Below are 72,089 nucleotides of genomic sequence, written 5' to 3'. Positions count from 1 at the left end.
CCCCTGCCCTCTGCCTGTCTCGGAGGTGAAGAGCTGGAAGAAGGCGTCGTAATGGTCTCATCTCCTAATGCCATTACCATCACTCTGAGGTTAAAGAGATCACTCCCAGGATCAATGATGAGCAGAACACGGCAGCAGACACCAGTCACAAAGTGGCGAATTAATGCTTTGCCTCCTAATTGATCGAAAAGTGTTGCCAGAAGGTTCAAAGGTATTAAAAAAATGACTGTTTTGCTAATTTACAGGCGCTGTCAACCGGAGAGAACAGAGGGAGTGGAATGGTGGTGTCTGGGTAATGGGCTAAGGGCAGACTTACGTAGCATGCTAACAGCCCACTGTTGACTAAATGGCTGCTTTTCTGTGTACAGGTCATGAGTCTGTAATTTATGACTTCAATTTTGAAGGCTTCTTCTTCTCTCTAGATATGGTTTCTCTTAATGACTCGCGGAGGAAATGCATAAACTTTAACCTTGCCGTTTTTCCAGAGGTAAAGCACCTTCTCTGGTGAAAGAGAAGTTTAGAAATGCTAGCCCGTCATTTTGGGATCTTTATAGTCAGATTAGCTGAATGACTTTGCACTGATTTAGGTTTAAAGAATCACATATAACATAAAACTCATGTCACAAAATAAAGTGAAACATACAGTTACAGTTTATGGATATTTAGTTAACCACAAAACTTCTAAAGTAGTATAAAATAATTAAAATATATTAAACACTCTTCTTTTGAACATTCAATTCATCAAAGAATCCTGGAAAAAAAAAACATATACATCACAGTTTCCACCAAAATATTAAGCAGCACAACTGTTTCAACACTGATATATATGTATATATATATAAAACACAGGAATAAATTACATTTTAGAATATATTAAAATACAACAAAAGTTAATTTAAATTGTATTGCTATTTCACAAAATTACTGTATTTTTTCATGTGAATTAATTCACCCTGAATTATTATTTAATTAATAATTATTATAATTTAATTAATAATGAATTTTTGGATAAATACGTATTTTATAAGACCTTAGTTGTGCTGGCACAGTTCTGATGGTTCACCAACTAAACCAGCCTAAACCAACCAGGACCAGAATGGTAATTCATACATTCTGTGCTGCCATCACTGTCATACCAATCATGCAGATATCTTCAGCTTCTTTTATTTTTTCATTTCTAACACCATATAGCATAACCACAGCCCTGGGGGAGAGAGAGACAGATAGACTGGGGCTATTTCTGCTCTTTTCCATTAGCTCATGTTCTTATCCTGCTCCACAGCTGACTGATCAGCAATCAACACTAGTTTGTTTCAATCAGCCACTGCAGCCCTACCTGCTAATTTACTCTATGGCCCGTTAGAGGTAAATTTGTGTGCTTGCGAGTGTGACAGAAGAGAGACAGAAAGACAGCAGGATACTGGGATGATCTCTCATTAGTGGATTTACCTAAAAGGCACCTGGATTTAGTGCCCCTGCACCCAATTTGTGAGGTCATAAATCTATAAAAATGAATTTTTTTATGTATTTTAAACTACCTGGAATTAATTTGTTGGGGAGTAACTAAAAGCAGAGACATCATAAAGGCAGAAAATGGTCCACTCATATAAAAATAAATGGGAGAAATTGTAACACAGATGTAGTCCAACCGTACATCTACAAGAGCCAATCATCTTTTTCTCAAAGGCATCATCCTTTTACTCTTGAATGAACGTGCATTAGCTGGACCAGCCTGAGACATTTGAAGACAATTTTCGATTAAAAAAATAAGACAATTTTATAATAAAGAAGCACAATTTATGACATCATAGTTGTCAGATTTTATTCCTGACTTGAAATGAATAGATAGGAGCTGTTCCAACTCATTTTAGTGAAACAGTTCATTCGTAGGTTTCATTTAGATAAATAAATCACTGTTCACATAAATGATTCATCCAAAAAAAAAAGAAAAAAAAAAAAAAAAGAAATTTAACCCATGTCTTCTTTTTTTTAGTAGTTCAGCCAAAAATGAAAATTTGCTGAATATTTACTCACCCTCAGGCCATCCGAGATGAGTTTTTCATCAGAACAGATTTGGAGAAATTCAGCATTACATCACTGGCTCAGCAAAAGGTTCTTTTACAGTGAATTTTTATTTATTTATTTTTTTTTTACTGGAGGAAGCAACATTATGTATTATTTTGGCCAGAGGTGAAGTTTTGAAGTTTGAGAGTTTGAAGAAACCCCTTAATGATGGATTTGTTTATTACAAACAGGTAGTTTTTGCATCACAAGATGTTAATGGATGGACTGTGGATTATTGTGATGTTTTTATCAGCTGTTCGGACTCTCGTTCTGACGGCACCCATTCACTGCAGAGGATCCATTGGCGAGCAAGTGATGTAATGCTAAATTTCACCCCATCTGTTTTGATGGAGAAACAAACTAATCTACATCTCTGATGGATAAATGAGAAATAAATAAATGAGTGATTTTAATAAAGTTGAAAGTCGTTTTGCTGTAGTTGCAGAATTCTGACAGCTACACAGATGCTGTATCCTTATATACAGTAGCTTCAATGTAGTTAGCTGTTCTTTTAAAAGAGTATCTTAACTTGATTAGCTTGTGTCCAAGCAGCATCCACAACACCGTTTCGGTATTTCAAAACAGTGCATCTCTCTTCCTCCTTCCTTAAATTCCCCATTTAGTCAGATAATGTCACGGCGGAGACAGATGTGGATGCGGTTGGCTTGTATTTAGCCATGCCCTTACGCAAGCAGCGCATGCTGAGCCAAGATGGAGGATGTACAGCATATTCAGATACATTAACAACCTTGTTACCACTGATAAAGGCCTCACATGGCCTGGAATCTTCTCTCAGGCAAGACAAATCTATAAATAGAGTATACACTACATGTGTGAGTGAGAAAGATTAGCTTTCAACGCGTCTGATTTATATACAGCCGGGGCAATCCCTTACAGTGAGGGTACAGCAGTCATCTCTTCATGTCTGTAATTCCCAGCATTGCCTGTGCGTGAAAGCCTCTGATACTCTTTTAGCCCCAAGGTGTAATGTTTGATAATATAACTACTGCTTCTGTCAAAGCGTTTTCTGTGCAAATACATTACAGGCGCCTGGGACTCTAAACATTTATATTAAAGAGCAGAGAATGAGGAAGGAGCGAAGAAAGAAGAGTGGAAAAAATATGCATTGATTAAAAGCCCGAGATAGTCCATCCAATACCGCCCAAAGAACATCAGTTATTTTGCATTCTGACAAGCCGATTGATAACTTCTACGCGCGAAGCAGGAATGACAAATGCAGATGGAAAGTGGCTTTGACAAAAACGATAACAGCATCAGTCTCCGGGGGCCACGGAGGTACGCATGCGAGCTGTTTAAAATATTTAATCATTTTATGAAGGCTGCAAGATGTTGTTTGACCCTGGAGGAGCGTGAATGTCACATGGATCAGAAAATTGCCGAGACTTTGAAGTGAGACAAGGAAGGGAGCAGTTCCCGTAATGACTCCTACTTGATGTATTGTAATTTTCACATGTTATTCTGTCTCTATGTCTGGAGGATAAGTAGAATCATCTAATCCTGAACAAGATGGGAGAGAGCGAGCAAGCGAGCGAAAGAGAAATTGGGGTGTTTGTGAAGACTGAAATGTTATCAGATCCGAGTATCGGGCCTACAAAATGTTTTGCTTGTCCGTTTTTTCATCTCAGGACAGAAAGCAATAGCAGTGCTGTGTAAAACACCTCAGGGCCGAGGCTGTCGGTGTCAAAGGTATCAGGATTTTTAGCATGTTAGCTTTTTTGCTGCTCACAGCCATGTCCGTTCTTCAGACCTCTCAAAGTGTCATTGATTCCAGTTGTTGTCCTTTACGACAGCTCGCTTTGTCAAGCGAGCAATTTTTACTTGTGAGTTCCTTTAATGGAGCATTTTAATGCTCTAGCTCTTGTTGCAGTTTTTTCAAAAGTACATTTACATTTATTTATTTGGCAGACGCTTTTATCCAAAGAAACTTACAGTGCATTTAAGGTATGCATTTTATCAGTACGTAAAAACCTATTAACATGGTGATCATGTCGTTGAAAATATAATAAAATATTATTATTCAAAACATTATATATATATATATATATATATATATATATATATATATATATATATATATATATATATATATATATATCACTGTTTTGAATGAATCCCCTGAGTGAATGATTCATTGACTTGCTCATAAAACAGTCTTTTTTGTTACTGCATAATTCTGCATTTTTGAATGCATTAGTTGACTGAATGATTCAAAGACTTACTTAGAAAGAAAAAGTCAGTTGTTACATAACTGAATAAATCTGCATTTTTGAACAAATCATGTTTTGTTCCTTAATGAATCAGAAATGAATGATTCTATGAAAAAGATGACAAGTTGTTTGGACAAGTAATTGTCTTTTTCATAGAATCATTAATATATATATATATATATATAAAAATAAAAGGTTGGTGTGGATTTATGTTATTTATATTAATGATTCTATGAAAAAGATTGAAGATGAAAAAGATCATTAATATACTGTATATATATATATATATATACACAGTATATTAATGATCTTTTTCATCTTCAATCTTTTTCATAGAATCATTAATATAAATAACATAAATCCACACCAACCTTTTATTTTCCTTACAGACAATATATAGCATCTAAAACAGTCAAAAAGGACCAATGTCCTCTCAACAAGATCCATATAAAATATGGTCACATTTTAGCTGTTTTACAGAATGGTTTTCTCCATCCTCCTTAGAGAAAATTAGTTAGATCATTTCACCATTTGGCCATAAATAATCCATGATGGTAATTTTTGTAGAGCAAAATTTGTCTGGTTGAACATTAGCTAATTGGCTTGGCAACATAAACTGTTGCACAGATGAATGGAAATCTCTAGTCTTTAAGTGAACACATGTTTGCTCTCGTCTCCCCCTCTTATTCCAGACTTACTTTCGAATAATTTTACAAACACACATCATTGCAACGTTCATTAAATCTGTGTGCAAAAACATATGAGCTCTGAGGGAATAAGTAGTTCTTCCCCTTCCTAGCCGGTCCCGGTCAGTGTGGGGCTTTTGCAGTTTGTCCAAGGACTCTGCTGGTCTCTATCCATATGGCTTTTCCACATTCCTGTCAGCAGGGTGCTGCTCATATCAAAGAGTTTCAATCCCATGTCCAGCCAGGGGCCCTGTCCTACTCTGATCATCAACTCTCAATATGCTAGCAAATTAGTCCAACAACATCCGCTATTGCAATCGGCTTACGCTAAATCTGATGTCTGAGAAGCAACTCTGACAATTAAGAGACATTTGTTAATGAAGAAGATTAAAGGGTGATATTAAAGATTTAGAAAGAAGAAAGAGAACGAGCATTTAGGCGTTTCCGAGAGCTGACTGAAGAACGAGAAGCACACTGTCTTTGCGAGACATGTTAGATATACGCAGTTTATAGAGACATAAAATGAGAATGACCTACGCGAGACGGAGGGCTGATAACGAGAAGAGACTAGGACATGTTCGACATCAATGCTTCGAGAAAAAAAGAAGAACGATTTCCATTTTAATATGTCGATGGTCGTGTCCTGAGGACGACTGGAAGACCTACCACAGGCTATCATTCAGGAACAATCTCCTGTGCTGCTACGCCATGTAAATCATTGCACAGGGCTTAAGGATATCTGCAAATAAAGGCTTTCAAAAGAGATTGATAACAGCTAATGTAGCCCTCAGGAATCAAGAGACAAGTCATATGCTATATTTCCTCGCCTGAAGGCCGGGCTATTATTGTACACCCATGCTGCGTATGGAAAAGGCTCAATGCAATTCAACATCCACTTCATTCTCAGTGCCATGTGTTGGTCCAGGCTGTCATAATTGATGTACATTTTATATAAATGCCTTTGGACTACGGTAAATTGGGGGATGTGTCGTGGGTTTCGACTGCAGTATGTTTTAGCACTAAAGTCAGATGGAGCTGGATAGCATGCGTGCCCACTGATGCCACACATCCTCTTGAAATGGATAGCAGACATGCCCACATAATTAAACGCATCAGATAAGCTGGGCTATTATGGTAATTAGGAGATGTTATTACTGTGGATGTTGATATGAGATTTGCCTTTAGGCCCGTCATCCCCCCCAAACCCCACCCATGCCCCCCGAATGTGATACACAGACCCACCCTCTGACCCACTTACAAACGCTCAAACTGACAGCACATGCTGATCATTCACATTCACTATTGATTGACTGTGTAGTTTGTTTCAGTGTTAAAACTCGTTTAATACTTTCTCATATCTAAATTTGGGATGAAAGGAAGAACAGTTTTGCTTCAGATTAAGAGAAATAAGCAGGTAATAGTACTGTGAGTTCATTCCTCATAACTTCAACTCCCAAATGGAACTTTTTAATCTCACAATGTTAATTTGTTTCCCATTTTAACTTCATATCCTGTCATCAGCGTTGTTATGATTAACTAAAACTAATGAAATATAGATGAAATAAAATAAAATATGAAGGAAAAACTGGAATGGAAATTAGAAATGCTGATTTGGCAACTAACTAATTTTAAGTTGGAAGTAGTAAAATTACTCAAACTAAAATAAAAATAAAGCTATATAAACAAAAGCTAATAAAACGTCCAAAGCAAATAACAAAATTAGCCTACTAAAACTAAAATGAAAATTGAAAATACAAAACTAAAAGCTAATTCAAAATTTTAATAAAAACTATAATAGTATATAAATAGTACTAAAATAACAATTATTGTCAATGCAATGATATTTTACAATCACATCTTATTATTTCTTATTTTAAAGTTAATTTCAAAATAATTTTTTATTACATTTATTTATTTGATCATTTATTTTGGACTTTGAGGCAGTAACAAACTTCTACAGGGAAGGTACTATCTGTTGGTTGAACAATGGATGGGGAGAATATTAAAACAATTTGTTTGAAATTCAAATACAAAGATTTCAGTGCTTTTGTAAATAAAAGACTAAGATGGTGTTGTTTCATTTGATGAATCAGCACAAATTTGGACTGAATGCTAATTTGTATTGCTCGGTTTGTACACAACAGGAGCAGAATGCATTACCTCAATGGTACAGCAAGAAAACAATGCAAAGTTATACTGCAGAGTTTTGTTTAGATCATACAAGCCCAATCATCTTCATAAACCTGCTGCTTATTAGGAAGCTAAAACACTCAAAAGTTTTTTCCCCCCTGATCTATAACAGATCAGTCCATATGTTAGTTAGCAGCGTCTGCTATGGCAGCATCTTCCCTGCATTCTATAAATACCCTGTACTATCTGTGTGCCAGCGTCCCTCCCTTTGTCGCTTGCAAAGGAAGTGCTGTTCTGTCCACCCAGCCTTGCACTGTGTGCCACTTTGCCTTTCTCTGCGAGTCCTGGCTGCTCTCCCGCCTCACCCACTGTGCCCTTCAAAATGCCAACCCTCTCTCACACCTGCAACGCTGTCACATTGGCACTCGTCAGTCCTTGCAGTCGCCCAGAAGCACCGTGCCCATTCAAACTGAGGGGGTATGTGCCCTCTGCGATTCTGGAGCCAAGTGTAGTTTTAAATATATTTTTTATATTTATTATAATTATAATGTTTTATATTTACAACAGTAATATGGGTAAAAATTATGATTTTTTTTTAATTATAGGAAAATATATATTATTATTACATTTTATATTTCAATCATATACATTTTTATGAACATCCGGTAATGAGTAAAAAACACAATAATTAATTATTACAGTTTGATATCATTATTACAGTTTGATAAACGTGAATATCATTGTGCCAGTTTATTACAGGAAAATAATTAGTTTGATCAAAGATGACAAACATATATTTTTATTCACTTTCATCATTCATAGCCAGCCAAGAATGCGTATTAAAGTAAACATCAGTTTAATTTAATGCTGACTTTGACAATTGTCACGGGCATAAAACAACCCAGACAAAGGACAAACACCTCAACTCCATATCCGGAGAGCTTAAAGTCGTCTGTGAATAATTCACTGAAACCAACATCCAGGTAAAACCTATACAACTGTAATGTTGAATGGCAAGTGGTAAATGCATGTGACATTGGAAGACTATAAGCTCCTTATTGTTAATTCCAACCTGGGCTCGTATTGTTCATTATCATTATTCGACCAGCAGAGGAAAACAAAAACAAATAGTAAACTAAAAACAGAGGGCTGAGACGAGAAGAGGATAGGAAAAATAAATATATAAACCAACAGGAGACGTAAAGATATCGTAGGGATCAATAAGCGATAGACAAAGCATGAATGAAAATTGATTTTTGAGTTTTGTTTGTTTCAATAAAGGCAGCATTACCTCAAAGCTCCATCTTCAGAAAGACTTCTCAGAACAAAATGTGCTATTAAGACAATAATAGGATTATTATTCCTGTTTGTTTGTTATGGTGGATCAACTAAATCAGGGTTAAAAGAGAGGAGATTAACTCGGCCTCGTTATCGTCGCTTCATGAAATTAGCGCCAGACGCAAGACTCATCTGCATATTCATTTATTGTTGTGAGAATCTATCCCTTTAATTAGACATTGAGACGAGATAGGCACTTCTTTTCGATAAACACGCAGTGACAAGCACACATCCCAGCATCGACTACTGACAGACTTTTTTTTTTCATATTCTCTTATTGCATTGAAAAGCATTCACACCACCTATATGAGGTGACGAGAGAAAGAAGTGGGAGGTGATTTCTTCTTAAGTTGCATCAAAGTTGAAAAGCAGACGGCATGTAGCGGAATGTGAGTCAGTCTGGTGTGTGTGTGTGTGTGCACGCATATGCTCATGCAAAACAGGTACCGTGCCTATATTTGTTTACACGCCATTGTACGTACCTGCTTGCATTTCTACGAGGTTTGTTCTAAACGAGCAATTAAATAGTCAAATGAAATTGTCATTTGATTTTAATTACCGTGTACAAATTGAGACAGCCCTTGAAGTCAGCTGTGTTTCTTTCAATTTCTGATGATATGTTGTTCAATGTGAGAGGATAATAAGACAGGCTGTTAATTAAAATCCCTCGTTATTGTCAGACAGAGTGACTAAACATTGTCTATAACTTCACTGAGTAATGCTGTTGACACACAATATCACGCAGACTAAATGCATTAAATCACACCTGCGGTAATTAGAAGCACTCCACTCATTCACAGCTTAATACATCTGACCTGGGATCAAGATTCCTGCTTCTCCAACGCTAATCAAGGCCATACAGGTCACACTGTTTACAAACAGATGATTCTGATTATTAACCAAAACAAAAGGGATTCAAATGGAAGATAGTCAAACATCTGCTTCGAACTGCCCAGTAAGCCAGATGTGAAAAGACAGCTTTGAATAATATTACTCTGCTAATTCATTCAATACATATAAAAGATATGTGAGCAATATAGGATGTAAATATCAAAGACTGACCTCTTAAAAATTGCTGTCGGAGAGTGTTACTGAAAAGTAGCGAGCTTGGCCACGACATGTATATATGCTGCTGGATCATGGGGGGCCTGGATTCGATTCTGGCCTACTGCAGGTCAAGTTCCAGTCTCCTTCCCACATCTCTATGAGATCTCTATCACCTGCTATTCAGTTTCTCTAAACTTTTCTATAAAAAAAGGTAAGACAAACAGTAATTTTAAGTTTAACATTTCAAGTTCCTCATACACACTTCCATACCTATAGAATTTATAATAATTAATTTCAACAAAATGACAAAAAGATTCTGAAAGACTATAAAGAACGCATTTCACATTATTCATTGAGAATGGGGCAATTACACAATTTCAGACTAAGATCGTGTGTAAACTGCTTTCAGAATTATTCTAGAATTTTGTAAGTTATACTATACAGTTGTGTCTCACATGGAATTGTAGAAGGTTACTTTGACATCCAGCGTGTCTAATAGCCTCTCCCCTTCTGTTATGTAAGGAAAGCTGCTAATGTTGAGTGGTCAAAGTGTCCTTTTTGTCGGTTAAATAAGTGCATCGTCTGTGTATTTGTAATGCACTTCTTCATGTTCTCTTTAGTATGAACACACTACTCACACTCTTTTTGCATCTCTGCCGTTTTAAAGGCATTGGGACACACCTTTTGATTAACAAAAGCAAATTTTAAGGGCAATATTCTCATACTCTAATAAGCCCTGAAATTATTTTCTGAGAGAACTGAGAGTTGTGCGTCTACAAGCAAACGATTCAAATTTGGCCCTGAAAAACTATTTAAAAAATGAAGAGACCTCTTAGCAAACCTCTAGTGTGTGCAGCACTGCATTAGATTTGCCTTGTTTTATTCTCACTGCTTTACTGCCGCTCTCTTTGTAATGTAATGACCACTTTAGGCTCATTTTGGGATAGGGCTCTGTTCACATGGCTGCACAGAACGGGCTGGTGCGGCATCCCCCCTTCCTTTCCACCTGCTCTCCAGAGAAAAAAAAAAAAATCACACGCCGACAATCTCACACAACACTCGGCAGACAAAGCGTTGGAACATCAGAAGACGGACAAGATGCCATGCTATACGTCTTTCCCCTCTATCTTTCTCTCTCTCTCTCGTTACATGCTGTGCCCTGGTGCTGTTGAATGTCTGTCCATCACACAGATCAAAAAGCTGCTCCCCTGCCCTGCAGCTTCATGGGCAGACTGTTCAAATTAACCCCGTCACTGCTGGGGTTAACAACACAGGAATCTTCTCCCACCTCAGTTAAAATTCATGACACAAACTCATAGTCAAAATGTTTGGGCTAATGCTAATTACCAACAATATAAACTTGCGTAATGCCAAAGCAACAACAGTGTAACAGAATAGCTTTTGTAACTCATGATATATGATCCACAGCTCTGTCATAAGACATCACCTGATTTTACTAATCTCCTGGTACGCCCAGCTGTGGTAAATTTGGATTGTAAATCTGGATGGTTTGAATGAAGCTTTGAATGCACTGAGTGATTTATGGACAGATCAGAACACCAATGAGGAGGTCATGTGATCATCACCTGGTCTGCATTCTCTTATCTTTGCTATGGTTAAGACAATTATGATTAGAGAGAGTTCAGAAAACTGATGCACTTGTAACCAAATGTTGCAACCTTGCCCAGCAATAATAATAAAAAAAAAACATTGTCTTATGGAAACAGGCTTCAGACAGATTTCTGAGGCACATAACTTCATGTCTAAAGAACCACACCAAATACAGACAAAACCAAGCAAATCTTTAATGACTGCAATGGTTTATTCTGCAAAAATATAATATTTTATTATATAAATGTTGCTCTTTTGAATAAATGCCAGCTTGGTTAACCAAAGCAAACATTAAAATCTTACCGACCCCAAACCTTTAAATTTTATTAATAAAAGAGTTATTTTATATAATCCCACCACACAATCTAATTGGCTAAACCACAAATTTGATTTAGGCTACGCTGCTGCAGTTGGCTATTGCTGTAGGTGTAAATTATTGCTGCTGCCGCAAGCAAGTACAGGAATTTGCTACTGCCAATGCATACAGCGATACGGTGCTGTGAGTATTTAAGACATACTGCTGCTGCACAAATAGCATATAAATAACCCATAGCAGATCTATACAGGTGCAGCTGGGGAAGGTGGAGGGTTTCAGAGCATGCTGCAAAATGCTCAAGTGGACACTAACCAGCCATTTAAATGTAAAGCAGCAAAAGCTCATTGGCTGCATATGCAACATGAACTAATCAGATTGTGCCAATTCATTTAATGCTGTGAATATCATCAGTTAAAAAAAATCAGCCTGGGCCATCTAGAGTTTCAGGAATGAACTAGGTATATGTGCAAAAAAGGCATTATTTGGATAAATTATGGAATTTATTTCCTTCATACACTAACAGAAAGATAAGAAACTTAAATACCATGCAAAATAAACATAATCATTTAATACTATGTAAATTTCATGCACCAAACTTTTATTCAGAGTTTTTAGGAATTTATTTGTTTTGCCGTTTACATTTTTATGCATTTGGCAGATGCATTTATCCAAAGTAACTTGCACCACACCCATTTTTATTAGTTGATGTATTTCCTGGAAATCAAACGGATGACCTTGGGGTTGCTGATGCCACACTCTACTGTCTGAGCTATAGAAAGCCACACTCTACTCTCTGAGCTATAGAAATCCTACAGTTCTTTGAGGGGCAAAATTTCAGACAATGGCCCCATCAGATCACTCTACACATTTTTAAAAACAAAACAAACAAACAAACAAAAAAACTGCTCAGACAGAAGCAAACACATAGCTTACGGTTCAGAAATACATTGACGGACAGATTTCTGCACAAGACATTTGTAAGGACAAAACACTCTTCTAAACTCCCTGCACCTCAGTATGTCTGTAACACTCACTCTGGGTGGCACATGGCTCTTCTGACATGTTTGATTTGCTGCCTTCCAACACAGTGGTGTGTGTGAGTATAAATAACAAAAGTGACTCTCCCGGCAGTGCTGTATGGGGAGGAAGGTGAGGATTGCCAGTCCTCGGCTCGTCTCCCAACTGTCTCACCACTGGCAGTTCTGATCACAGAGTGATGACAGCCTATGATTGTCAAAATACGTGTCACTGACTGGCAGCCCCGGGTTTGGCATGTGCTGAAGCTCAATTTTCCCTTTCTTTTTTTATTTTGTCATCTCCCTATCTGCTTTCTCCGTCATCCATGGGTTTGGTTAACACAAGCCGAATGTGGAAGAAGAAACATACGCAGGTGGGAATTAACTCAGTGTGTGTGTGGAAGAAGTCGCACTCGGTGTCACAAGTTCTGGTTGGTGTGTGTGTGTGTGTACGTGTGTGAGGTGACAGGGAACAGCATGGGGAAGTGTCAGCCCCGGAGTAGAGACCGTAGTGTCTGAGACAGCTTTCAGATAGAGCTAGATCTCCCTCTCCAACTCCAGAGAGCGACGAGAGAGCATGATTGACAACTTGCCTTGTGGTTGTTGTTTTTCAAAAGGTGTCAATAGAAACACTAGCAGACCACAAAGAGGTGGAATGAAAGAAGCCTTAAAGGAGTACATCACCCAAAAAGTAATGTACTGTCATCATTTACTCACCCTCATGCTGTTCCAAACCTCTATGACTTTCTGGGAAACACAAAAAGAAGGATTTTGAAGAATTGTACTGGTCGCTGTTTTCACTGAAAGGGGACCGAAGGTTTTAAAAAGCTTCAAAATGGATACAAAAGCACCATCCACTTGTTGAGTCATTACATATTGAATAATGTTTCTGAGTCCAAGTTTCTGCTCCATTTCAAGTGAGAATATGATCTCAGCAGCCTTTTATAAGGATTATTCATTTATAGCTTTTGAAACCACACTGTATACACTTAAATGTCTGGACTCACGGCACCACATATTTTAACAATTCATAAAAAATGAATCACTATTTATTGCTTGCTTTTGAGACTTTGTTTGCCTTTGGACCTGGAAACTGTGACGTATGTGTCAGACTTAACAAACAGATATAAGTGACAAAAGAGCTATCAATATGACTATATTCCAAGTCTTCAAAAGCCACAGATTTGTGAGATGAAATTAATCATATACTGAAAATCTTGATGTTCACATTGGCTCTCAAACAAGTCTTTTTAATGAATCATTTGATCAAGTTCACAAAAAAAACTGTCTGACTTTGTTTACATGCACCCTTATAATGTGATAATGAGATTTACATTAGGTATTATTGCAAATAAACTTCATATAAACACAATACTTTGATCAATAATTATAGCAATATACGTGGCATATTCCGATTTGAATCCTGTGGAAATAAGCACATTATTGGTGCACGTGTAAACAGTCAATTATCTGTTTATGAATCTGATTTGAGTTTAACTCACCGATTATAACTAGTAATTGAAACTTTTTGTTACAATTCTGACTTTATTATCAAAAAGTTTATATATATATATATATATATATATATATATATATATATATCTTTAAAAACAAAAAGCCCAGAATTGTGGGATAAAAAGTCTCAAATATATATTTATATGTATATATATATATAAATTTTAATTCTGTGGTGGAAATAAGCTTCCATAGATTTGACTTCAGAAGAAATTGGATTTTAAAAAATAGCATCTTTTGGGTTCCAGAAAAAAAAAAAAAAAGTGTCATACAGGTTGGAATGAAATGATGGTGAATAAATGATGACAGAATTTTCATATTTGGGTGAATTGTTCCTCTAAAGGCAACATACTAGCTATCTCTGCTGATGTGCCTAAATAATTATTTATATAAATTTCACCTCATTTTCCTACAAGCAGTAAACTTCAATGGTTATTATTTTGAGTTACAATGAATTAGGAATCGTTATGTGCTTCACAGTAGGTGCAAACCCTCAGGAGACCATGCTCCGCATTATCAAAGATAAGACACGTCTTGTAATCGGCCGCCATAGCGTGTTGCAGCTGATACACCCGTCCCATGAGAATCTCGCGAGGAAGATACATTTGATAGGTTGCGTGGTAAAAAACCAAACCAAAACAGCGCTACCTACCCAAGATTCGTGTCAAGTCCCACTGACTCGCGTTGCTTGGCAAGGCATGCTTTTAGCGGAGATGATTAGGAAGTTTGAAGTGACAGCCACCCGATCTATCTGCTCTTCAACTTTCCTATTTATATAGCCATTCATATTCATGAAGGATGAAGCGGCAGTGCATTTAACGTTATTGCAAAGATGAACTTCACCCTCGCTGGCAGCTGACGGGGAGAGATTACTCTGGCCGACTGACAGTCAAGTGGCAGGCTAGCGTGCTAAATCAGAGTACGGACAGCGCCCATGAAAGCGAGGCTCATCTACAGACTTGTAAAAACGCCTCTTCACTTCACTTTGGGCATTAAGTGGATTGTTTGCCTGATAATACATCTCATACGGAAGTGTACATCCCAGCAGGCCCGTTAAAGTAGCGGAGAGAGTCGCGCCACCCGATACCACTTTAATGGGCTTTGCCGCTTGACGTGCACGGTGTACTGCGGTAAAACTTACGTGCGGTGATGACGGTAATGTTCTTACGTGTGTTAAGCTTGAGTGTGTGTGAGAAATGTACTCTTCACAAGCAAGAAAGCAGTTAACCTTTAAACAGATGGATAATTCCAAACAGCACTGTAAAATTAATAGACTCTAAACATTGCCGCTCAAAGCAGCCAGCCATGTCATCCCGAGCATTCATACATCATTCCAAGCAAGCATCTGTCTGTGACAGTTATGGGACGTGTGCTTTTGAGGAATAAAAATTGCTAACGGTGAAAATGTTTATGAATCTCAAGTACATGCCAGGCATACCTGAGTGTGAATAGGGCCATCACGGCGCTGAGCGATGCTCCGTTCAAGTCATGGGGAACGCTGAGAAGGATTCTCAAAGCACTGCCATGGACTCTATGGACAGGAAAGAGGGCGATTAGAAATGAAAAAGGTTCATAAACATACCAAAAATGTGTCACATTTTGCATTATATACAAATATATACCCAAGTGCTATCAAGGTGTTTGCAATTCACTAGAAAGAACTGACTCTTTTGCTTGGGAATCTGACTTTGTCACACTGTTTGTGATTCACTAAAATATATAAGGGTTATAAGTGCATTTACCTCAGGGATCAGACTAGTCATGGTGTATGTTTTAAATTCATTAAAGTACCAGCACACAAGAGTCCTTCACTCAGCTGTTTGTGATTCACTTAAAGATGTGGCTCGTGATTCCACTAGTTGCACTAATTATTAGTGATTCACATAAAAGAATAAACTCATAAGAGTAATTTGCTTGAGAATCAGACTTCACTGATTGTGCTGAATGTTTGTGATTCACGTTAAAGTTTCCATAGAATGGAAAACTGTATTTACCTTGGAATTGTTGAATAATAAGACTTCTGTACATGGAAATGACATACAGTGAGCCTCAAACACCATTGTTTCCAGAGGTGGGTAGAGTACCCAAAAACTGTACTCAAGTAAAAGTAAAAGTACTTCTAGAAATATTTACTCAAGTAAAAGTAAAAGTAATAGTCTGAATAGTTACTTGAGTAAGAGTAAAAAAGTATCGGATAAAAAAACTACTCAAGTACTTAGTTACTAGTTACTTTGGATCATATAGGTCCTGAATATAGTCTATTTTTATTTAGATATATAGATTACATTTATGTAATGTGTATGTGTATACACACACACACACTGCCGTTCAAAATATATATATATATATTTTAATGTAATTTATTTCAGTGATGCAAATCAGAATTTTCATCAGCCTTTACCACAGTCTTCAGAGTCATATAATCCTTCAGAAATCATGTTGATTTATTATCAGTGCTGCTCTTTTTAGCTTTCTATTCATCAAAGAATACTGAACAAAATGGCACAGGTTCCAAAAAATATTAAGCAGCAAAACTGTTTCCAAAACTGGTAATAAATCGATATATTATAATGATTTCTGAAGGATCATATGACTCCGAAAACTGGAGTAACAGCTGATGAAAATTCTGATTTGCATCACTGAATTAAATTATATCTTAAAGTAAATTAATTATGCATTACCCTATAACCTCTGACACTGAAACCTCTGAAAACGCCTCACATGACAGCTCTGAACATAACGAAACAAATGCATATTCTGTTCTGCAAAATGTAAACAAATGTAGCCTATATTTTTGCAAGCGTAAATATTGTAAAAATATGTAAAAATATGAATATTAATTGTGTCTAGAACAGGCTGCGCGCCGCTGCGCAGAGCTAACTTGGGTTTCGCGGGTGTTCATTTCATACTCTGACAGCTTATTTAATGTATAAATTATACATTGTATTTAATGTAAGTATGTACAACAAACTGGTAATGTCATAGTGGTATCGTGGCCTATAGGCCTACCTGTGGAACAGTAGACAGCACACGCGGTGTTCATCTAATAAAAGATCTTCATATAGCTCTAAGCAAACAAGCCTTTGCAGATTTGCTTTCAACTGACTGTAGATCCAAAGCCACGTCTTCAGCGCTCTTGATGTTTTTAAACTCTCTGTTATCTGAGTGAGAACCGCTTCAGAGACTCAGCGCGTGCGGCAGGGAACTGAGCGAATCATTCAAACTGATTCGCGAACCGATTCACTGGTTTGCCAAATGGTTTGATAAAGCCTTTAAACAGAATCGACTCAAAAGAATGAATCATTCGCGAATGGGCATCGTTCATTGCCCAGAGAAAAGTAGACGGCGCGTTTGGAATAAACTGAAGCATTTTTAACTTGTATTGCATTAAGATACAGTAACGAGAGGAGAGTCGCCCACAGTAACGAAGTAAAAGTACCGTTTTTTCTCTAAAAATATACTTGAGTAAGAGTAAAAGTACACATTTTAAAATATACTTTAAAAGTATTAGTTACCCAAAAAATATACTCAAGTAAATGTAACGAAGTAAATGTAACTCGTTACTACCTAACGTTACCTCTGATTGTTTCCTCCCTGCAGGCACCAGACGTCTATGGCTGTGTCCAAATTCAGGGTCTGCATCCTCCTTAGGATCCTTCCTACCCGGTTGAAGGAGGAGGGATCCTCCGACGTCCGCAAAACCCGGAAGTCGGTGTTTGTGAATTTGGACAGCCTAACCTTCTTTCAGTTCCCTCCCTTACCCGTTGCGCATATCCTGTCGCCTAGCAACCGTGACAGCGCCAAGCAAGAAGCGGAAAATGGACAAAGAGTTATTCTCCTCATTTTAATTCTTTTGGAAGAAATAAAGCAATTAAATAAATTAAATACTTTCTTTGCTCGTTGTCGGAGAGTTTTTTATATCAGACTACAAGACAGTCACATCCAGGTAAGCCATTATAGCCTATTTTTATTTGTTTTTAAGTATTCTACTAATTTCTCCTACAAATTCATTGAGCCGAAGCATAAACTTTAGCTTGTTTTGTCAGAGAAACTCCTCTCCCACTCCGCTACCGCTCGCTTCGTCCGCCATTACGCTCTGCCGAAAAGAATTATGGGATAGGTAGGACGGGAAAGGATCCACCACACCCATCCTTCCAATTCGGGGGAAAAGGAGGACGTATTTGTGGGCCGCATTTGAAGGATCCTACAAATTTGGACAGCCTTCGTCGCGGCGCTGTGACGTAACATCCTTCAAATGAGTACTCCGAAGGATGCAGACCCTGAATTTGGACACAGCCTATGTAACGTCAGGTTACATTTTGGTTGAAAATGAAAATGGGTTTGACGTCAATATTTGACGTCAATTTGACGTTGACTTAACGTTGGATTTTGGTTACACAACTTAAAAACAACAAAATCTCAACGTCAGCTGACGTCGGTATTGGACATCAATTTAACATTGACATTAGACGTTGAATTTACATTCAGAATTTTGGTCACCCGATGTCGCAACTGAAATTTCACCAAATATCAACGTCTTATGACGTTGTGTGCCAGTTGTGTGCCTGCTGGGCCTTCTTATGTAAATCTTGTGAATAAAAAAGACCACTAAAAAATATGAGAATCAGAACATAACACCGACTGTGACGTAACAGTCGGGATCACTAATAGTTACGCCCCCAACATTTGCATATACCCGCCCATGTTCTAAGTCAGCCGCCAGCCGAATCATCAGAAGTTTAGCAGGTATTGTGAAGAAACAAGCGAGGACAACAAAAAAAAGGCCAGATCATGGAAATAAATGCTATGTTCCAGGCTGTGCAGGGGATGTGATGTGCAGGGATTGGTTGGTTTCAGAAAGGCACGGAAAGCAAATAACGCGCTCTAATAAAATAACTAGAGCCACTAAGGGACATAGTTAGCTGGTTAGCTAGCGGTAGCCTATTACTTTACAGTACATAAGATTTCACTTACCACATAAACAGAGTAAGGAGAGATGACTGAGGATGATGGCGAATGATTTACAGATCCTGAGCACCACTGATCTGTAAAATGTGTGGTAAGTACTGCTGCTCCATAATATAAACAGAGTTCGTGAGATCGTGAATCTCGAAAGTAAAAGTAAAAACGATCGTGCATTTTGTAACGCTCTGACCCAGATAACTCTTAAAATCCATGAAATGAAAGAGACGGAAAACGGAAACTTGGTGTCCCACACATTTTAATGGTTGGTACTCTTAAACGCGCTCCTCTCATACATGAGAGATAACTCTTTCTTGGCGTTACAAACAAAAGCAAAGACAAAATAATAACAAGACGGCAGAGCGGAATTATCATCCGTGGTGGTTCTCATTTCAGTCACGTAGTCCTTCTACGTCATCACCATATAGTGCACGTTATAAATGAAGTGATCAGTCTCTTAAAGGGCACACCGCACAATAATGTGATGCATTCAAATACATAGTTTTGGCCGTTACAATTTGAAAGCAGTTTCAGAGCCCCGCATATTAATAGCGGCTCCCTGATGCCTGCATTTTATATACAGTATAATTACCCGACGATGTAACTGTGAGAGAAAGTATTGAAATATATATTTTCCCTGATTCCTTCCTGTGAGCTACTGAAATGAGCCGCACTGTGAAACAGCCAATCAGAGCAGAGCTCAACATTAAGCAGCACTGTGAAACAGTCAATCAGAGCAGAGCTTAACATTATTATTCATGACCCTTCCAATTAAGCCAATAACAGGGTTGTAAATGCACATGTAAAACAGTTTCTGGAGATTTTTTGCCCTTTCCTAAGCCACATACCTTCTATGTAGATATCAGAGAACAATTTAAAATATTGTATCAATGCATTCTATGGCACCTTTAAAGAACCGTCTAGCAAGAGTATTTTGTTCAGGAATTGGACTTCATTGGTTGCACAGAACGTTTGTGATTCACTCGAGCAACTGGATTGTAAGAGTTATTCGTTCAGGAACTGGTTGAGCTGTTTGTGGGTCATTAAAGGAAATAATCATATAAGGCTGGCTCTTTCCCTCGAGAATCAGTCTTTTAAACCTATAGTTTATAAGAACTGAAAAGGAAACATAAAACTAACATTTATAGCTACATGACATATGCATTTCAAATTACTTTTACCCAAAGTTCACCTCAAGTTCAAACGTTTCCTAGCAGAGTAACCACAGGTGTACTGTAAATGTAGTTTATCACATAACCTATGCAAATGATCCACTGACAGCTTTTGATAACCAGTGTCCAAAACGTTTTATAATTTGAAACCAGGTAAACTACTTTCTTTGGACTGTTTTGATTGAAATGTGTTTGTGGTATAGTCTGATTATTTAAAATATATGTTGCTTGGTTTATTAACTGATGCTTTGCGGCTTTAATGAAAGTCCTGTCAGCCATGTTCCAAAACTTTGTGCAAAACCTTCCCAGAAGATTGAAAGCTGTCATTACCACAAAGAGAGATTTTGAAATGAAATGTTCAACAAGCATGCACGATGTAGTGTTCAGATGTCCACATACACTTTTGGCCGTGTAATGTAGTTCAAATTAATAGGATACTGAAAAACATAGCTGGCGACATTGAACATCCACGGAGGAGAATTATCTTAGGCATCATAAACCTTTATGACCATACCGAGCTGATGTGAGCTGCCTAAAGCATCACTTCTATCCCAGCTTGTCCAAGTAAATTCCACTCAGCACCACTGGCATGACATTAGCCCATTCCCTGTGAAGCTAACTACCGTTTAACAGATGGACTCCATACACTGCGTCAAACACAACCCGGGGCAAATTTAGTAAGTTAAAGTAATCAATGATCTCCATTGGCCCAATATGCAAGATTTCCCCATCGGTTCGGCCTTGTCAACCCCACTGCGGTCAGAGCAGGACCCCCAGCTGCCCCAATAAGCCCCTCAGCCTGCCTAATCTTGTTATTACAGCTAAGATAAGGATTAACGCCTCTGCAGGGGAGGCAGCCACCAATATGACCTCTGATATGCATAATGCATGGATGGACTGATGGATGAGGCCTGTGAAATACCTACAGAGCAGTACTGCTGCATATATTAGCACTGAGCTGGAAAACAGGAATAGTATCTTTGACCTTTGATCGATTGTGCATGGATGCAACTTGAAAGGTAATGTACTGTTCGTAAAAGCAAGACTCTGGTTTCTTGCGAAGACATGACTCAAGTACAATTGAGTTTGATTGTCGGTAATAGAATTATGGATCACTCACGATGGGTCCCAATCAGGCAATGGAGTAGTTGCTTTTCTGCCTCCATTCTCACTAAGCTTCTGCCAAGGGGTCAAGGTTTTGTAGGTTATTATAGACATGTTAGCCCATTCTGGTGGATACCGTACCTACAGAACTACCATCTGTAAGCAAAAGCATACTGAGCAAGTGCTGTTGAGATAAACTGGAATGCCAATGGTTAACTTTAGCATGGTATAAATATGTGGGTAGATAGTATTTATAGAGTTGTAACTTTTTAGTTTTAGTTACTTTTTCTTATTTGTAAGTCGCTTTGGACAAAAGCGTCTGCTAAATGACAAAAGTAAGTAAGTAAAGTAAGTAAAGTATAATAGTCTTTCATGGTTCCCACTAACCCCAACTTTAGAATTTCTCATTTGGAGTTCAGGCCTGGCATTTCAAAAATCTGCATACATGAAAACAATGCCAGTTTATAAAAAAGGAAGAAAGAAATGAATCAGCCGTGGTTGACATTTGAAACTCTGACTTGTCAGACAGAGAATTATGTTCAAGCCGTGTTAGAAGAAGCGCACAGGTATGTTTTTCCACAAGCAGAAGCAGAAATAAGGAAGACCACTACAGCTCTCTGGATAAATTTCTTCCCCTCTCCGTCTCTCCTTGTCTCCCCCCGCCCCAGTGTCCCCTGTTCTCTGTGGACCACTGACAGCATGCCTGCACAGAAATGCGGCGTTACCTTCAAATTATGCAGGAGCGACTCGTGCTCGTCCGTGGGTTGGCTGCACGCCGCTCGACATGTGTCAGGGCCGCCACGTCTCCGCTGAGCTAATGATGCTACACCGGACAGCCCACTGTCCTTCTGAGCGTGCGTGTGTGAGCCCAGACGTGACATCGTCAGTAGAGACCCTCCATCTGATTAAAACAAAACCAAACCAGAAAAAGCAGGCGGGAAAAAACCACAGCACAGACGCGTGTCAGGTTAAGCTGGCGATGGGGTGGACATGCTCGAGTTGTTTGTAAAGGTGGAAGGTGGATGGTGTGGAACACAGTTTTGAGTGTCTGACTTGCAACACAACAAGAAAAAAACACACTGGACATCTTGTAAGGCAGGACATTGTGTAAACTTTTCTGGATTTTGACTTTAAAAAAACTGGACTGGACTAAACATAGGTCTGTCATAAAATTTTCTGTCATAAAATTGTTGTTTTTTGATTTTGTAGACACACTTAAAGGTACATTTTGTACTTTTCAAACTGCCTACATTAACCAAATTATCTAACAGGTAAAGTAAAACAAAACAGTAAAAACACTAACTTAACTGTTTTGGCATGACTGTAAATGCTGCTTTCAAAACATTTTCCAGTAACAAGCTACTTTTTCCAACAATAAACATTAAAATGAACCAATACCTGTAATTTGTATAAGAGTCACGCATATAAACATCAATATTCAAACAAGCTTTCTTAAACTATTCTCTTGTATTTGTAGCGTTCAAAAGTCAGATTCATTCAGAATAAGCTTGTTTCAGTGTACCTAATCAAGAAAATTATTCAGTAATTTGAGTCTCTACAAGCCGTTTTAGTCCTTTTTTGACAGCAAAACTAACTAACTAACTAAATATAATACTTCATTATAAAACGTAATTATTTTATGGTAAAATTCAAGTTAAATGCTGTCACTCCAGTAAAGTTCTTTCATTTAAAATGCTGGTTTTGAGAAAGAAAGAAAAAAACAGTACTGTCCAGTTGTTTGGTAACATTTTTTTTTTATGTGTTTGAAATACATCTGTTATGCTTACCCAAGCTGGATTTATTTGATCAGAAATACAGCAAAAAACTGTAATATTTTGAAATTATATTACAATTGGAAATAAATTGTATTTTAAGATGTAATTTATTAATGTGAGGGCAAAGCTGCATTTACAGCAGCCATTACTCAAGTACAGCTTCAATGTAGTTAATTTAAAGGAAGGGTAGGTGATTTGGTTGAAAAACATTTTTTAATTCTGGTTGAAAGTCTCTTCACATCCCGATTGCAATCACTAAGTTAAGTGGTCTAAATGTATTTATATATATTTATATAGGCTGTGGAAGGCGAGGGACCATAACATTTTCGTCCGATCAAAATGTTCGGTCCGAACATTACGATAGGCTGACCTACCTGCCTGTCAAATATGTATTTGCATACCTCTGCACACCCTGTTTGTGCAAACCTGATACGACATCAGAACGTTCCAGCGAGAATGACAGGCACTACCGTATTGACCCGAATATAAGACGACCCTGATTATAAGACGACCCCCCTTTTACCAGATGTACCTTTTGGAAAAAGGCTTTTTGAAAACCAAATTTTTTTCTCAGTAAAACACTTTTTTTCCCCTTAAATTATTTTCATATTGCACATTTTTCCCATTTTTAATTTTTGTTTTGAAAGTATGGTAAATACTGGTAAAATGCACCAACAATCACATTTAAAAATATACACTTTTTGATATACCATAAAAATAACAGGTAGCCCATCTGAATTATATAACATTTAGGCTATCCATCTCAAAGTAGCCTACCAAAATTTTATTAACAGTAGAAGTGAAATATTATTGTAGTCCTCAAATCTGGGTGTCTTATGTTTTAAAATCACTGGGGACCAAATTTAAAATTTGGTCCCATCAGGCTAACATGAAAGTCACGACACCGCTGTAAGCTTTTCTTTTTCTTTTGTTTTCATTCGCGATCTTTATAACACACATTACATTACGTATTTAATGGCACACACGTTTTACGCGTATTTAGCGCCACCTATTGGGTGTATTATTGACATGTCAAAGTCTAGACCCTGAATATAAGACGACCACGTTTTTTCAGATGTATTTCCAAGAAAAAAACATTGTCTTATATTTGGGTCAATACGGTATTATTGTAATATTATGCACTTTGTATTGTAATGTTTTCTCACAGGTGAATGAGACATGAGGTAATCTGACAGTTTCAAAACAATCAAAATGATCAAAATGATCTCTTGGCTACAACATATTATCACGTTCCCAGAGTTAATATGTCGTGGCCACAACAAAACTAAGTAAACCGATCATGTCCCCTCCCGGTCACCATACTGGTCTGCCTGGGCACGTTCATTTGTTTTGGGGGAGGCGTGGCTTTGCAGAGTGATTATACAGGGAGGGTGGAGATCTTGCTTTCAAAGTCACCTACCCTACCTTTAATAGCTTGGCTCTTTAGCTATTGTAACTTATAATTAGCTTGTGGCCATGAAAGTAACTTCCCCACACTGAAAACCTACTAGTAGAGATATTTGTTGTAGAGTGTACTTTTCATACAAATCAAAGATGCAAACATGTCAAGTCATTTCAGCAATGGTAATACCCATCTGTCATTCAAGTCTTTCAGTTGTTGTTGATGAATACTGTGTAGTAAAGAAAAGAAACGCTTTACACTTACTGTACCTGTACGGCGCGAAGATAAACAAATGTGTTCAGCCAGTCAAAAGCCTCTGAGAGGAAACTCAGCTGAATCTGAAAGAACAATCACAGAAACTTAACAACAAAGTCAGTTACTTTCTCTCAGCTGCTCGGGCCGTCAGGGAGTAAGAATACACATTTTTCACCAACGAATAATAATGGCATGGAAGCATATTTGTGCTCATTAATTCACACAGATCTTTCTCATTCCCTCCCTTCCTTGAATTCTCACTCTGCAACACTCGCTGACTTTTCCCTACATCAATTTAATCTGAAATTGCATACAAATCCCACAGCAACATTTGCAGAAGCTTTTGTCTCACAAAGCAGTCTAGCAAAAATTCTAAATTCAATCATTCACTGTTGAGTGAATGGCAAAAAAATGGCTTCCAGCTGCAACCAGACATTTTTATAGAAGGTCAGACATTGGATGAAAACAGTACTGGTGATACAATAATATAAAGCCAATTTCAAGCCTTAATTATAGTATTTTAAAGGATATTCTTGATTATTTTTTAAAGGGGTCATATGATGCTTTTTTAAAGATCATTATTTGGTGTATTTGGTGCAACAGAATATGTTGACATGCTTTAATGTTCAAAAAACAGTGTTTTTCAAATACTGTACATTATTGTAGGTCCTCTATGCCCCGCCTCTCTCAAACAAAGCCCCCCCCCCTCCAACAAGCGCAGTCTGCTCTGATTGGCCAGCTGCATTATGACTGCTGAACACCATGCATCGAAATGTAACGCCCCTTTCTATAATCGGGAGCTTCAGCTTTCAAAATAAATGAAAAGACAGTTAATACTGTCCTTAGTTTTACCACCAATTCAAGCCCCAGGGGTGAACAGCGTTGCATGACAGACACAGTGATGATGCTTATATGTATTTGCACACAAGCCGCGATTAAGAAAGCTGACTCCACTGTGGTGTGACCCTGTCTGTCCCTCTCTCACACACACACACGCACGCATGTACACGACACACAAAACTTGCATTTGAACAGTCAATAGCAAATACTTAAACTAATAAAAAAAAACATACTTACATTGTCATAGCAAAGTCAGAAGGGGCGTGGCAGTCTTAACTTTTATAAAGCATATCTCTTTGGTTTTGAGACTTTAGTCTTTGCAACTTCAGGGATCTTATCTATGCACAATCAGCTTGTAACAATCCAAAGAGAAAGGAAAACTTGTAATAGCATCATATGACCCCTTTAATAATTCCAATATGTGAGAAAAACATGACATGAAATGACTTAATAATTATAAAACATAAATATAATTTAATATAACTCATTTAAATATAATAAAATATGAATAGATTTGTGGTGTCGATATTATCTGAAAATACTTGACTTACTATATTCAATAAATCATAACATCAGATAAATCAATAAAAAATGTAACATCAGTGATATTTTTAAATATAGAAAATCCATTAAAAATCAGTCAAATTAATTACCTTTTCAACAAAACTGGTGCAGAAAAACCCAAGGGTTAAGGCTAGAAGGGATACATATGGCGCTACTGGGCATGCGCACAATACAGCGTCACACTGTACAACAATAATTACTATATTTGCATTATTGTAAGGGGTAGGTTTAGGGTTGGGGTAGGTGTAGATGTTAGTAAAACACAATCTAATAAGTAGAAAATTAAATTTCATTATTAGTTTCCGGTCAGAGCTGTATCCCTTCTAGCCACAACCAAAACCAAGTATAAATTTGAACAGCATTTCCTTACTCTGAACTTTGACCTTGGAGGGAATTTTCCACAACTTCTTATATCTTCAAAATACAAGTTTTTAACATTGATAACACCAATTATATATATATATATATATATAATTGGGACAATAATTTTTAATTAGTTATATTACTAACTTTGCACGACTATTAGAACTCCACAAAAAAAAAGGGGGTTGAAAATGAACAAATACATAAAAGTATATGGATTTGTCATATGTTAAAAGTCATGAAAGCAGGCACAAAAGCCACTTGAAAAACGTGAAAATAAATGTTCAAAGTACTATAGTCAACTATTTCATATTGTTTTTCTGTTAAGATTCTTGACTATATAAAATCTGTTTCATGAATGATCTGAATGTCTTTCCTCTGATATCCGGCAGTTTATCTGCAGCTTGAAAGCGTGTTCCTGACTTAGCTAACTTGCTCTTCTTCACGTCATAGCAAACTTGATGTATTCTGCGCAACATTGGACTTGACTCTTTTAACCTCTGTATAAAGATGCCAGAGAAGCTGTGGGCGGATTTCAGCCCAGGTTTTGGTGCCACTCCCCTCCATTTTGCTATCGAGTCCAATAGAGTGGCTGAGCGGATGGGGCTGAAGTGAAGCTGGTCGTCTCTGCTCGGCGTGAGTGATGAGCAGTAGAATAGACAGGCTGTCACAGCACACCTGTAGGCCTGGCAGCCGAGTCCATCACCGGGCTGAGCCTTCACAGAGATTAAAAACACTGCATCCATTAGGCCTCGTGTCAGCCGTCATTATTCTATAAAGAAGCGATTTTGTCACATCTCCATTCTTCAGGCCGCTATCCACACGCAGATGAATAAGCGGGACGTTCCATCTCCAAACACGGCTCACTTTTGACAGGAACACAACCATTTGTGATGCCGTCTCCCCAACACTTCACACATCCGTTGGGAAGGAAGCATCAAATAAGTCTTAATGCAATGATCCCGCAGTCCATCACCTGATGGGACTTGAAGTTTTCCAGCCATATTTATTCTCGGAAATGTACGTTTCGTCCTAGAGCTGCCAATCAAATGGACTCACAATTTATTCTGCCGTGTGCATTTATCTGACAGGCCTTTGTTTTCTACAGTGTTCAACAGTGATTCAATTTTACACATTCTGCCTTGTAGTTTGACAGCTGTCATTTGACAGGAACACAGGCCTCATTGCGGACAGCTTAAGAATAACAAATTCAGACTGGAAATAGTCAGCACACAGGGTGTCAAATGAGTTTTTAAAGGCTTAAATCATTTCAAATTTAATGGAGGAACGCTTTAAGGTGTCACTGCTGATGTATTTCAAACTGCACGTGTTTTTAAAGTTGTGTATTTAAAGTCCAGGTTTTCGGTGAAGGTGAACGCTATAATGAAAAATCTGTCATCATTTACTTGCTTTCATGTCGCCACAAACCTGTATGACTTTCTTCCATCTGAGGAACACAAAAGAAGCCATTTAGAAGAATGGTTTATATAATGATGAGGTTCTTTATTGGACAACCATGGAACCTTTCCATTCCACAAAACCTTCTACAGGTCCTTTTCAAAAAATTAGCATATTGTGATAAAGTTCATTATTTTCTGTAATGTACTGATAAACATTAGACTTTCATATATTTTAGATTCATTACAACACAACTGAAGTAGTTCAAGCCTTTTATTGTTTTAATATTGATGATTTTGGCATACAGCTCATGAAAACCCAAAATTCCTATCTCAAAAAATTAGCATATTTCATCCGACCAATAAAAGAAAAGTCAACCTTCAAATAATTATGTTCAGTTATGCACTCAATACTTGGTCGGGAATCCTTTTGCAGAAATGACTGCTTCAATGCGGCGTGGCATGGAGGCAATCAGCCTGTGGCACTGCTGAGGTGTTATGGAGGCCCAGGATGCTTCGATAGCGGCCTTAAGCTCATCCAGAGTGTTGGGTCTTGCGTCTCTCAACTTTCTCTTCACAATATCCCACAGATTCTCTATGGGGTTCAGGTCAGGAGAGTTGGCAGGCCAATTGAGCACAGTAATACCATGGTCAGTAAACCATTTACCAGTGGTTTTGGCACTGTGAGCAGGTGCCAGGTCGTGCTGAAAAATGAAATCTTCATCTCCATAAAGCTTTTCAGCAGATGGAAGCATGAAGTGCTCCAAAATCTCCTGATAGCTAGCTGCATTGACCCTGCCCTTGATAAAACACAGTGGACCAACACCAGCAGCTGACATGGCACCCCAGACCATCACTGACTGTGGGTACTTGACACTGGACTTCAGGCATTTTGGCATTTCCCTCTCCCCAGTCTTCCTCCAGACTCTGGCACCTTGATTTCCGAATGACATGCAAAATTTGCCTTCATCCGAAAAAAGTACTTTGGACCACTGAGCAACAGTCCAGTGCTGCTTCTCTGTAGCCCAGGTCAGGCGCTTCTGCCGCTGTTTCTGGTTCAAAAGTGGCTTGACCTGGGGAATGCGGCACCTGTAGCCCATTTCCTGCACACGCCTGTACACGGTGGCTCTGGATGTTTCTACTCCAGACTCAGTCCACTGCTTCCGCAGGTCCCCCAAGGTCTGGAATCGGTCCTTCTCCACAATCTTCCTCAGGGTCCGGTCACCTCTTCTCGTTGTGCAGCGTTTTCTGCCACACTTTTTCCTTCCCACAGACTTCCCACTGAGGTGCCTTGATACAGCACTCTGGGAACAGCCTATTCGTTCAGAAATTTCTTTCTGTGTCTTACCCTCTTGCTTGAGGGTGTCAATGATGGCCTTCTGGACAGCAGTCAGGTCGGCAGTCTTACCCATGATTGCGGTTTTGAGTAATGAACCAGACTGGGAGTTTTTAAAAGCCTCAGGAATCTTTTGCAGGTGTTTAGAGTTAATTAGTTGATTCAGATGATTAGGTTAATAGCTCGTTTAGAGAACCTTTTCATGATATGCTAATTTTTTGAGATAGGAATTTTGGGTTTTCATGAGCTGTATGCCAAAATCATCAATATTAAAACAATAAAAGGCTTGAACTACTTCAGTTGTGTTGTAATGAATCTAAAATATATGAAAGTCTAATGTTTATCAGTACATTACAGAAAATAATGAACTTTATCACAATATGCTAATTTTTTGAAAAGGACCTGTATGTATTACTTAAAATGTTCTTTCGGTAACAAAAAATGGTTCTTCTAAGGCATCACTGCAAAAATTCTCTTTTGGAAGCTTCATTTTTAAGAGCACCTGAGCTGACAAGCTTCAAAAATTACGGAAAGTACCAGCATGAACATTCTGCTAAACATCTCATTTTGTTTTCTACAGAACACTGAAAGTCAAACGGGTTTAGAATGACAAGGTGATAGATTTTTTACATTTAAGTTTTTAAAAGATACCAATCAATGTGTTTGGCCAAACAGTCCATCTGGATGGATGTTGACAAAGTTTTCTTTTTCATTTTATATTCAAAAATTCTGTCATTCGCAGACCACAATGTGTAATTTTCCAGATTTCATTATTTCAATCTGTCAATTTATTCCTCTCCGGATAAAGTGTGCAATTTCGAAAGAGCATGTTTAAATTACGTTGAGGTCTCGCTGTTTTGCCTTTTGAAAACAGCAAATTGTAACCAGTTAAAATTCATCATAGTCCCACTATCAATGAATTCTTTTGTGTGGCATCATATTTATGCTTCACCGTGTCTGTGAGGTCGCGCAGCAAAGGAACAGACCGAGATGATTTATTTCTTGTTTGCTTGAAGTGAAATAACCAAACGTGAGACACAAGGTTAAGCTGACGAATTCATAGTGATGAGTTGCATCAGTAATGACACTGATGTTTGACGTGCAAAGACATATTCAAACCTCTGCTTTCCTTCAAGCCTTCAGTCTGTCTCGATATGAAACATCTTAGTATTTTAAGGTGGTGATAGCACAAGTGAAAGTGGGGATCTGTTTTGTCAAAGCTACATATTTTTTTTGATTAATCAATCAATCATTTTGTTCATTAATGAGTAAGCACCTTTAAGAATTTCATTCCAAATGCATTCTTCCTCAAACAGAAATGTATCACTATCATGATGGATTAACGTTCATAGTAAAAATGTACTTAGCAGGAACATGTAGAGATGGATAAAACATGCTTGTTTACTGCTAAAAATGTTATTGCCACTTCTTACAAAGTTGCAAGGCATCCAAACCTTTGTGCCTTTAACATTGTCTCACCTAAAGCTTTGTTTGCATTTAACTGGAGCTTTAAGACGTATGCCGCCAAACGCTTCTACAACCTTTTGTTTCTCATAGCATGTGATATCTGTGGATAGGCAGCAAGTCAGTTCTTGAGGAGAGATTTGGCATGGCCCCTTTATCTCCGTGTGCGTCAGGACCCAGATGTGGAAGGAAATGGAAGGCTTAATTTTATAATACACTTAAGTCTGCTCCATACTCAAAAGGTTTGATTTCAATAACATTGCTTTCGGGTTATTATATTGAGGATATTCCAATGCATGGAAAAGTTACACCATGAACTGAATAAATTAATAGTTTTACATTTTTTCCAGAACATACTCAAAGCCTAAACCTGCTTCCTTCGTGTATAAAAAAGAATTATCTGGATGACAAATTTGGCTATTTATGCACAAATAGTTGGATACTTTTGGTTTTATATGGCTTAATATTTCTAATAGTTTGCACAGATATCCTGCCTTTTGAATGAAATTGAAAAAGAATTGCAGTAATTGAGGAAAGCAAAACTAGCAGATGGAGGCTCAGAATATTCAGTATGGGACCACTGGGAAATCAAAACATGCCAATTTGAATGAGAGGATACTCTAAAATAGGGCAACTAACAAGGGGTTTGATACTGCAACTCCACAAAGCGGCTTCAAATGGAGATTGAGATTATTGTGCAAACACTACATATTTCAGTCCTTTCCCTTCTTGTTTCGTTTCCCCTCAAGCCCCCTGTGTCCACACGTATAATCACTCAGTAATTGAGCTGAAAAGAATAAATCTTTGATTCCCACTAGAAATTGGGCATTTATTTCTAAGTCTGAAAACCCAGTGAAATGCTTGGAGAGCGCTTGTGTGAACAGGAGAGAGAAAAAAATATGCAAATCTGCTTAAACTGTGTCTATCTGCCGATATTTCACTCTGCTCTGCAGGTACTCACAATGTCGCAGTTGTCATGATTGCTGTAATTTACATAGAATACGTACAGGGACTGCACTAAGATCCTCCAAAAAAAGAAAGAGGAAGGGCTGGATCAATGCTACAGAATTGGTCCCGAGAAGCCAGATATACAGGCTTTATGGAAAAACATTAAATCCACAAGTTCTTTGCCCATTTTGGCTCCAGCGAGAGAGAATTTCCTGTTTACCAGCAGGTTTTGTGTCTGGAAACATCTCTCTCATTTACATACAGCACAGAAAAGGCACTGCATTCAAAGAACAACAAAGGCAAAAATGGACAATGAACATCCGAATATTTCAACTCTGAAGTAGCTGGAATAAAGTCCATAAAATGGAAGTAGAACTTTTGTTCACATCCAGATTGTTGACTGTAAGAAAAGAGAAAAACACACAAAATGACCAAATGGAGAACAGCATTAATCAAGAAATGCTTCAGGTTTTATTTTACAATTAAGGGACAAAAACATTTTTTTCTTTTTTTTTAATTAAGGGATTTGATGGGACTTTTCACAATGGCATGTTAAACATTGAAATGTACTGTATTTCATGTTTTGCATTGCTTGGTTCCCTCTCATACTCCATGCATCAACAGCGATGCAACTCTTTTTTCCCCACATTGCTCATATTTACCACATCATAGAACTTAGTTCAACTAAAGGATGAATCGTGGTTCTACAGCACATATACTGCATATACATCTCTGTACATATTTCCTTTTCGTTTACTATATATAAAATGACAATATAAAAGAATGCACACCATACAAACAATGTTGAGCTGCGGCAATTGGCAAGATATGATGATGGAAATTTACACATCTTCGCTGATCATTTAAATATATATGTGCTGTATATAAGATTTCAATTAAGTCTTTACAGGTCGAAACCGAAGCGAAACCATAGAAAGAGGAATAGTGGTACCAAAGCATACGTTTCAAATTGCTACTGTATAAAATGATACTTAACAACAGAAAAACAATGATTATTAAAAACAAAGAAATGCCTTTGAAAAACCAAAGTGTATAATCATAGGCAGCCTGTCAAAATCTTCAATATCCTTCGAGGTTTAGAAGACTCAAAATCTACAATGCATTGTTTTCACTTCAAAGGGTTGCAGTTTGATTTATGTCAAGCCAATATCTGAATATCGGAGCTCAAATTAACAAAATAGCTCGGTCTCATTTTATACATATTCTCTTAACATTCAACACTACGGAGTGCTTTAATGAAGTCAGTCTTTTGACAAAGCGAGAGTTCAGTACGACGCAACTCGTTCTATTCAGAAGTTCTTTTGCCACTTTGTTTTAGACCATGCCCATGGATACCATGTTTGTTTCATTCCCAATTCAACAGAGTACAAATTGTAAATTCTGTCTGAATGAAGTCACTCAGAAAGAAAATAAAGAAAAACATGCACATAACCGACACATATCAGATAAATACAGTACAAACAAGAGATAGAAATCAGGAGACTGAAAAACGAGGGGGGGGGGGGGGGGGGGGGGTGAATCGAAACAGATCATGGTCCAATCAGGCAGTTTCACGGCAGAAGCTGGACTGATTTTGAAGGCTCAGTTCTGGCGCAGTGCAGTACAGTGATGTAGTGCAATGATTCTAAATCCAGTCACTTCACTGCCGCCAGCCTGCTTTCCTTAGGCTTTTTCTAACTTTTCCAGCTCAGTAACAAAGATCAGGTGGTCCTCAGGTGACTTTCCATGCGTTTTGCTGAGGTGCAGTTTCACTGCGTGCTTGCTGACAAAAGTCCTATTGCACAGTTTGCACTGAAATATGGAATTAGAGTCCTCCTCAGTCAAGCCAAGGGCACTGAATGTCTTTTCTGTGATAATTTTAGTGACTGCTTGCTGGTCTCTTATGAGGTCAATTGATAACTTTGAGAGGTCCTTCAAGCTAAAGCCCAAGTGGAACTCTAAGTGGTTAATGTATGTGGAGGGAGTTCTGAACTGGGAGGCACAATCACTACACAGAAACAATGGCTGGCCCGAGTCTATGTTCTTCAGAAACTTGGTTCCACCTGTCCGCCTGAGTTGGTACTTGACGTTCGCCAACCAGTGGGAGATGGTGGTCATGGAGAGACCTGTAAACTTGCAAATATGTACACGCTCCTGAGGACCTAGGTCTGTAATGATGTACTTCCCGTCAGGGGTTTCTCGAAGGCTGGATGCAAACTGAGCCTGAAGGATCAGCAAATGCTGAGGGTTCCAGTTTGATTGCCTGCCTTTCCGCTTCTGAACGAGCGAAAGATCCTCCAGGCTGTCCTCAAAAGCACAGCCATCTGCATCCGACTTTTCGGATATAGAGGAAGGGGTTGACGACTTTGGCGTCAGGCGACCCGTGAGGTTCTTCACCATGTCGGAGATGTCCATTAGGGCATTCTCCCGAAGAGGAGATGAGACAGATTCAGCCAGCGTGGACAAGATGGGCCGGGTGCTGTTTGTGATGTTGCTGTTGCTGATAACTGTGGATGAACAATTGTTGGTGGGCCCACTGCCACTTTTGGACTTGGTCAAGTCCATGGGCTGATCGTCGTCATTGTCATAATATCTGTTGATGGGCTCGACTTGCTTGACCTGAGCTGGATTGTACATGGGCTTTTCCATCATGTTGTTGCTGATCTTGTACAGCATTGCTAGTGGGTCTAGGAGTGGACTGACTGTTTTGGAGGCCTTACCCAAATGAGTGTTCATGATAGACTGCAATGCACTGAGAGGGTTGACTAAAGGCTGTTCTGGTGAGTGGTCAGTGATTATTCCTAAATTACCACAACCATTGCTGACTTGTGATTTGAGGACATCCGTTCCATTCTTGACAAGATTATCTGCATGGCTTTCCTTGTATTCTCCGTCCCGAATTGGAACGTGCTCTAGGTCTTTATCTACCGTGCCGTTTTTTGTTGGCTTGCAAAGATCATCTGGTCTTGGCAGGTCCTTTCGGTCTTTGAGAACAGGAGAGGGTAATTCAGCAGTGAAATGTTTGGAGCCACGTTCAGTTGATTTTTCATCCCTGTCTTTCTTTGAAGGGATTTTTCCTGTTACTTTCTCCACCAACTCTTCCATGGCTAGGACATTACTTTTATGGTTTGGAGGTGGCGATGGGCTGCTTGGAGAATGGATCAGAGTGTTGGAGTCAGAGGTCAAAGATTTCAAGCTGCTGGCGTTGAATGTTGGTTGAATCTGGACACTCTGGACAGATGATTTCAAAGACCCTTGGAGCTGGTAGGCGGCATGAATGCTGGGATATCCACCCCAGGTGGGCGTACCGGTCTGAGCCTTACTGATTGCACTGGAGACCGTGTTTTCTAATGACTTGAGAATATCTAGTCCACCTTTAGGAGACTCTTCAAGATCCTCTTCTCTTAGATATTTATAATGGCTGGGTTTCTCCGTCTTTTCCACCTTCTCAGCAGGATCTTCTTTCTCTTGCTTGATTTTCTTCTCATCAAGTTCCTCCACTTTCTCCTCATCCGACTCCTTCCTTTCATCCATGGTGGATGGGTGTACTGGTGAATCAGGCTGGGACTTGATAGTGGGAGCCGGCAGACGTGTTGTTGTGGGCGGAAGGGGGATGGATTGGATTTTCTCTTCCACCACAGGATCAAACACTAATTGCTTACCCTTTTTGGAGGCAGAGTTTGTGACTTTGAGAAAGTGTCCAGTCACCATCATATGGGCTGTCAACTGCTGCAAGGTGTCATGGGAACTCCCACACTCCATACACTTAAGAATTTGAGCTTTTCGGGCCTCAAACTGCCAGGTATAACTCGCACCGTTTTGGTAGCCATAACGGTTATTAGCGGTGACATATGGGTTGGAAATTTTCTGATCTTTGGTGGGTGCAGTCTCTATCAGTGGAATGCCAGGGGTGCTAGAGATTGACTCAGGTGAGCACGGAGAAATCAGGTCCTGAAACGCTCGCTTTTTGGTGGAGGGCACCAGCTTTGAGGCAAGAGCTGGCATTGGTTCTTTGAGAGGCACTTTCTGGTAGTGTTTAGTTTTGATCATGTGGACACTCAAGTCCTGTAGGGATTCGAATGAGTGGCCACAATACATGCATTTCAGGACTTTCTGAGCATCTTCTTTGCCCTCCATCTCCATTAAGGATCGTTTCCGTGGCTTGGACCATCTCTTTCCCTTGTCCTCCTCCTTGTCCTTGTTGTCATCACGGTAATGGCCTGTTTCGTTCATGTGCACCGTGAGACCTACAAGTGTGTCGTAGGCTGCACTACAGTCCTTGCATCTGAACTTGCTGGCACCCGTAAACACAGGCCCATACAGCTTATTGTTTTGCCGGTACAGCTGCACTGTGCTGAAGAGACTTGGTTCAGGCATGAGGTGGTAGGGCGTATGCTGTAAGGTTTTAGCAAGAGCTGCTTGGTGCCAGTCATATGCAACACCCCCACTGTTAGCACCATTGATGGGTCCATTGTTGGCATTGTTTAATGCGGTGGCTTTTGTATAATTGCTGCTTGGCGTCATATTTGTCTTCGTGCTAGCATTAGCGTTGCTGCCGCTAGCTCCGCTGCTTGTAATGCTGCTTGCATGGCTGTTTGCAACGCTGTTGTTCCCCTTGTGGCTGCTTGGAGTACTGTTAGTGCTACTAGCACTAACCTGTTTGCTTTTCATAATGTCCTTTGTGATACTCGACCAGGAAGCATCTGAAATCAGGTTTGCATAGACTGCTTTCATCTGTGCCAGGCTGTCCTGCAAAGACAGTCCAGCATCTGTCTCCATGTCTTCAACCTCCTCTTTATCCTGGCCTTCTTTGGAGGAGGTGCTTTTGAAGTCAGCCAGGTGATCGCTGGTGTCGCTGAGGGGCGAGCCGTAGCCGGCGTCTGGGTTGGTGCCATTGCTGAGTGGAGAGTTCTGGTAGCTCAACTGTTCACGGCCATCGTCTTCTTCATTGCACAGGTAATCTGCGTCCTGACCGTCTAAGGAGAGTCCGTCGTCCTGCAGGTGCTCCTCATCGATCTTAGCTGCCTTAAGCTCATCCTCCGGCACATAGGCTGAGAAAACAAAACAGAGGGGAAAAAAAACAGATGATGAGACAAAAAAATCCCCCCAAATGTGCAACTTAACATGGACTGTTGAATAAGGAAATTCACTTTAAATGGAATAGGTGTGGAAAATGTATCATTGCACGTGTACGTGCATGCCTACATAATGATCCTAAAGAGATTTTTTGTCAATAGTCCTGGCAGAGGACGCAGGTTTGCAATTATAAAGTGGCAAACATCCATATCTTGACTATGATAGATAGCACCCTTCACAGCGGAGACTAACAAAGCTATCCTGTGTAACAGCTCAGCAAGGGTAAAGAGGGCAGAGGAGAGTCCTCCTTTGAAAATCAGTCCTCTAAAGCAAAAATGGTATCAAGAGAAAAAAAAAAAAAAAAAAAAAAAAAGAAAAAAAAAAAAAAAAGGTAAAAACAGGTGCATTTTATAAGGATGTGCTAAAGTGAAAAAATGGTAATGTCATGCTTACAAATATAAATATATACACATACATATATATACATATATATATATATATATATATACACATATACATACATACATATAAACTTTTATATTGTGAACATTATAAAAGCAAAATATATAATTCCAAAAATGATGCAGAAAATGCATCCATTTACATCTATTACACAATTTACCCCCCACCCTTTTTGTTTACAAAAAACTAAATCCATATGAACACCACCATATTGACTACTCTCTCGCTCGCTTTTTTCGTCCTCCTTTTCCCTGTAGTTAGAGGGCACAGACTGTGTGTGACATTGATCCAGTTCTCCCATGCACTAGCCAACCTAGACTCCTCTGAGTGTGAGATTGCGTCTGAGTTATTGCCAGGGATGCAGCACGGGGTGCAGCTTGCCTCAATGCTGCTGGCAGAGGCGATGGAAGTTCTCGCAGCGAGTCATGCTAAAATGCAAGTGGAAATGGCATGTCATGTTGTCATGGTCCATGCTGTACTAACTCTCGGGGAGTCAGGAGTGTGTGCATCCACAGGGGGAAAAGAGAGAGTGAGAGAAAAGACAAGACGATACATAACCATTTTAAGTGCTCCTTCCTTCTGATGTTATTTCATTATTGACCAATAATCATGCCTGCTTGTAGGATTTTGCAGGATTTGCTTTTGGGTCAGTCTCAAAATCTACTTCCAAATTGTCGTTAACTTTTTTTTTAAAATTAAAATTCTTAAAGCTGCAGTCCGTAAGTTTTGCCTCTTTGTCGCCATCTCTGTTGAAAATATGGTATTGCAGCCAGGTGCGGAATTATCTTTATTACGTGGGCTGTACTCTGGCACAGCTTCAGGGCGGATGAATCTAATGTTTTGAGGTGAATGTGGAGCTGTCAGTCACCACACCGGTGTGAATCAAACACTTAGTAATCACAGATTCTAGCCTACGTCTTGGAATATATGACCTAAATCAGAATTTTCCCCGTGTATTGTCATCTGAACAAGTGACAAGTCTGCCACGTTTGTTTTGCCCAACTGAGGAAAAAAAGCATTACAATAAATCGCGTTACCAATGGTAATTAAATCTAACGATCGGTTAGCTCATATCACATCAAACTTTGCAAATTATTATTATTGTTATAATTTATTCTCAAATTATTAATGTTAACAACATCAGCATTGCATGACAATGAGTATAGTGTGTAGATTTAAATTTCTGTACAGTCTAATCTAATTGTCATGCCATTCGAATTAAAAAAAAAAAAAAAAAAAAAAAAAAATTATATATATATCTCTCACTCATATGCGTTTCATAAACAATCCTTTCTGGATTATAATAAACCATCAAAATTATCAATTTAATTATTCTACCAACTGTGAGAAAAGGCTATAAACGATCCATCACCTACAGGATCCTCACATGCGATAGCCTACTAGACGGGACAGCAACTTTATGTTTACAGACATGACGTAATGACAGTGCCATGCTTGAATTTCCCGCGAAAACCTACCCATACCACTCAAATTAGAAAACATAATAAGATAACCGTTGTCAATCGGGCTACAGTAAGGCGATAGTTTTGAACACTGGCTGGTTATGTACTTGCTCAAATATTGATTTTTGATCATTTTTAACCAAAAAAAAAGTAACAGACTGCAGCTTTAAAATTAAAAATATATGGATTTAATTCCAGCAATTGTGTGCCAAATTTCTGTTAGTTAAAGATTTTCAAAGAAAAATTGCATCTTGGTTAACAGTAAATAGTATTTTAAGGATTATGAAGACTTTATTCTGCAGAACACAAAAGATGATATTTTGAAAATGTCTCATTTTTTTCCCCATTGTCTATGCAATGAAAGTCAGTGTGGTCCATTGTTTTGGAGCCAAATGGCTTTAATTATTTGGACGAAAACAGTTGAAACATTCTTTAAAATATCATCTTTTGGAAAAGACATACAGGTTTGGAATAAAATGAGGGTGAGTAAATTATATTTTCATTTGTAGGTGAAAAATATAAATTTTATTATAAAACTAATAAAATAGTCATTTTGGATTTGATGTTGATTTTTAAATTGCTTTATATGTACTATATCGGCCACCTGCTCTCTAAACACTAGCATGGATATCTTCCTTGTCAATATTTTGACCAAAACAGTCCCAGTGGATTGACAAGAACCAGTTAATGCATTGATTTTTAGTAAAAACGGCATCGGCCAACAAGTGTTTTTCAGAAATACACATTCATGCTTATTTGTGCAAATATGGCTCTTTTTGCTCTGCGTATTACTGCTAGGTGCACATTTATTTCTCAAGAAAAAAAAAAAAAAAAAAAAAAAAAAAAAAAAAAAAAAAAGGGGATACTGAAAAATGTTGCCTACACCACACACCAGAAAATGCTTATTTTCCACAGCTAAATGTGTGGTAATAAGATGTACTGTCAGATGTATTACATGGGGGAAAAGGAACAGAACAATAATGTTCACAAATGTAAGGTTTCATGTTTCAGCCACAAAAAGCTCCTTCACTCTATTGTGTGCTGACAGAGCTATGACAGAAAAAAACAGAGTGATAGCCCACTGTCGGCACCCACAGCTGCGAGACAAAAAGAGCGAGAGAGAGAGAGAGAGAGAAAATGCTACTCGTTTAATTCGCTTAATGAAAAGAGAATAAAGGTCCATGAGACCAAGTGCTTAATGAGGAGCGGTAGGATTAAATTCCCGTTTCATCAGCTGGTTTCGATCTGCAATGGGAGATAAACAAAATGAGCTCTCCGTCATCAAAACACATCAAAGTACCTCTTTCGAGCGTGCTCGTGTGTGTGTGTGAGCGAGTGCATGCATCTTCACAGCATGTCCGGCTATAAAAAAGCCTCCTGTTTGCTTTGTGAGAGCGGTATTGTTACTTTCAGCCATTTTGAACACAACACGAGAAGAAAAGCCGCAACAACAGCCTGCACAACTTTGAAGGCAATGGGAAGAGACAGAGCAGGAAAAGAGGGGAGCAGTAGAGGGGATGGAGGAAGTAAAGAGAAGAAAAAGAGACAGGCAGCGCTTGAAGAGTTGTTCCTTTATCTCAGCGAGCCACCAGGAGATGTCTGTCCGAGATGCCAAGATCCGTCTCAGTGGTTGAAGCAGATGTGCTGTCAGCTTCAAACGGCGTGCAGCTGAGCACATGTAATCAGAACGGACTCCGTACCTGATGTTTGTAAGGTGCCATTTACAGCTGCGTGGAGGAAGCTGTAGGGGCGTGAACAGCTGGGAACGTGGCGTATGTGGCGTTCCTGTTACTCGGATATTCTTAAAGGACGGCTTCTGATCCGGAGGAATCACTGATTCCGCGTTGAGCTCTCCGACGGATTTCAATCCGTCAATTCCTCAGGAGAAATCAAGTAGGCGGCGTAAAGTGAAAAGGATTTGGTGAAATAAACATTACGAACTGTCAAATAAATCACTTATCCAAATATCGCTTTAAAAGAAATGTTCACGCCGCAACATGGTTCAGTGGATTGAAGCCCTGATAATTCCCTCAAGTCACTGCAGCATTTAAGACAGCTTATCACGTTAAAACAAAGAGAGAAGTTTTTCATCTTTGCTGTAATTACAGAGAGAGTGATAGAGGGGCCGAGAGAGAGAGAGAAAAGTGAGACGGGGGGCGCAGAAGAAAGCTGGAACGAAAAGGCTTTTTTCGAAAAGAGATGGGCAGAACCTGACACTAAATCGAGCGTGTCTCCTCAGCCCCTGACACCGCGTGGCATCTGACAGGCATGCGCGTTGGCATGTCACTGTCCTCGCATCAAGCCGTCAAACACGACTTGGCAATTTTTTGCCATCTGCGTCAAAAAAAAAGAAGAAAAAAAGAAACCCGCCAGACGACGGCGACGACAGCTCACACTTAATAACCCAACCAGAAGTTTGACTGCTGACATCTCTTATCGGGGGCCTGCTTTTAAACATCACGCCGAACAATAAGAGAGGGATTAAGAGTAGAGGAAGCCCGCATTGTGTCGGCAGAAAAAGCCACAGATAACTTGTTAAGAATACACACAATTAAGTGAATCAATAGTTGCTATAAAAATACCATGCTTTTGATGCAGCGGGGAACGAGAAAGAGTTTAATTTACTGAGTGAAGCAGGCACTTTCCAAGGATAGCATACAAAACAAGGCCTGAAAGTCTGGTTCAACAATTTGGGAGGCCAAAACAAAACATTACATTTTTGCTTCCAATTCGCTCGTTTTCCAGTATACACCTAATTGACAAATTTTTAAATAGAAATCATATACGCATCTATATGCATGTCTGTCATATCAAAAGATCTACATGTGAGACCCTGGAGCACAAACCCAGTCATAAGTCACACAATATTGTATACTACTGTATATTTATAGCAATAGCCAACAATACAGTAAAGATCATGTTCCATGAAGATATTTTGTAAATTTCCTACCGCAAATATATCAAAACTTTGATTAGTAATATGCATAGCTAAGAACCATTTCTCAATATTACAGATTTTCAAATAGTTGTATTTCAGCCAAATATTGTCCTATCAGTGGAAAGCTTATTTATTCAGCTTTCAGATGATGAATAAATCTCAATTTCAAAAAATTTACCCTTATGACTGCTTTAATGGTCCAGGGTCACAATTATAAATGACATTGTAAAAAAAAACAAATTAATTAATAAATGAATCGAAATAAAAAATACACACACATACATGTCTTATTCAGTTAAACTTGAAATAAAAATAACGAGACACCTGCTTTGTTGTAATCTTCCTAATATAGCACCCACTTACATGCCTTTCAGCAAATAATTTAAAACTACCTGACAAGAATTATGCCATCTAATTAATATTCATGAGCCAGGCTGATAATATTTAAAATGTGCCCCCTACCACCCCACACAATTTTCAAATCGTTCTTACGCCCCTGTGCTTGTGTGTGTTCTATCAAACGCCACACACCAGTATGGACAGAGACCAAAGGTGTGCATGTTCTTAAGTGCCTACCAACATCTAAAAACGATCACCCAGAGCACCGGGGCCTTGTGCTTGTGTGCATGTATGAAGTGTGTGAGATGTGAGGTGTGTGCGCGTATGTGTGTTGTGCAGGAGAGCGTGGCCATCTGTGTCCAGAGCGGAGCTGTCACTGTGGCTGCTGAGATCTCACTGAGTTTAGACAGGTGACACAGCAACGGGACATACACACACATACGCACACGAGCAGAGCTCACTGTCTCAGCCAACAAAGATCAGCCACAGAGTGAACCTTCTTGCTATAGACACCCATGACACCGCACACACAAACACAGCCAGTGCCAGCATTTAGAAGCACCACCCACATACGAGCACTCGAGCGTTGAGATTCGCATGCAGTTGCCCAACAAACAGCAGAGAATTAGCAAGCCGTGACTCTAGACGAGATTGAACGGTTTCTGCGAGCGAAAATCTGAAAATACACATTAAAGCTCTGCTTAATAAAAAATAAGAGGGTTGAAATAAGAGGAAATGAGATGCAGGATGGATTCAAACCCAAATTTCCCATTTACACCCCAAAGCACAATGCTAACCACTAAACCATATAAAGCAAACAACACGAGAACTTTCATAGCCATCTTGCTTAATTATTATGCCTCAAAATGTTACCTACAGAGCTTGGAACAAAGTGATTTTGGTGGGCCAATAACATCTGCTGTTCTTCAAAAATACATCTTTTCTGCTGCTTCCAAGCGGTCTGCTGGACAAAACCAGGTCTGTCTGATTGAGCTGGCTGGTGCGCTTGAGACGTGTCAGGCCTAAGTGTTCAAACTCGAAGAGGGGAACGAGAATGCTCGTGGACAGAGCGCAGATGCCGAAGGCCTCTCCTTCCCAGACTGTCACTAACGTGGCCCACGACGCCTCTCTCTCTCCCCCGCCTCCTTCCTCTTATTTATTTATTTTATCGAGGAGGAGAGGGGGCAATCACTACAGTCATTTGCACTACTAATGTCCAATTCTGCCTTCCCTCAGTCGGCTGATTTAGCTGGTCAGAGTGGTTTTGGAGTGTGCAGAGGAAAGCCACGCCGTTTACCCGACATTTTAATGGGAAAACTGGCAAGTCTTATTTGGCTGGCCGATGTGGTTTGTCACTGGGTCTCCATTACATGCCACTCAACTTTGATGCCTTTGGACAGGGCTGATCAAACCATGTCTTTTGACCTACGCAGCACGCTGAAGGCAGACAGGGAGAGAGATGGAGAGCGAAAGAGAAAAGGAGGAGTGGAAGAGGGGCAGTACACTGAAGGCTGTAAATAAAATGACATTATTATTTCCTCTGTCCTATCATGTAGAAAAGCCAATTATGGTAATGCTCTGCATGTCAGTGAGAATGCAGCAATCTCTCTCTCTCTCTCTCTCTCTCTCTCTCTCCCCTTTTCCAGGGCAGTTAAAACAAGGCTTCGGTAGCATGATGCTGTCTGCCCCGGTCCACTTATGGCCTGCTGCAATCTGGAAGGGCTGTCTGCGAAACTGGCGACGGCAACTGCACCGATTCTAGAAATGAATGCATAATGTGTGTTTTATAACATACCAGAAAAAAAAAATCTTAAGTTTACCAAAGTAAACAGAGATAGACAATATGTTGTGTAGGTGTAGTGATTTGAGGTGGTTGCATGGACAAGTTACTGTAAAAAGAGTCCAAAATGAACATTTTGTTAATGATTTTGTTAGTAAATTATAAATTTAAAAAAATCATTCAAAATGTATATTTATCAGAATAGTGTTTAGTTTTATTTTTCTCTTGCATATTAGTTATAAACTGTGCAGGTCATTACACAACTTACATCCTCACATATGTTTCTAATATATTCACATTTCGTATAGGGATGTAACGATAAATCATGATAAAATTCCCACGGTTAGTATTACCATTTAATTTTTTAATTATTAAAACCGTATTCGATTACCACGATTTGAACATCTCACGATAAATAAATACTGTCCAGCATAAAGCACAGTTTTAAGTACCACGTCTCACGTGCGCACGGCGCGCAGAGTAGTTTCGTTTTGAGTGAAAGAGGTTTTAAAAGAGTGCTGAGGGAATTATGCAAATTAATTAATTAAATGAATGTACCTCTGAAGGTTCTGACTGTCTTCAGAAACGATTCGATGGCATTTTGTTTTCATGTTCACTCCATGTAATACCTAAAAGTGTTCTTAAATCGCACTATTGCTTTTTTCGCTGTATTCAGCTTTTCTATAAGCGCCACCTAGTGTCAGAAAGTGAATTTACAGAGACTTCGTTATATTTACATTCAGCTTGTGTGCAGTTTCTGTCTGGCCAAAAACGGACCGAATTTGCATGTCCTGCTGTAAATTTTGACCGGTTGATGAAAAACGAGCTTATGTGATTTCTACACATTTAAACAATTCAGATAAGTTATCTAGAATTATTTATGGAGCAGATAAAATACATATAATCCTTTTCTTTATTTAAAGGCTGAAATGTGAGGTTTACATTTTAATGAATCTTCTTCAAAGCTTTATTTGAACATTTACATTAGATATTTGAACATTAACTATTAAACTGTTGACAGTCCAAGTTGTCATTTAAAATCTGAACGTCATTGGTCATGTTATTGTTTTAGTGATTATGCAAACAAAACGTCATTTTATTTGTTGTTTGTTGATTTTTAAATATAAAACTTGAAGTGATTTATGTGTCGGTACTTTTTGAACATCTCCAGCACATTTTAACAATACCGTGATAATACTGGTCACTATAATCGTAATAAATTTTTTTTTACATCGTCACATCCCTAATTTGGTAGCATAATGCATATTAGTGACAAAATACGCAAGTCTTTATGTAACTTGCATCCTAATATGTTTCTGATATATTCATTACATATTCAATATGATTTGCAACACAGAGTATAAAAAAATAAAATAAAAAAAACTTGTACAAGTAAGTTATTTACTGAGGTAAAGATCACAACTGATGTTTTCTTTGGTTAGATGGTTTGAGTTGAATAGTTCACGTCTGACTATCATTCCTACGATTTGATTTAAGCCATGTATTATGTTGCAGTTCCATGCAAGTAGCTTTGCTTTACTTCATCTCCAGTTCCAATCCTTTCTCCCATTTGTCGCTTGGCAAGTGTTTATTTTGGACCCTGCCTGTAAACCTTTTTCGTGCTTACTTTCTTTATTCCGTTTATGAAGTGTGAATAATTATCGTTGTTTCTATTCTGTGGACACACGTTGATTGATGGCTGCTGTTCAAAGTAATAAGGGCACTGCGGAGATGGACAGATTTCTGAGGGGGGTTTGGCTTGTAGATCTGACCCCCACCCTGTCTCTCTCTCTCTCTAGCCCAATGTGAACCTAAGAGAGGAGAAAAGCCTTCACATTTTTCACCATCTTCCACACAATCGTCCTCTTTGAGGACTTCCTTTGTGCTCTGTCTCCAGGCTTTTTTCGTCCCTTTTCTCTGCGAGACACATCTAACTTTATTACAGACTAAACAAAAGGAGGCTTTGAAGTGCAGACGGGCGTTTTACACGGACACTGCCCACCTCTCCGTATCCGCTGACAGTGATTTGTGCTCCTGCAGACACTCTGGAGTAGGCTCTCTGAATTAATATCTGCTTTGCCTCTTTAAGCATCTCTTGTAAAAGGCTGGCCCAGCCCCCTCCCACCATCCTCCGTGTGGAATAGGCCACCATATGGCGGAATAGCTTCAGGCCCCTGAAGAACTTGTGTGGCATTCCATTCTGCGCTCCAAATTCATCTTTTCGCTTTAGATACTTGTGGATGAGTATGCATGGAGGTATATAACTAGGGCAACAGACCGAGCCATTAAAAATACAAAGAATTACATCAAACGGAGAGGAGGACGTGAGAATAAACAGGCTGATAATTGTGCACTAATTATTACTTATCAGATTCAGAATCAGATTACATTTGATTCCCTGATGATTACATTTAAAGTGTCAGCATTTTTGAATATTTGGGTAAGAAATACAAAACCAAAAAAAGTGTGTTTTTATATTTTTAATTATAATAAAGTTTCATTTTTTAGTTACTATTACATAGTTTAGTTTTAATATTTTCATTTGAAAGTTTTAGTAACCTTTGTGTTTTTGTCATTTTTAATAGCCTAATTAAAAATAAACATGTCCAAACTGTTTTTTTTTTTATTTTGTTATAGCTTTAGCGGTTTTTGTATGAATCAAACTTAAAAAAAAAAAAAAAAAGGCAAATGTTGCCTTGGCAGTTGAACTAAAACATTTTTTATATTTTGTTTCAGATTTAGTTAACTATAATAACCCCGTCAAAGGTGTTCCTAAGTCCATAAGCCATTAAAAATGCTAAATTATCAAATTTGACTGATTTTTTTTTTTTTTTTTATTGGTAGTGATACAGAAACCATTAGTTTTGTTAAGTATATGAACGAACTAAAATACAACTGTGTAAATGCTTTCACATCACCTTGCACTGACACACTACAATATCACTCACTCACTCGCTAACACACACAGGCGCACACACGCTCCAATGTCAAGTCCATACTTATGCAAAGTGCGGCCTACTTTGTCATTTAATTTTTAAAAACCCTAAGGTCGTATAACACACTTTCCCTGTCATTTGCAAGTGCATTAACTCGGTGGCCATGCGACAGCCAAATTATGCTAATGGCCTGCTAAAATGGGTCATATAGACAGTGCGTTTTACATTAGCTTCAAACAATAGGGAGGGAAGAGCAAAGCAGAGGTGACAGCAGCACCGGGGGAGTGAGACAGGGTCTGTCTCCTTTAGCCGCCGTTACGTCCTCATTCAGAGCAGCCTGTGAATGGAGGTCTCACGGCCGCACAAACCACAACAAGGCGCTCACATCCCGTCATCCCCCAAGACTGCTGAGCGCCGATATCAAAAATGCTTGCTGAATAATGAAAGGGCTCAATTAACGGATTATTAACAGCAATTTACTTTACTTAGGTAATCCACCCTGCAAGAGTACGGTGAGGTCACACATATTTTAAGAAGAGGAAGTGCATAGCGTAGCTAACGTTTGCTTGGCTACTTAAATATAGCACGAATAGCTGTGCTGCTGCTGAAAATGAAGAGGAACCAAAAAAGAATTTGCAGTTTACATTTATTTATTTAATACTTGACCCTAAGTCAAGATGAAACGAAATTATAACCGCCTAGAACAGTGGATGACATAAAATAATGGTCGTTACTAAAAAACTAAGTACATTATTGGATAAAATCATTAATGAAACAAAAAGCACTAAAACACATCTCCTTCAAATATTTGCAAAGTATAAAAAATCAGATTGGAAAAAAAAGAAAAGAAAAAAGTCTCAATGTAAAGGGTGATTTTTCAGTTAGGAAGAACCATTGCCTACTTGTGGAAAAAAATATTTTAAATTGTGGTTTCTTATCTCTGCATTTTTGTCATTTACCAAAAAAACAAAAAAAAAACCCCATCAATTTTTTTTTTATTCTACTTTTTATTCTACTGTCCTGCTCCCAAAATTAACTTAAAAATATTAAGTTCTTTATAAAAGTGCACATTATTTTCCTGAGTGTAACACTAATACTATAAGTGGAAGCTAGAACACTGTCAAAATTTAAAATAAAATGTTTAAATAAAAGCTGAAACAAAAAGCTGAAAAAAATAAAATAAAATAAAAAAATAGTAATTCTCAAAAATGAAGAAAAAGCTAACACACACACACACACACACACACACACACACAAAGAAAGCTACTGTAGCACATCCTTTAAGAATGGAATATTTTTTTTCCCATTAAATTCATCCTAGGGGACAGAAAAGTTCCCCTAAGTGAAGAATCACCCCAAGAAGTTTCCAGTCTGAGTGAAGCAGCTGTGCTGCATGTTATTGCACAAGCTCCACACAGTGAATTACGGAGAGCCGAGTAAACAAGGAGAGGCTAAACGAGTGCATGTTAGCTAATTAAACAGCGCTCATGATTGCGGAGTAATTGAAGGTGCCTCAATCTTCACCTGAATACTTCCACAAATAATTACCTTCTTGTAATTAGCGCTGTTGATAGAGTGTTTGCGTGCGACACGCATCTGATACACACGCGTTTCGGTCGGAATTCAAAGAAGAAATCAAATCAAATATTTGAATGGCTCTGAAAATTAATGAAATTGAGGTAAATTAATGTTTGTAAACAGACATTTAGTTTTATTGTTAGTACACCCCATTCGCACACATAATTAAAATGTGTTTTTGATAAGCAGGACTTGTAGTTCACTTGAACCAAGGTGAAAAACTATGCCAGCAGTCAGACGAGAGAAGAATGAATATAACAGGCCTGATTTCCAGGGGTTCTGCTTGATCCTGATATCTGAGGGGTGGAGAAGAAAAAACGCCCGCATGTGCGTTGCAATCAATAATGACTTCAATAAGTGATTTTCCAACCATCCATGCAGCTGTCTCTAATAATCTCTTCAGCTGTAAAAAACACAAATATTTCATATTGTTTGTTTGTCCTCAATCTCCTGCTGCTTGTTCCTGCATTGCAGTGCCTTTTTTCAGTTTCTATATACTTCTTGCTTTCTCGGTGTCTTTTTTTCTCTCTATCCAGGTTTGGTCGTAGCGGTTGGCGGGCCGTCGTGCCGTCAGGCGCAGTCAATAAATCACCTTTCGCCGTTGTCATAGAGGAACAGCCCAGCCGTGAGACAATGGCCATTATATCCTAAGCACTGCAGTCTCGTCCCCATCTGGCCCTTTACGGGGGAAACAGTTCTTTCGGTTGAAAAACCGCTTGTGTTCAGTCACACAGGTTCAAAAGCTTCCCTAATCCTGAGCTAAACCAGGAGGCTTGGAGTCCAAACACACCGCCCGTATATAGTGTCTCCCCTACACAGTGCCCTCGCCGAGAAACAGATAACACGCCATCCACCCTGGTGCTCAGAGACACAACAATGTCAGAACAGACAGAGAACCCCCAAGCGGAGGGAGCTATGAAGGAAACTGAGAGCGGGAGAAAGAGAGAGCGAGAAAACAAGGATGAAGGAAGGAATTGTGTTTTTTTTGTCTCTTTAAATCCCCCAGCACAGTCTCTCCACTAGGCCATCACCTGAGCCGAGTACCTGACAGAAAACTTGCCTGCCCAAACACACACACACACACACACACACACACAGCAGCTGCTCCCATTGCCTAGCAACTACCAGTTGATAGATGATCCTAAATATGGATAATTACCATAAATCAGGCTGCTCTGAAAGAGAAAAGATGAAAAACAGTAGAGCCTGCCGTACGAATGCAGTGCGACCCTCATCAACACAATCCTGTCTTCCACAGCTCTTGCCTCATACTCTTCCTCCCTCATTCCTGTCAGACAGCCGAGAGCTTCGGCTCTAAAAGACAACTTTACCTCTCGAAGGCCTCAGACGTCAACACCAAACACTGTTGAGGAAACATACTTCTTAACATCTTAAAAACAAACTTTACATCAGAGCCGTGGCTGAGTGGTTTGCGACACATTGAGCCCTGGTTCTCACATCAGTAATTTGAGTTTGAACCTTACTGGTGACATTTCCCAATCCTGCTACTTTATTTATAAAAGTAGCAACGGAGAAATTGAATTTAGCAGGAATTCGATACAAGTGTTTGTGGTTGTTGTCCTATTTATCACGAGCTAAAGACTTCCTGTCAAATCTGTGACTGAAATGCAGCTGTTTGGTGAGAGGTGGGTTGTTTGTAATCTAATCTGGAGTAAATCAGAGGAAAAACAGCCGTGAAGCAAGGCTTGTTCAGCACCTGTGAGCGCAGCGAGGAGAGCATCCTGCAATCGCTCAGCGTGATAAGTTCCTAACTCTGAGGGGTAAAATATGACTGCAGCAAAGTACAAACAGAGTTTGATAGCAGATCATAGATTAAGGTCTAAACCATAACAAAAGTGATTGCGATGAGAGCACTTTGTCGAAAAAGTTTCTTGAAAGAGGACACTTCTGATGAATGGCCGTAATCAACATGCGACTACAGAAAATAATTCAAGTAAAAAGAAATTCTAAAGGATGAATTCTGGGAAGAGGGACAAAGAAAACAGCAAAGGGGAGGAGGGAAAAGAAGATGGTCAGAAAAAAAAAGAAAGATGGTCAGAAAGAAAGGTCAGAAAAGAACGAAAGATGGTCAGAAAGAAAGAAATGAGCAACTACTAGTATTAATGAAAACAAAGAGAATGGCAAGACGTCACAGAAAGGGACAAGAAAAAGCGAGAAGGACAAAAAGCACCTCCTCTCTCGGGCCGTGACCTCACCAGTTTAGTCTAGCTGAGTCTGGTTGCACAATTACGCATCAATCAAATGTGTCAGTGCCGTCATCCCACCCCTCAGCTAACACACATACATTCCCAGAGCCTGACCCTTCCCTGACCGGGAAACCCTGCACATGCAAGAGACAAATATGGGCAGCAGCCATTTGGTGGAGACCCCCGGACGCACACGTATATACATACAGCGAAACCAGTGAAAACCTGTAGGATACAGACAAATAAGGGCAGTCAGAGCCCCTTCACACATATACACTCTGGAACCTTGCCTTTCAACATCCTGTAATTCTAGAGGAACACATAATTAAAAACATTATTCCTGATTTCCTGTTTTATATGATCTGTGATGGAGGCCCCTGAGGTTCAGATCACTGTAAACTTTAGCAGCTCTCTGAAGACCAGACTGTTACTACTGGATATCAGGTTGCGCTCCAAAGAGCATCTCCACGCTGGGGAAAAAAGGGGCCATTGTCATAAATAATCCTCCATATCGTCCCATAAAACGTGCTGCTCTGCTCTTTCTCTCTAATATCTACCCTTTGCCTGCCTAAATTACTAAAAGAAATAAGTGTCTGACGTCATCCGTATTCTCTTGCTTGTTCGATTCACGTCTGCTCTGAGAAGGGCTTGTTGGTGTTGCGTTTGCCCTTGGTCTGCTCAGGGGCAACTACTAGCTCCTGAGTCGATGACGTCAGTGAGGAAAGTAGGGAAAAAAAACGGATGGACCAGCCACAGTATTGGTTGTGGGGGAAAAAAAAGAAAATCAATAGAAAACTGTTCATGGCAATAGTAGCGCAACTGGTAGAGAGCATATCGCTATCATTTAGTCTAGCAACACTAGCTAATGGATTTTATTACTAGGGAATAAAAATATACATTAAAATGCATTTCATGAATGCACTTTAAATCACTTTGGATAAACACATTTGGCAAATGTATAATAATAATAATAATAATAATAATGTATTAAGTAACAACAATGAAAAAATACTGAATTATACAAATTTTGTCAAATTAAAAATGCTAAACTTCTATTGACAACAACAACAAAAATAAAATAAAGAGAGAGACGAGACGAGACAAAAAAAATTGGAAAAGTACCATAAAAAAATTATAATAGAAAAAAAATATAGTAAAATATACTACTTTAGTAAAACAGACAATAATAAAAAAGTATTTAAAAATTTGTAGAGATTACATAAATGGTGGAACAGAATAAGAAAATAAAACGACAAATTAAGAAGAGAAACACTATAATATACTTAGTAAAATAGAAAATGTTTGTTAAAAAAAAAAGTTGTAACAATTACAGAATAGGATAAAAAAAAAAAGAAAAAAAAAAGAGACATATGAAGATCTGAACCCGTGTCGCCCACATGAGCACCATGGCTCAATGTGTCAGATCACATGTGCCATCTGCTGCAACTGCTATATGGTTCACATTTCACAATAAGGAAGTTGTGTGTCTTATAGAACATCCCACCTTCCTAAAGAGAGGGTGTCCTGAACACTCTTCTCTGACCCTGGGCCCAGCCACACAAAGAACTGGAGACTCTTTCTTTTTTTCCAGAAGCTTCTGTTACCCCTTTTCCACCAAGGCAGTTCCAGTGCTGGTTCGGAGCCAGAGACTAGTTTAAAACCGGTTCTTTGTTTTTCGACACTCAAAGCACCAGCTCCGAATCAGGAAAAGCGTCAGGGGCTGGGGGCGGGGTTACCGTGACCAACAAGACGAACAGAAACTTGGACCGCCATATTTGAAATAGCAGCTAAACGCGAACACGTTTGATTCGCCGTGTTTGGATGCCGATGTAGGTTCGCAAAGCCATAAACATCAATAGCAACGCAACGTCCGCCATTTCTGATAGTTTGTTTAGGCTTGTCCGGGATGGATCGGCGCTGCGCGGACCGGTTGGTGCGAGGCATCGGGGTGCTGCGGGAGCGACTGGAAAGCAGACTGCTCTTTATGCTTTAGGATCGCTCTCGCGGTGCTTTAGTGTGTTGTGTGCCGATCGATCGATCGGTCTGCGTGGCGCTGATGCACCTCGAACAAGCCTGTTGTGCCGCGCTAGTGAACCGAAACATGAAACGTATAGTGACGTAAGATCTGGCTCTGTATTGGCTCTCTAGCCTGTGGAAAAGCAACCGGTTCTTAAAGCGCTCGCCAGTCGAACCAACTAAGAACCGGCTATAGCACTGGCTCTGAACTAGCACCTGGAACTGCTTTGGTGGAAAAGGGGTATGTGACGGGCGTGAAAGTGGGCTGAGAGAGGAGTGGAGTGTATGGAGGGTCCTGAGAGGAGCACTAAATCACACAGAGGCCCACATCACACACAATCAATAATAACACATCAGAGAGAGCGAGAGAGAGAGAGAGAGAGAGAGAGAGCTCATCCCTCAACACATGATATTCCCAGGCAGAAGCAAAAGCATAGCAAAACTCGCTAAACCTTCTAGAAACAAACGACCTCTCCTTCCACTCACACGCACGCACACACACACACAATTAAACTTTCACAGCCTTCCAATTGCCCTCTAACAATACGCCATCCCCCCATCTCCTCTCTCTTGTTCTTCCCCTGCACCTAAATAATATTCACCATGATAAATGATGCCATAACTCCGATATCCACAATCAATCTGGCCTTTAAAGACACATCCATCTTGTGTAATGTTGATGGGGGACTCAGTCAAACGGAGAGACGTGACTGCTTTGCTGACCTGAGAATGGAGGGGGGGGGGCAACGGCCCCACTGACTGATGCCTGTCAGCTCACATCTGGCTGCAAAAATAAATTAGGCTTATGAAGACAAATGAAAAGGCCTGCCCCGCCACCGCGAGGGAGGGGAACGTGAGGAGAAGTGGAGGGGAGAGAGAGAAAAGAGAATTAGTGAAAGGAGGAGCAGCAACCTGCAGAGAGAGAGAGAGAGAGAGAGAAAATTCCTCCTAAAGGGAAGACGACGTCCTACGGCACCACGTACCAATACAGATTTTTAGTCATTTAATCTTGTTCTTTCCATCTTTTATTCATAATTTTCATATCCTGAGGACAAGAGCTCACAAAACGACCTGCAAATGAAGTATCTGAATGAACTAATTAGTTCTAACTAATTCGTACTTGGAATGAAGATTCGTACTCAGGACGGATGGGGAGAAGAAGGGGGAACGGCATCGGCCACATTCGTTTTCGCACTATGGCTTAATGTATAATGTAAAAGATTTGCACTCTGAGCAAGAGATTCACATTCAAAGCAGAAGATTCATACTCTGAGCGGAAGACTGGTGATCGGAGTATGAATCTTTTGGTCTGAGGAAAAGACTATGATTCGACACTGAATCACTCAAATAAGCGACATGGCTCAGATTTGTACTTCAAGCCAAAGATTCACACTGAGCAAAAGACTGGTCATTTGCATATGAATCTTTTGCTCCAAGCACAAATCATTTGTGAACTTGGAGTGAGCCAAATTCAACTTCATCTACATAAGCACGATTTGCCAAATTACTTTATTTGCCAACTTAGTTGTTTTATTGACGTTTACATTTAATAAGGATGTTGTGTGTCTAATTCAGAACAAAGATTGGCACTTGGCACAAAGATTCACGCTCAGAGCAAAGATTTATATGAAGACTCACACAAAGATTAATGCTTTGAGCTCAAATATTTCTTTCCAAAGAGAAGATTCATACCCAGAACGAGCCAGATTTGCATTTTTGAGCAAAAGATTCACACTCGAAGCTGACAACTGGTACTCGAGTATGAATCGTTTCTCGTACTTTGATCCAGATTCAACTTTGCATCACCTACATAAGAAGCATGGCTCAATTTCCCAATTGCCATGACTCCAGCACTTTGTTGATAAGAAGGTGTGTGTCCAATTCAGATACAAGATTGGTACTTGGCACAAAGATTCATGCTCTGAGCACAGATCTGTATGAAAAGTCATACTTCATAAACTTAAACTCACAAACAGGATCTTCACTTTGCCGTTCTCTCTGGGTGGGGAATGTGAAGATTCCCATGACAGTCTCTGCGTCATTAAATGTTTACAGCGCGAGGATCATTACACACCACATATTCAGTGCTCGTTTAAGGGGTCGAAGGTCGGCCGTGCAGCGCTGGAACCCAGAGCTGAGAGCCTGTGGAATTCATTTATTCCCGCCCCTCAGAGTGAGAGACAGAAAGCACATTTTGAGTGATGGGTGAATGTGCCCTGTAGAGTAGTACACAGCGGTGTGAACTATATTTGACCCCTCTCCTTCCCGCTCTCTCTCTCAGCTGGTGCAAGTAGACTTAAGAATGAAGTTTGCTCGAAATGATGAATGGATTCCAGCAGAGCAACACTCGTGCAATAAAGGATATCTGAGATCTTCAGCTTCATTACGCCGGGTTTAATCACTTCGAATACACACGATTCTGTAATTAACGCAGGAATTATGCGGATGAAGGGTTGCTACTGCAAAACAGCTTTTGAAAAGAATAATACACAGCAAAAACTTTGAAGCAGAGTGAGAGAGAGAAAGGGGAAAAGAACAGCAAGTTGGTGTGTAGATGACAGAAATATTACAGACCCACTTTTTGGCAACAGGCGAGCGCCGAAAAGGTGGGAGGGAATTGTGTGTGTGAGAGAGTGAAAGAATGAGAGAGATGGATTATATGCATGTGTGTGTGTGTGTGTGTGTTGTGGATAAGGGGGAATGAACTCTCCCAGGCTTTGTCATATGAGTTTTCCCAAGCTCTGGCCCCTTTGATAAATGACACATGTCATTCTGTCAGAGTGTGACAGTCCAGCTGGGAGGGCCTCTGATGTATGGCCGCACTGCAAAAGGAAATCAGGCTTTTCTGGCATGGACGCAGACCATGCCCTTTATATAAGGTCCCTGCTTTCCTACATGGCTGTTTTTTCTTCTCCCATTCTTTTCTCCTCATTTTTTTGAACACAAAAAGAGATTTTATGAACAGCGACATGGAGTTAAATTTGTAGATTGATTTAAGGTTTGCGGTGGGGGAATAACAAACCCAGGTCAGATGGATTATGGGTAAAAGGCTTTAATTCCACAGCTCTGGGGTTTCTCTTTACCTGAGAGGACAAAGTATCACTACTGAGAAACTACCAAACTGTACTTGGAGAATGATATGCTATGATAAAAACATCAAATGCAAACGTGTCTATTTGAGTCTTCGCTGACAAAAACCAAACATCAGAGGAAGTACTAGAGAAATACTCAAATCAGCCTCATTGTCTTTACAGCTGTGACCTAAATTTAGTGTGAGAAAAGAGGATACTGTGGAAAGGAAGAGAGAGAGAGAGAGGGAGTGAGTGAGTGAGGGAAGGAGGGAGAGAGGTTTCATTTTGCTAGTTGACAGTTTGCAGGAAAAGCTCAAGGATGGACGTAGGCGAGCCGCACAAAGATTGTTCGTGCTGACTAACGTTTTTGCAAGACCAAAACTGAATTTGACGACAATTTTTGACGAATTTGAATTTGACGCATTTTCAGAACTGAGGAAATTGGGATTTTAACAGATTTTAACCATTGTAACATTTATTATACTCTTACTGTTAGCTTAACGCATAATCAAATTAGTCAAAATATCCACAATATAGAACGTTGAATGACACGTTTAAATCCTATTACAAACAAAAAAAACAGAAGACGTGAACACTTTAGATGTCTTCATCTGCAATCCTGAACTTTATACAGCCACTGGGTTACAATCAACAGACACCTTAAAAGATGAAGGAAAAAACATCTGACATATTTTAGTGGCAGGAACAGACAGACTTTTCAGCTCTTACACCACAAAAGCGCAAAGGCAATAAATCTGCCACCAGGCTTAAAAAACACCTCGCGTGCACACACGCCGCGAGACTGACACCAGACAAACAGGCGGCGAGACAAAAAACAGAGCATAGGCGATGAAGTTGTGGAGAAATCGGCACCTGGACAACAGTTTAGGGAACAACGTATACTCAAGATACATGCCGTCAAACGGACCCTTAAGGGCGTGGTAGTGTTTTCCTGAGCACCTGGGGGTCGTGAACTGTGGATGACCCCACGTTTGATTTGTGAAGGGTTAAAAGAAGGAGGGAATGGGAGAATGGTGTGGCTAAATGAGAGGAGAGTATCATTAACCAATGAGTGATGGGTTTTAGACAGTGCTTGCCCCTCCTCCCTCCATCCTCCCTGACACAACAGTGTCCTAACATTCGGCTTGAGAGCTGCTATTCACTTAAACATCAAAACACCGCCATTTTGAATGCAAATGGCTGGAAACATCACAATCAACCTGCAAAGTGGCAGGTTCAATTTTTGTATCAAATTACTGTACATAATTACTGGCATATCAAGGAAGGCTTGAATTTTCCTAGTTTGCACAATAGATACTATATCTACCCTTCAGGTTCATGCAACAAATTCCAGAAACTAAGAAAAATGGGTCATTCAGAAATCATCATGGATTTGTCAACAATTCACATATGACTGCTGACATAGCAATAACAATTTAGCATCTTGGCTTGTCATAATTGAAAGTGAAAAGTTTGCAAAGAAGTTAGACAAATCACAACAGGTCAGTTACATACACTACCGTTCAAAACATTGGGTTGTCAGTAAGATTTTTTTTTGTTGTTGTTGTTTTAAATAAGCAATTTTATTCAGCAAGGACGTATCAGATTAGTTAGAATACTGTTTTATCAGATATAAATAGATTTGTGTTTCACAACTGTTTTCAACATGGATAATAAGAAATGTCTCTTGAGCAGCCAATCAGCACATTAGCATGATTCTGAAAGATAATACGACACTGAAGACTGGAGTAATGGCTGAAAATTCAGCTTTCCCATTGCAGGAATAAATGGGATTTCAAAATATTACAACAGAAAACAATTACTTGAATTGTAATCATTTCACCATATAACAAATTAAATTCATAAATTATTTTTGATTATTCAAACAAATAACTTCGTGAGCATAAGAGACTTCTTTAAAAACATTTAAAAAATCTTAATGACCACAAACTTTTGAACAGTAGTATAAAACTTAAATGTACAGAAGCAAAAAGAGGAAATCAAAATTATTAGTAGTATGAATAATTCTTCAGTGCATGTATTAAAAAAATACAGCTATAATAGTTAATCAAAAATCAATAACTAAATCAATTTTCTCAGCTGACACTACCTTGTTTATGCGTATATTTTTTTATGTTGCCTTTAATTATCTGGATCTGAGAAAGAGTGGAAAATGGTCATGGAAAACTAAATTACAATTTTTTGGTGCAAGAATCCTTGATAAACATTCCAAGCAGAGTTTAGGGGGGAAATGCTTAAAAAGCAAAGAAAAACAAACAAACAAAAAAACACCTTATATATATGCCCCCTTAAAAAGTGTTTATTCTACTCACAGACAAAACTAGGCCTAACAGGAGCCGCTGCAGTACTCCAGAGCACACAGCTAGATTCCCCCCCCCCGTGTGCAGTATTGACGGACGATACTTGAAACAGAGGTATATTTACATGAAAGAAACGACACCTCAGTATTTATTACACATCCTCGCTGAGGCTCGTCACACAGCGGCTGCTCTGACGGCTCTAAGTAGGGCTGGATTGCGCTGCCATAACCAATTTAACATGGAGACGGTGCGCTAGTGAAGAAGAGCTACACACACGCACGCATGCAAAAACACACCGACACACATATGTCAACGCTACATTTCAGCAGAACACTGAAAACGCTTGTCTCCCATTGTCGGTCAAGGAAAAAAAATTCCCTGGCACATTCCCTATGTTTTTACCAAATATGATTGACACATCATAATGTTTTGGTTTAGAACCGGTTTAGGCCTGAGATACTGAATTTCTGAGCTGACATGTCAAGACTTTCAATCTGTACTAAGATCTGGAGCCTCTATTGTTGATTTAATTCTTCCCTAGATAGAGTTTGTCTTGCTTTTCTAAAGCCCAGATCTGTTAATGGAAGAGTAAATGTTTGCATTCCATGTTTTGAGTCACCTGACTTCTCTTCTTTACAGCACATCTGTTCATCTCAAGTTCCCAAGCTCACAGACTTCAGGGGCTGAGCAGAACTAGTCAATGATCAATGATGCATCCCTCGGTTAAAGTTCCACCAACCGTATGGCTTTCAGTCAGCTGGACAAGGTTAATAGTTGATCCTCATACGTGTCGCAGCCTTGATGTGTGTATGCGTGCGCACACTGAAGTCTAACTGTGAAGCATATGGCTTTTTAAAGAAAAGGTGGCCAGTAGAGAAGAGGGCAAAAACAGGAAGGGGAGAGGAGGTGGGGGCAGATTTGAAGAGGACACCCCCCGCTGGTTTCTCAGACAGAAGATTCAGAGCAAAGCTTAGCAAAGCTATGATTGACACTGTCTGGGCGAGTCCGTCTCCAAACAAGCTTTAGGCCTCTCAGAACATGTGGCATTTGGCATTTGAATGCGATTGAGTCTAAATCACTATAAATACCTATAAAGTTGAGTCTGGGAGACTAGTCACGACATGTGCGCCCGTCTATTAATGGACATGAGGAGGATTCAAATGCAGTTCACCTCCCTCAGGGCTTCTGTGTGTGAATGAAATGAAAACCAGACGTTATTTTAGTCGCATTAGTTATTTTAAAACTGATACTAACTCTGCATGTGTTTGTCAAAGATCCTGAAATATAAATGCCAGAGATTCATATTTTAAAAGATGATTCTGAGACCAGATTGAACATATAAATCAAAGATTAGAAAGCATATGTGGCAATGATATATAGTGAGAAAGGGAACTGTCTTGCCGGTTGTCCATCTAAAAAAGAAACAGTGCCATTTTGCTATACTTCCCCCAGATGCCTTATCTGCACCATAAAGCTAGGGACAAAAAAAAAAATGATATTCATTACTTTCCAGTGTCCTATCAGTTAAATAAAACACCCAGGAAAAAATTACAGCCACTTGGAGGATCTACCAGCTATTGTCTATTTGTGCAGGCAGGCTTTTATCAATGAAGCTAATAAAAGTGACCCTCAGCAGGAGATGGGGGGTGACACGCGGCTCTTTACCTAGCTTTAGGGGTGATGGACTGCAAATGTGGTCTTAAACACTGTACGAAAAACGAGCAATGAAAGTGTCAGGGTAAAAACACAGGAAATCGAGGCATTTTGAGCGACCGTTCGAAGACTGCTCATAAAAAAGGGGAGCCGAGTCTTTATGGGAGCGATCCGGAGCAGTGCATTATGGGGCTCAATGAGAGTGTCAACACAAGCGGGAGGCTTATCTTTATCCACTCATTGTGTGTCCAGTGGCTTAGCGCTCATAGAGGAGAACCGTAATGCCTCTGATCAAGAGTGGAGGGAGAGGGATCTCCGTTCTTACGTCGCCACATCAGGGGAACCCAGGGATTAGGTTCTCTTTTTAGTTCCTGTAGGGCAAAGGTCACACTCGAGCAAACACAAATCCCACTCCCAAGCATAAAGAACATAATCCACCACTACATAAGGGTGAGAGGACGATTTCAGACTTGGGAGTTTATTGTACTCGCCTCGGCCTAGCACATACGCAAGCTTTGTTTTCACAGGTGACATGATAACCAAGTTACCTCACGGCTTGTGAAAGTACAATATTTACAGGGATAGGTCACCCCAAAATAAAAACTCACCTCAATATCGTTTCAAAGACGTACGACTTTCTTTCTTCACAAAAGCTGAAGGTTTGAAGACTGTGCTCATTAATCTTTTCTATTTAATTACAATAAACGAGTACTGAAGCTTACACGTTTCAAAATATTTACACACAAACACACAATAACAAAGTCAGCATTGATAAGATTTTTTTTAGTGTTTTTAAAATCTGTTGCTTTTATTTGATCAAATTGCAGTAAAACACTAATATTATTAAAATTTTAAATAGCTGTTTTCTACTTTCATATATTTTAAAATGTGATTTATTCTTGTCATGGCAAAGCCATTCAGCCATTAATCCAGTCTTCAGTGTAACATTATAAATGTTTTTACTGTCAATTCTGATCAATTGAATCCATCTTTGCTGAATACAAGTATTCATTTCTGACCCCTTTTCTCAAAATTACTGACCCTAAACTTTTGAATGGGAGTATATCAATTATAAACTTGAAAGCCGAGACAAATTTCTGGACACAAATTTCTAATTTCAGGATATAGAGAAGAAGTTTGGAATGACCCAAGGGTGGGTAAATGATGACAAAGTTAATTTTTGGGTCAACTAGCCCTTTAACAACGAATAAATCCCAAAATTCATCTTGCACAACCACACTTGTTGCAGACGCATGAAGACACCTAAAAAGCTCTTGACGACGGCTTTAAAGTTGAGTATTAAATAATCGCAGGCATGAAAATAAATGTAGTGAAGGTTCAGCGCTCTTTCAGACAGACATTACCCAGAAGCCCCCTATCTGGTCAGCCATAACTCTCGGTAACCAGGAGCACCTTCTACAGCAAAGGGCCATTCATTTAGCTGAAACAGACCACGACACCTCACTAATACTCTTGCCTTTTACAAGCCCCTCTCGCGCACACACACATACTCAAACCCTATCAGCGTTCATCCAGGGCTGGTCTGAAATGGGGCTGTATTTCAACCCCCACTGAGGTGTTGTACATGTTTGTGTGTGTGTGTGTGGGTGCATGTGGGGCCTAAGAGGGGCCTGTCTCTGTAACGGCCACGGGTGATGGAAGGCCCAACAGGGCCACTAAGACTGTGCACTAAGATTGTTCTAGACCTCGGGGCCTCGGAGGAAACATATATCCACCTGGCAACAGGGCAGCATGCTATGAATGTGTGTGTGAGTGTGTGTTCACGTGTGCGGGCAGATCTAATCAAGGGCTAATAACAGCACAGAAGTCGGCGTTGGCCCTCGTAAATCAATGTGCAAAATAATTGCTAATACACTGGTTATCGATTAGCGTTGGGGCGACTCATTTTCGGAGGCTATGGCTACAAACTAACAAAGTGACAAGGGTAAAGTGTTATTTCTCTGCTGCGCAGACAGCTGGGCTGCGCAGAGGACTGAGGCAGGCAGTAATTCTTAATTGACACCTGTCAGGATAATGACTGCAGTCCCAGCTGCTGCGGGAGAATTTCTCCCCACTCCTGTTCATCTGTCAGCTCTAATACCTTTCTGAGCAGCACTCCTTTCTTCTATCGCGCTCTCCCTTTTTTTTCCCCCTACTTTCTGCATTTCTGAACATCACCGTTTTCCCACTAAACACTTGGTTTTGCAGTCTTGTTCCCAGGGCCTTTTCTTGGAGTTAAATGCGTAATTTTCTGACATGACAATGACATATACCAGTTTCACGTGTGAACGAAGTAAGCTACCATAACATTGGGTCTCATTCACCAAGTGTGCATAAAATCTGCATTTAAACATTTTCATGATTAAATCATAGTTCACCAATAACTTTTGTATATCTATTTTTATATCAAAAATAGATATTTGACAAAATATTTTTTGTGAGAAGTTCTCATGTCCATACAAATTTATATGTGAGACCCAGTACTTTCTTTGTTTGAGCATCCCGAATAGCCCAATCAAATGTTTGGAGGCGGGACTACATTTTTTCCAACCAGTGACAGAAGGGGAAGCATTTTGAAAATAGTTTTGTTTGGCGCAGACGCTACTTTACCCTACGACCTTAAAAACAACAACGCATGACTTATGAAAATAAGGCAAAGGGACCTGCAGACAAAACTACAAAGTGTTTTTTCTCTCTTTCATCTGTCTTTAGCTGCTCTTTTGTGTTCAGACAGGCAGGATATTTTGAGTTGAGAATACAGTGGGTGATGGGAGGAGGAACAGTGAGTCCCAGGACGTGAATTCCCCAAGTTTGAGGGGGCTTCATAGGTGTTTACTTATCATCAAAGAGCTTCCTTTCGTTTCATGCTCATCTGTCAAAATTAATGTTGCTAAATATAAATGTATGACCGCAAGGCTTGATCCTTAGTGTGCAAGGCCACCCTTGATAAAATGATGTCAACCACTGAAATTTCACAATAACTAAGCTATGTATAAAAATAGGCAACTAATCAGAAAACGTCACAAACCGCATCATCCTGTTCGCAACGCCACACGCTCCTCAGATCCTACAACACAAACATCAAAGCTCAATCTCCTGCTGGCCCGTTATAAACATCAGCACGGATCTGTTGGCCGAGCCGTTTGCGTTTTATCTGATGAGGATGTATAAGGCGCTCCATGAGGAAAACAGCATACTGGGATGAGAAAACTCCGGCGAGCCTCTAAAGACACCCCATCCTTCCTGTGAGCTAGGGGGAAAAAAGCAAGGGAACGCAGCAACAGATGAGGCAGGACAGAGAGAAGGCAGACGTGGGCTCCCCTGGGTACACGTTGACCTCCGTGTACTCCTCAAGCTTGGAGACTCCCGTTGCTGGGTCATGACTTGAGCTTTTCTCTCTTTTGTCTTTCTCCCCCCTCCCTCTCATCTTTCTGACTCACTGTGGACTAAATTAGCAGAGAAATGAAACATGGGGGATCAAAACAGACAGGATGAGGAGAGAGAGAGAGAGAGAGAGAGAGAGAGAGAGAGAGAGAGAGAGAGAGAGAGAGAGAGAGAGAGAGAGAGAGAGAGAGAGAGAGAGAGAGAGAGAGAGAGAGAGAAAAAACACAGCTGGCCCTTTTGATAGTTTTGAGTTCCCATAATGCTATAGTACCTTTAATCCAAACCTCCTCTGGTGACACGCTAGCTTTTTACGGTCCTCTGTGTGCTCGTTTTTCAGCAACTATCAGCAGACGCACTCGCTTTTTTCACACACAAACACGTCTGGAAGTATTTTTAATTTCAGACTTTACAAAACTCGCGGAAACCAGATAACTCCCAAATGTGTCTAAGCTCATTAAAACCGAAGAGCACTGTTTACCGCAGACTGTGTACCGTCACACTTGGCTCATGCAAAGTCCCAACATATTTTCATTTTGATCCACTCTTCCCATAAAACCTGTCATCGATCTTCATTAATCAAACTCAACCTCCACGATCTCGGACAAGGAGAACGGCGAGCTCGGAACTCAGAATAACTGGATACGCTTTGATTTCCTATAGGCCACTGGCTTGATCTCCAAATGCAAATTAAACTATTAGTTGTAAGTGGTGGCTCCCAACATGAATATTGACTAAATGGGTCAATGTCACCTGTTAATGACATGAGTGGATGAGTCTACCCTCCAGAAAAGCCAACACAAGGTGAGCCCAGATGTCACGCTGCATTCGCACGTCTTATGGATAGATTTTTTTCCTGCTAGCATGAAAACAGGTATTAAAGAAAAAGAAACGGATAGAACATGACATCTAAATGTAGCCCTATAGATTGATTTCTATCATTTGCGCCGTACACGCAAAATAAATGATGGCCATCAACTTCTATCTCTTAATACAAATACATCCCAAATTGAGAAATGATAATTCACAATCTTTCACATTTCTCACCAGATAGGAGAATGAATATGGAGAGGCACCACGCTGTTTAACAGACTACAACAAAACCTCCACATCTTTAACACAATATAATAAATCTGTGTGAGGGAATAAAAGATATTAACCTCATACTCGTGCTACAAAAACATATAAATCACAATTGAGCTATAACAGCCCTGCACATGAAATAATCTGTAGATTCAGCTCTCAAATCAGACTGATTTGTATGTAACGCTGCACTGAGAGACTTAAGCAAAGCGAGAGCTCAACAGCACTCAAATTCTGACAGTATTTTCAGATTTTGAGAGCGTGGTGGTGCGATTATTGTCAGCAGGAGCACGGTGTGTCGGGTACACTCAGAGCTCGAACAGCAGTGCGACCAATGACACAGAACAGTGGTACGTCCATCAACATGGAGATGGAACGATGGCGTGTTTGCCGAGCACTGGGCCTGATTGGCTAATGCAGGGGCCGTTCTGATTGGCTGCCTCAAATGCTTCCTGGGCCCAGCGGTGCGGTTAAGAGCCTGGATTACTGAGGTCATTAGGCAGCATTGCCACGGTGACGTGATTAGTCAGGTAGCAAAGTCCATTTGTCACCTGCACCAGAAAATTGAGTTAATTCAGCACTACAGGCTAAAGGGACTGTATAATATCAACTTGATTACATCAAGGCAGCTGCAGACCTGACACGTCGCTGAATTTGTCAGCTTTAATCGTTAGAGCCTGTCACAAATCCATCAGGAGCTCAGATAATTAGGGTTCCTCCCTAATGAAGCCAGCAGAGGAACCTTTACCTTTATGTCGGATAATTAAGAAGCCTCTGGTGCCGAGGACAGAATGCGTTTTAATGACTCCCTGTGCTGGTTCCTCCCTCCTCACGTTTTAGTTTTCTTCTTTCGAGTGTGTTTGTGTACTGCTGTTTTTTTTTTGTTTTTTTTTTTTTTAAACGTGAATGTTGTGAATGTGAATAGAATTTAATTGCGAAAAAACAAAAAGAGAATTATCCAATTCAAACTGAAGGAAAAGTAAAACCAGCAAAAAACATCGCAAACCACCTCATGGCGGTGTTTATGCCCCAGCTATCCAGAGGACAGAGGTGCGTGGAATGGACGCAAACCGAGCGCGTCTCTATCTGCGTGGGAGGTTGTGAAAACACAAAACTAAATGAAACCTGGAGCAGCAGAGAGATACCGCATTCATCGCAGAGTCCTCCCCTGGCTCCTCTCCTCTCTGCTAGAGCTCAAACTCACAGACACAGTCTGTGCTCTACGTGGGAGGCCTGTGTCTGTTTCAGGGAAAAGCCAGCAAATAAATACAAATGACTGCAGCAGCCCAACACAGAGAGGGCCACTCTGATACCACTGCACCAAAACGACCTGAGCCCACGGCCGATGCATGTAAATCACTCAGAGCAAACAATGGCAATGATAGCAACCAAATTGAGGCAAAGTCATTCGTTAAAAGAGGTGGAGCATAATGGAAGAGTGGAGCATTGGAGGTAGAAAGCGCTTTTAGCGCAAAGCGGAAAATTAAAAAAAAAAAAAAAAAAAAACAACTACCACCAAGACAGTTTGAATGATTTGGAAGAAGTTTTAGTAAAAACAAATAACCTTGTCACGTTAAGCAGCTTTTCTTTTTATTCCCTCAATCAATAATTCCTAACATTTTTATTTTGATGGAGAGGGGAAAAGTGTCAGGCTCTGGGAAAAACGGAAACAATGTGCCTGCCAACTTTTGAATGACCATTAAAGCAAATGATGAACATGCCTGTCAGAATAGAGAAAATTAAATCAATATTCAGCTGAGGTGGAGGGGGTTGATGGCTTGTTTTTGTGGAGGAGCTGCCAGGTCAGATTACCAGGCGCCATCTCACCTCTGTGAGCTTTCGAACTCCCCATGTCAGTCTCGCCATACAGCCAGGGAGATGAAATAATCCCTTAAAAACACCATTTCCCCCCGCTGAACAGAAAGGTATGCGTAAAAATGAAGGAATAATAATTGTTATTCAGTGCAAATGAATGAAACGTCAACTATGTATCGCACTTGTTGTTAGTCGACCTCGGTTACAGCAGTGTGTCTGATATGTTGTCTGTTCCCTCATCAGTCAAATATCAGCCTATTTCTGCAGATCTGTAACTCTGCTGACGCTTGAACTTGAAAGAGAGCCTTCATTCGGGAGAGAATGGACCTGTTAGTCACAGAGATTAAATGAGGGGGGGGGGGGGGGGGCAAAAAAGGAAAAAACGAAAGCCAAAAGCACAAAGTAGAACTCTCTTAGTACAATACACCAAAATGATTTAAAATATAATGGCTATTTTATGTTTAATCAACCCAAAAGAAATCCGACATCACAAATCAGGGGTTCACCCTCTTGCTCTTCGTGGAAGATTAATTAAAAACTGAAATCAGCTCTCTCTTGTAACATCAAAGAGAAGAGGTACATTTTGCATGAATAAATTGAGCTGAGAGGAAAACAGATCTAAGTACAGAGGCCTTGCTCAGTGACATCTATCAGGGAAGAGATGTTCTCTCTGCTACATTTTGTGCTCTCGACACGCCCCAGCAATCCCTTATCCCCTTTTCTCTCCCTCTCTTTGAATGGCGAAAAGAAAAGTAGTATATAACCCTGCCGAAAACTTCTTTCCTTTCTCTATTTTCCCGCACGACGGGGGCAAAAGTTGTCCTTTGAGTGGCTGCGGCCGTACGGCGCATGCGTGTTTCCATGGTGAATGATTTACTGATGTTTATCAGGAATGAATAGATCAAAGGCGGCCACATGACAGGCGATCAATCAAGCATCAAATCAAGGATGGCAATCCGCATCTAAATAGACGAACTGGAGCACTTTGAAACTACATTTTCACTCGACTATATAGGCCACGGTGGAGTGTGAAGTTTTAATTTGGCACAACTTCAAAAAAAAAAAAAAAAGTTACTCACGCGTTAGTGTTTAAAACAAATTGAATGCGTTCTGAGATTATCTTTGTTTTGACATTCTTTGAAAGTTAAAGATATTAAATCTAAAATTAAAAAAATAATACAGGTAATATTTAGATCAAGCATTTCAATCAACACGATAATGAAGTGTAAGTGATTTTATGTTTTCCCCCCTCCCTGTGCGCTAATATTAGTAAACAAAACATGCATGCACCGCTTACCTGAAGATCGCCTCGGCGCTTGCTGCTTTCTCCGCGGCATGCTGTCGTCCCACCCTCCACTTGACTTCGCATACAGAATCAAAATGCCAGTGACGGAGAAAAAGAATTAATTTCAAAAATGTAATACAAAGCATGTATTAACGCGCTCCTCTTCTCTTCAGTCTGTTTTTATTCCACCTCTTAAAAAGTCACTTTGAGCCGATGCAAAGTCTAAGAGGGGTCAATAGGTCTTGAGAGGTTGAAGATATTTTTACAGACTAAAAACGTCTGTAAATAAAATAAAAAAAATGTAGGTGTATCTGGCCGACACGTTTAATAATTCTAAGTCATAGCATGATTGCCAAGAGCTCAGATATATCTCCCGTCCATGTCTAACGGCGCAGAAACACACAGGGGGGAAAAAAACAAAACAAAAAAACGCTTCCTTAGGTTCTCCTTAGATTATGGCAATAGTTTGTAGCAAAACGGAAGAAACTTCCAGTTATGGAGAGCCCGTCCAACTGTATTTCCGTCCTCTCGCTCGGTGGAAAGCCTAAAAACGGGACAAAACCAAGGGAAGAGACAGGCAGACAGGAGACAGTTAATGTCAGTCACAAATGGGGCTCGAGCTCAGTGCGCATTTTCAACGGACTAAATTCCCCGCGCGCGCAGTGGAGAGTCTCTGCTCGTGCTCCTCCCGATGTTCACCAAACACACTGTCCGTCCATGCTCAGGGAAACATGTGGACAGTTGATTCGGGCGAGCGTGACGCGTTTACTACAGAGCGATATATAAACAAAAAAAAACACACCGAACGTGAACTAATTACTCTTTAAAACAAACAAAAACTCCAGGGAGCGAAGCGGCGTCGGTCTCGCGGCTCTTCGCTGAAATATGTATCGCGCGTTCAGGATGCGTGAGCGGTTCAGACAGTCTCAACTGATAGACAGACACATCGAGTTGCCTTTCCTGCCTCTCTCTCTTTACTCCACCCCTCCGGAGCGTCACTCTGACAGTGAAAACCCACCTGTCAATCTTTTTAATTGTTCTGTTTTTTCCCTCCCCACAAAACAGGAGCGTTTGAAAGACAATGAACTGCCTTTTTGGAGAAGACATCACTTGTTTGGATGTTGTTCATTCACACGAAGTATGCGGTTTTATGAAACAAACAGTGGTGTTAAAATTAAACTTGATTGTACAACTGTTTTTCCAGTTATGCAGTGTTCCCGGCGTCATCGTGAAAATAAAATAAGTTTCACGTCACGCGCAAAACATTCAAACGCATAACGGAGGGTGTCTTTTTTTATTTCCATGCATATAACAACATTGCCATGCAAACGGCAACATTTCTTTGATCCTTTCACTGTCTTTTTTTCCTTTTGCCGGGTTTGTTTATCTGTCTCGCGCACGTTTGCCTGGACGAACAACCCTGCGAACTATCATACGCTAAAAGTACGTTATTTGCGACTTTTTTCAATCGCCGAAAAAAAGGACAGTTGGAAGTTGCAGATTGATTCGTTACACCTTACTAGGAAGTGAACACTTTGCACGGGAAGGGGAGGGACTCCTGGAACAAGTTGAGTATGACCGTAACAAGCCTCTCTACAACGCTTGCACATTACTTATTCATCAATTGCAAAACATCCACAAATTAAATAACGAGTTCACGGTGTTAGACATTTCGGATCATATTAGGTTAGGAACCGTATTAAATCCACCGCATATCTGCTCTTCAGTACTTTGTTGACACCGGTGTAACTTACCTGGCACCCTCCCAAAATCACACTTATATCTCAACTTAGTTTTTGTCTTTATACCAGCGTTGACGCAATGTCCACTCTTTCTGTAAGTTGGCGAGTGGGTGGGTGTGTTTTTAAAATCGCTCGGAAGGGGAACGCGAGAAATCCGAGTGAATTTTTTGAGGTGGCCTCGGCTCGCTCCGGTCGCCTGATGTTTTTAACGGATTTTAAGGTTCTTCGTCGCCCCGGGATTCTGCTGTGATTTCAGCGGATCATTCAGCCTGTGGACCGACGCGAGAGCTTCGCCTTGCATATCGCATCCCGGTGAGTGCACACATTTGTTAGTATAGTGCAAACGTACGAACAAGCCAGGCTAGGATATTATACATCGCCGCCGCCAAAGCGTTGATATTTCAGCACGCGACGTTTAAATAATGTCCTTACCTTTGACGGTGCTGCGCATCCTTGAGCTATTGCCAGTTGCAATCTAACTGATCATTTATGCTGTACGCCTGTCTGTAGGGGCTAATAATGTGGAAATATGTCCAAGTTCCGCCCCAACATCTGTCCATCTATCCATCCTCGCGACTACCTCGATCAGCCTGTCGCTGTTGACGGCTCTTACGTCACCAATCTCCCATCAGAAACTCATAGGGCTCAAAGAAGCCATCGCTGGGTTAAAAAATGCTACGCTTTCCCGAGATTATTGCGATTTAACAACAGATCTCTCTCGGTCTCGGTGCAAGACAACGGCACAATGATAATTAGCTTGTCATATTTCAATAAACGTGCGTTATTTTCTGTGTAGCCTACAATCCAATTCTTTTGAATTTTAAGTAAATTGAATTTGAATAATAGGCTGCTACTATTGATAATAATATAGCCTTCTTATTATGATTACGGATTGATCTAAATTTTCTTATTATTATTGCCGTGAAAAATCATATTTAAAAACACAAGCACTTCTGTTCTTCCACTTCTCTTAAACCGTTGCTCACTGTGAAACTTTCCCACTGAAATTCATTAGCATTTTCCAGAATGTAATGCATTGTGTTGTTTTGTCGTGTTATTCATATCATTGTGCATTATTAGGTCTATCCTAACAGACTTAAAAGTAAGTGACTTTTTTTTTGTTTGGAGCAGTTCATTGTCTTCCAAAAATAATTTTTGGTATTTAGCATTGTGATGAAGTTCCCTTCAAGGTGTTAGTGTGCACTTAAAAGGGAGTTAACGCTTTAGATTGCAGTGTCTGTGCTAAACATATTAATGTAAGTGCTTACAAGCAACAATATTAAAAATTTGAAGTTACAAATGAATCCCCAAAATAATTTTAACATACATATTGTTCATTTGTAACCGTAATTGCCTGTAACATTAACACTGTAATGTAAAGTATAAACAAAAAAACAATGTATAAACTAGAAAAAAAGAAGAAAAAAAATCCATGCTGGGTCTCTTATCGTTCTCTAAACCCAGACGTGAGTTTGTCTTGGCATGGTGAATTATCCACAACTGTGCTCATTGTATGCTGATGAACTGCTACAAGCCTGTAGAAATAATTTTAGATTAATAGATATACAAATACAGTATTTTTATTGATGTTAGAGAATTGTAATGCTCATATCTTTTTCTACCATCTAATGAAAAAAATATGTAAAACAAACCTTTAATTATGCACTTTGTATTTTATTAACTTGTGCCAGCACAAATCAGTGCCAACGCAAATTTTGAGCATTAGTTAGTGTTGACCGGTCGGCATATGTTTGTGTGTGTGTTTTATGTGTGTTTTGGGAATGGTTATCCATATATAATGTATAAATGTTATCGTATCATCTTATTCAGTGTAGTGCATCTTATTCTTTTGTAAAAGGCCATGCCTGAAGGTATGCCACGCAAGCACAAGCGTAAAGCTCAAGATGCAATGCCAACGCACTTTGGAAGGTTCATGTGGAGCCTGAACTGTGCCATTTTCAGCTTTACAGTCCTGGTTAAATCTCTAATAGGAGAAATGTTCATGTTTGTCTTTTCCTGCATAAGTTCTGTAGTTTATTAAATGAATGACTGGAGATGATTGAAAAAAGAGAGCATTTAAGCACCGGTAATTAAATATAATATAATAATAAAAAAGTGCCCCTCAATGTACATCCTCGCCCACAACATGCATTTATAAGAAATACATATTTACATTTTTAATATATCAACTTTGTATTTGAAGAAAGCAGCATCAGACTGAGGGATAATAGATTTTTTTATATTTTAAACCGATTCTCTTATCTCTGCTTTTAAGTGTTGATAATTTTATAATGACTGACAGCAAATGGATTTGGTTCATCTATCTTATATGCTATGAAAAATAACCTCAGATTTCTATGCTGTTCAGTCTGATCGGTTATTTAATATAGATGTTAAGCATCTACAGCATAAAATGCCAGGACATGCTATAATGCACATATGTTGTAGAAATTCTTAATTTCTCAATATTACACTGTCTGCTTAAGGGATCGCAGACGGATGTTAAAAGACTGGAACTAAAAAAGCGAGGGAGATTTGAGGCGATAGTCTTTGAAGTAGTTTTTTTTATATATATGCAGCATGTCACATCACATCAGCAAATTATGATCCAAATTGCTCGCAAGCTACACAAGGCGGGATGCCGTCATATGTGTCCACAGATATGTATGGCGAGATCTGAAGGTTTATAAACAATAACATAGCATGCTGTCACTGCTGTATTTTTGAAACTCCATAGGCTGTTAATGACATTTTAGTTTTTCACAAAAAAAGGGTATATTTTATATATTAAAAAACTTGAACGTACAGTATTCTTGTGTGTTGGAAATACAGATACTTAAATTCTGGACTGTGCATTTCAGTGCTGATGTAAATAGACTAACCCTTATGCAAATATGTGTATGTCAAGTCATCTTTTTAAAATAATTATGTATTTCACAAAATCAGCAGGCAAGATAAATACCATTTACAGCATAAAGCATTTTTTAGCAACATATCTCCCCCATGGGGTTACAGAAATAGCTTTGTGAATCTTGTGAAAAAGTATTCTAGCATTGCACGTGACTCAGATGTATTGATTATGCTTCCATAATGTTGTTCTTGTCTTGTAGGTGATGTTGCCGTTCTCCAAAAAGGACAGTTTTGCAGTTCACAGGTCAGAAGTCAGCAAAACGTGTATTTAGAGTAATTAAATATTTTTGTTTAAATCCTTTTTTATGAAGCTGAACACTGTTCACAACTGCACATGAAGTCATCCAGCTATTGATAGCGATGACCGCTTGGGTATTAACGTCAGTACTGCTAAAATTATAACTGTGCACTTAAAGCGGCAACCCAAATAGTAGTAATAATACACTACATCGGCTCTGTGGTGTAACCTTACGCCTGTGATCATGATCAAAGCCATTTCA

General features: G+C 39.5%; 1 protein-coding gene across 1 annotated transcript; it reads right to left on the bottom strand.

Annotated features, from left to right (window-relative positions):
* Positions 1-31,983: 31,983 nt before the first annotated feature.
* LOC306847518 (teashirt homolog 1-like) lies at positions 31,984-67,876 on the bottom strand. Its single transcript, XM_079381482.1, has 2 exons — positions 66,950-67,876; positions 31,984-36,584 (listed from the first exon to the last, which is right to left on the bottom strand). The coding sequence occupies exons 1-2, from the start codon at positions 66,987-66,989 to the stop codon at positions 33,217-33,219; spliced, it is 3,408 nt and encodes a 1,135-aa protein (XP_079237608.1). The 5' UTR covers positions 66,990-67,876; the 3' UTR covers positions 31,984-33,216.
* Between the last annotated feature and the right edge of the window lie 4,213 nt (positions 67,877-72,089).

Source organism: Barbus barbus (genome assembly GCF_936440315.1).
Source record: "Barbus barbus genome assembly, chromosome: 27".
Lineage (NCBI taxonomy): Eukaryota > Metazoa > Chordata > Actinopteri > Cypriniformes > Cyprinidae > Barbus > Barbus barbus.
Note: the sequence above shows the minus strand (reverse complement) of the source record. Positions and strands in the feature narration are given on the sequence as shown.

Coding starts and splice junctions, on each gene's coding strand:
- LOC306847518 (XM_079381482.1), bottom strand. CDS start 66,989: ATGCCGCGGAGAAAGCAGCAAGCGCCGAGGCGATCTTCAG. Junction 36,585..66,949: donor AGCGCCGAGGCGATCTTCAG/GTAAGCGGTGCA, acceptor TTGTTTTCTCAG/CCTATGTGCCGGAGGATGAG.